The 62,956-nt window shown below is 35.3% G+C and overlaps 3 protein-coding genes across 5 annotated transcripts; 1 reads left to right on the top strand and 2 right to left on the bottom strand.

Moving 5' to 3' along the window:
* Positions 1 to 1,018: 1,018 nt before the first annotated feature.
* Positions 1,019 to 15,702, bottom strand: LOC123549426 (kelch-like protein 9). 2 transcript variants are annotated; one of them, XM_045337526.2, is made up of 7 exons: positions 15,570 to 15,702; positions 11,693 to 11,868; positions 8,181 to 9,306; positions 7,017 to 7,194; positions 5,908 to 6,122; positions 1,777 to 1,807; positions 1,432 to 1,574 (listed from the first exon to the last, which is right to left on the bottom strand). In XM_045337526.2, the coding sequence occupies exons 2-7, from the start codon at positions 11,788 to 11,790 to the stop codon at positions 1,558 to 1,560; spliced, it is 1,665 nt and encodes a 554-aa protein (XP_045193461.2). In that variant the 5' UTR covers positions 11,791 to 11,868; positions 15,570 to 15,702; the 3' UTR covers positions 1,432 to 1,557. The 2 variants fall into 2 exon arrangements, with proteins under 2 accessions (XP_045193459.2, XP_045193461.2); XM_045337524.2 differs by lacking the exon at positions 1,777 to 1,807 and having other exon boundaries at positions 1,019 to 1,574; positions 15,570 to 15,701.
* Position 15,703: 1 nt separating this feature from the next.
* LOC123549425 (uncharacterized) lies at positions 15,704 to 30,815 on the top strand. 2 transcript variants are annotated; one of them, XM_045337522.2, is made up of 11 exons: positions 15,704 to 15,782; positions 20,108 to 20,596; positions 21,366 to 21,610; positions 22,442 to 22,604; positions 23,256 to 23,360; positions 23,690 to 23,837; positions 24,232 to 24,601; positions 25,594 to 25,732; positions 25,906 to 26,049; positions 27,543 to 27,706; positions 28,971 to 30,815. In XM_045337522.2, the coding sequence occupies exons 2-11, from the start codon at positions 20,147 to 20,149 to the stop codon at positions 29,122 to 29,124; spliced, it is 2,082 nt and encodes a 693-aa protein (XP_045193457.2). In that variant the 5' UTR covers positions 15,704 to 15,782; positions 20,108 to 20,146; the 3' UTR covers positions 29,125 to 30,815. The 2 variants fall into 2 exon arrangements, with proteins under 2 accessions (XP_045193457.2, XP_045193458.2); XM_045337523.2 differs by lacking the exon at positions 15,704 to 15,782 and adding an exon at positions 15,831 to 16,529.
* A 4,216-nt stretch (positions 30,816 to 35,031) lies between these two features.
* On the bottom strand, positions 35,032 to 57,148 carry LOC123549427 (cytochrome c1, heme protein, mitochondrial-like). Its single transcript, XM_045337527.2, has 8 exons — positions 57,037 to 57,148; positions 53,001 to 53,045; positions 48,375 to 48,523; positions 40,340 to 40,466; positions 39,155 to 39,325; positions 37,597 to 37,744; positions 36,600 to 36,700; positions 35,032 to 35,491 (listed from the first exon to the last, which is right to left on the bottom strand). Exons 1-8 carry the CDS (start codon positions 57,106 to 57,108, stop codon positions 35,393 to 35,395), a joined length of 912 nt encoding a protein of 303 aa, XP_045193462.2. The 5' UTR covers positions 57,109 to 57,148; the 3' UTR covers positions 35,032 to 35,392.
* Positions 57,149 to 62,956: the final 5,808 nt, after the last annotated feature.

Raw genomic sequence — 62,956 nt, 5'->3', positions numbered from 1 at the left:
TTTCTGGTAACAAAGTAGATGTGTGTCCATAGGACATGTGCAACCTCATCTTGTCACTATATGGTAATACCTTACTTTTTGACAATGGTATTACGCAAGACTAACTAAACTCGTATTTCCTTGGGTTGGGTGTTAGGGAGTGTAAGAAGTGGAGTTACCAAGATAGGCAAAAAGTGAATAATCAAAATTTTAAGAACTTGAATTTTCTATTAAATTGAATTTTCAATGCAAATCATTAATAAATGTAATAAAATTCTTGCAAAATTACTAATAATTTCCTTTCATTTCTCATGTAATGTTGGTTTAAATAACTTTTTCTAATCCAGTTATGGTTCTTGCACCCTACATCTCAACTCATAGCCACTTCAATTATGGTACAGTTCTTTTGATTTCCTTAAGTAGTTACAAGGTTGTCAAAAATATTAAATACAAGAAGGGATGTAATTATAAAATAAAATAATCAAAACAGTTACATTCTTCCTGTCATTATCTAAACAAAAAGGGAGGCAGAGGTATGTCATCATCTATCAATAAGCTAAGTTTCAACACAATTCCTTTTTGTAGTTTTAAACAGATGAATCTCAATATCTTGAATTCTAAGGGATCAAGCTTTCTATTTTGTGCACCTGTTTTTGGGACAGGACTTGAAAATGCCTTCGAGATAGCCAGAATTTTGAGATAACCGAGATTAGAGATTAAGATGAGATTAAGATTCAACTGTAATTGTTCCGAGAAAACATGTGATGAACAGACAGATAAATAAACTGAACTCAAACCTGTATTAAACATACAGATAAGGGAGCGACACAGTTTGGCTGCTAAAGACAGGTGACAGCTCATGTCCGGTTGGAATTAGAACAAAAATTTGGTTTGGAAGTTAGCTGACTGGCCGCTTAATATAGGTGACCACTAAAACAGGTTCAACCGTATATTTCTACATTCCCCTTCAATGCGAGTTTTTTCTTGGTACATACAAAAGTGTATCAAAACTTGTTTCCACAGCAAAATCAGTTATAAATAATATAAAATATATAGTATGTTGGAAATTCAATTTCCCTTTTTATGAAAAAAAAAAATGCATGCCAAAAACTGCTATGACCAGCATTGAAACATATACATTTAAACATATTGCACATTTAGGCAAGTATTTCATTTATAGTATCACAACACAAAGGTATTTATATGTACATATATACAACTAAGCCTTGTTACTGCCTGAACATTTTAAGTTCAAGCTAGATATTCCCATCATTTGAAAAATCTTACACTCTTACATCAACTTCATGTCCTAAAATAAAATGTCACCTCAAAATTCTCTGCTTCACTTTCAATCTAAGACATAAATATCCAACCACTTTTTTTGACGTACTGCTTACTAATGAAGAAAATTTCCACTGCCTTTTCTTCAGATTGAGTGATACTGTCTGCTGAAGGTATTCTTTACTATCAAAACTGTAACCTCCAATGAAGAGTATCTCGTTGCCAATGACAACAGGAAGAGTGCTACTGATTGGTACATTTAAGGTCAGCAGGTGTGTCCAGGTATCAGAGGCAAGGTCATATTCCTCTACACTCTGTGAAATGAATGAAAATGACATTGGTGAGAAGAAACAGTTTATAATCAAATAAAGAATGTGTTTGCCAAATATAAATGCAAACATCACACCATTTACAGAAGGGTTGTAAAATTAATTGTAAAATGTCTACACTTAGTTCTAGTATTTGTACACCTTTAAAAAGCAAATGTCTACAACTGCCATGAAAACTGTAAAATACCTTGCCTGTGACCTTGACCTTGGAGAACTAACTACAAAAGAAATGGAAAATGAGGTTACTATTATGTCTCCCTTCTGAGACATAAAAATTAGAGCCATATCCTGGCCCTAAATATTAAAACTGAACCATGATACTGTTGAAATGATATACATTTTGTACATGTACACTATAAGGAGCAACTTCTTTACAGTAAACATCACTGGCCTACTATATGTTTGTTGTGAAATGGCTGTTCTTCAGGAAATAATAATATGAAAGAAAATATCTGCCATTGTAGAAAGGTGTTTGGTCTTGAATCATTTACAGAGATTATATTGTATTTACTACAGTGGATGGGAAAGTATTTAGTGTGGTCAATATTCACTGATGCTTTATGGTTACACATTTCCCCTGCTACGGGATACATATTCTCCCATTAGCAAGTAAGATATGGAACAAAAAATGACAAAGATGTTCCCGTTTGTGAAGAAAGCACCAAATTTTGCATGAAATTACTTTAAGGTATCCCAAATCCTACAAGAGGAGGAGACACGCTATATCTGCCCTGGAACCTCCTTTTAAATCAGTTTATAAAAGGGAGGTAAAAAAGTCTTGAAAAAAATATTTTTTTTCCTTTGAATTGAAATTTATCTATAAAGTAATGTTTCATATGATCTAAACATGGATAACATATCACTAGCATAGACAAACAACCATTTGGTATTGACAAATATACAAAGTTTACTACAAAATATTCTTATTTTTCAAGATACATACTAAAAAGGGAGGTAATCAGATTTTACTGTATGTTTAATTTCAAAACTGCGAGTGAAAAGATGTTTCTTCGAAGAAAGCATGAAAGTTTGTATTTAAAAGTATACTGGATCAGAAATGGACTGCATATACGATTTGTTGGCTTGAATAGACCAAAACATGAGGCCCAAAAGGGGAACTACCTTTTTTTTATTTCAATTAAATATATCTAGAACAATTTCAAAAATGTTAATTCGTTACCTTAACCAATTATAACCCTTGAAACAAAATTTATTCAATTAGATTTTATACGCATTCAATACACATGACTCAGGAAAAATAATACGAGGTCCTTCAAGGGAAAATTGTTAAAAATCATATTTTAAGGGCAAATTATTATTTCATTCGTTAAAATATCATATTACTGAACTTAACATAAGTAAAGAAACAGAATTCATGGATCTTATATATAAAATATCAAAAAAGTAAAAATATTCACATGTTTAGGTCCACGAGGTAACCTATATATCTGGATTTATTAGGGCAATACATTTATATAAAAAAGAGAGGCCTTTCAATGGACCATTTTTATGTTACATAACAGTATATGAAATAATCATGTTTCAAATCAAATGACTCATCCAAAAACCCATAAAATAAAAGAAACTTATATTTACACCCATTCAATAGATATCTAAGAATTCTAATAGGCTTTCCAGTGCTTCTCTAATACATTTGTTTGACAAATTTATATTTACATGAATGTGTTATTGCACTGGCATCTGATAGGTTCTATGAAGTGTACATAGTAATGAAAGTCAAGTGTCATTACTGGTCAATCCAGATTCAACAGAATTAAGCAATGCAATGGTCACAATTAAGGTAGAAACTAGATAGAAAACTGTCAATTTTATCTAGAATATAAAAGGCCAGCTATTTAGTATGTTCATACCTTAATGTCTCTCCCCAAACATGGCTTCGTATATAAATATTAGAAATGTGAACATCAGGTAAATTAGATATTTTCATGCTGTCTATTTCCTTTTGGAACTAGAATGGTATCTGGCACCATTTACTGATTTACAGCTTGATACTTTTGTTTATAACATGACCATGTATTGTTCCAAAAGTTTGAAGTCACAACATGTGGTACACTAACTGGTACGCGTGCGACAAGGTACACATTTGTTTGCCACAGATGCATAAAAACAAAACCACAAGGGGATAATCTTACGAGCAACCAATACTGACACACACTGGTATTTTCTATAGTAAAACAGTTTGCTAGTTGTAAGCTGTAGCTTCATTTGACTGTTCCAAACAGTTCTAGTACGTACATGCTGACTAATTCCGTAGCAAGCCGTCTTTTTGGCATAAAAACAAGGACAAAAATCCAACAGGAAAAGACACATCCAAGAACGTAACTTAAAGCTAACATCCTTTATAATGCATTATCTTGCTGTGATACTGTCTCAATACGTTTGCAAGGCATAGGATATCTTTACTTATGGTTATGCCGTTTTAAAAGATTCAAGAAGCGCACATGACATCTGGAAGGATAGGTTGTTCTATCATGCAATGAAGCCAGAGAACATATTTTCTTAAGCAATTAGACATAATGAAAGCAAACCCCTGAGAGATGTTCACATATGTAGCAAATAACATTATATCAAACAGGTTGTAGACAGGCATTTATAGCATGCATTGACATTGCTAATCCTGTCAACTGGAAATGGTCAAGAGAACTGGTACTTAGCTTTAATTATGCAATATGCTTCATAATTAGCTGCTATAAGTTGGAGGAAACTCATCACTGTAACTACAAGAAAACATACAAAGGAAGATATAAATGCATCAAGCCAATCCTGTGTACTTACACATTTTGAAGGCATGTGTGCTAGTGAGTGAAATACTGGCAAATTACAGTTTTAGTTAAATATTGAAAGGGTTGTTACACTTAAAATTAAAAGTTGTTTGTTTAGGGTATCCTGATCGTAACTTTTCTTTCAACTTTTGTAAGTTTATCAGATACATGATATTATCATATGGGCTGATTTGGAACCTAAGACAGAAAATACACTATTTCGTTATTTATCAGAAGGCTTAATATGCAAAATAACTGTAGCTCAGTACATTTTAAGGAGACATTGTTTATAAACTAATCGATTAATCTTTACCTTAACAAATTTACATCTGACTCTATTTGGTATGACTTTCTTTATTTCTGTATCATATTTTCATCTTAAACATATTTTATATGTAACTATTTGCGTTCTTGTGGTGTCTGCAGGAAATCACTGCTCTTTGGAGTGGACAACTTCAGTGAGAGAGACCGTCTAGTGGTAAAGGTGTTGTCAGATCAATAGGAAGGTCGTTGGTTCAAACCGTACAAAGGTTAATCTATCATACAATACCAGTGCTATTTTTAAGAAAACGTAATTTTGACTGATTCGAAAACTTGAAATCTTAATCAAATTCAAATAAATTAAAATCATTGAATGTAGTATAAATTAGCAATAATAAATACAACAATATATTTAGCTCAAATTCCATTTTCTTTTGTTGTGAAGAAAGCATTAGGGTGATCGTATGCTTTAGCTTGAAGTCATTAATTGTCTTGAAAAACATAGAAATTATGTTTTGTATAAAACGTTTTACATGAATTTACATTATATTAAGTTATTGAATTTACAAGAAAAAAACAAAATAACCCCTTCTTTAGCTACTCTTCTGAATGCTTAATAATAATATTCATAGGGAAATTGAACTATCAGTACTCCATGTAAAGTATAAGTACTGTAAAGTTGATTATATGAATTACAGTATGTACCTATATGTGAACTTGTTTTATGAAATACCCTTAATGAACCTCAAAATGTAAAGAATGTTTAAATAAAATTTTGATATAATTTTAAAAATACTAAATTAAGTTTTGTTTACAAGAGTGATATAATATTCACACTAAAAAATAAAGTCATCCTGTAAATGAAATTTTTAAACAATTTTCCCCCTTTTAGGGCCTCATCTATGTCATTTGTCAGTGTTCCATATATTAAATGTGTATAAAATGTAACTAAATAAATATAATGTCAATAATAGTTACTTATCTAGGTTATAAATTAACCCTTTGGACATTGCTTACAAAAATATATGATTAAAACACATAGAATATAGGTCCCTTTTTGGGGCCTCATTTTAAGCTAATTGAGATTAGCGAACAGCGTGTCTCCTCCTTTTTTTGGATTCAGCATACTTCAAAATAGTTACATACAAAGTTTGGTGCTTTCTTCACAAAAGGAAACATCTTTTTCCTATAACCTACTCACTACATAGTCAAAGGCTTTTCTTGTAAAGCGAACTTTTACCCCTTCCTTCCTAACAGAAAAAAACACAACTCACATGTAAATCTCGGATTTCAGAGCCAACTTTTCTGCATCCACCTATCACATACATTTTATCATCCATGGCTACCATGGCATGATACGATCTTGGCTGAAGCAATGGTGCAACTGGTTTCCATGTCCCTACTTTACTTTCAAGAACCCAGACTCTGTTAGTGTGTTCTGCATCATCATGTCCACCCGAGATATACATCTTTTCTCTGAATATGCAGCCTGAAATTACATATAAATAACATATCTGCTATACAAGAAACAGACCAATGTTTTACAGACAGAGATAAAGGAGAAGTTTAGAAATACATGAACAATGTGTATTTAAAAATGCTCAATGCAAAGTTTTATAATGGAAGAACAGATTTTCACCTGAATATTAATGAGTCGCACCATGAGAAAACCAACATAGTGCAGTTTCTAACCAGCATGGATCCTAACCAGCCTGCACATCCGTGCAGTCTGGTCAGGATCCATGCTGTTCGCTTTCAAACCCTACTGCAACTACAGAAACTGTTAGCAAACAGCATGGATCTTGACCAGATTGTGCGGATGAGCAAATACACTATGTTGGTTTTCTCATGGTGTGGCTCATTTCATGATTACTCAACAGGTACAGAATACAAAGATACATCCATGACAGTATGCTAACTCAAAATAACACAATTTGCTTTGCAATCAAATGAAGCTTAACAAAAATATTGCTGATCAAAAACTGCATTTTGAAATTCACTGAGTGAATACACTTATATATGCAAACTGTATTTGACACTGAAGGCCTTTTCACTTTGGCATCAAATAATAAGGTCTACACCAACAGGGCATGTTCTATGACTTGGACTCTAACATGAATATAGGAACTTGTACTAGTATAGGGCATGAGTCTGTGAAAATGAGATCAACAATACAGATATATTTCTAAACTGAAGAAACTTGCCATAAATAACTAATCCCCCACCTCCTCCCCTCCACAACCTCCCCAAAAAGCCATCACAGATAAAATGGAGCATCAGTTTTGCAGTGGAAAATTATCTCACAACACATGACTGAATATACTGAAATGTATTACCCTTAACATTACTAAAATTCACAATCGATCAGTACACAGGAACTTACATGCATGCTCGTGAAGCTGAGTGTGCAGCTGAGGCCCTTCATACCACTTGTCTTCCTCTGGTATATAGTATTCTGTACACCTGAGAATACCAAATTGGTTAGCACCACCTACAGCATACAGCCGTCCCCACACACTGCCCAAAGTGAATAAACATCTAGCTTCTTTCATATGTGCTATCTAAAAACAACAGAATATGAAACAAAGTAACTCGAGCCTTATCAGCTGAACCGAATTGTTGCCTTTTATCTTTATACCAAGTTTCACAGAAGCAATCAATCTACTGTAAAATCATTAACTTCGTGATCAAAACGGCAATTTCAGGGGGATATGAATTTGTGGATTTCAACTTTTGAACATAAAATGAATGGGAATTTTACCTGTTCATTGGGATTAAATTTCGCGGATTGACTCAACCACGAAATCCGCGAAAATTAGTTCCCCACGAATATTAATGATTTCACAGTATTTAAACGCTATAGCAGAATCAACTTCGTTATGACTTTAACTACATTTAAGCAACAAAATAATGTATGTGCATATTCTCCTGACAGGGAGGAACATTTAGAGAAAATAACAGAGAGGAACATTAATTTTACAGAATATGACAGGGAGGAACATGTACAGAATATGACAGAGAGAAACATTTACAGGATATGACAGAGGAACATTTACAGAATATGACAGAGAGGAACATTTACAGAATATGACAGGGAGAAACATTTATAGAATATGACAGACAGGAACATTTACAGAATATGACAGAGAGAAACATTTACAGAATATGACAGAGAAGAACATTTACTGAATATGACAGAGAAGAACATTTACTGAATATGACAGAGAGAAACATTTACAGAATATGAGAGATGAACAGATAGAGAATATGGCATGAAGGAACATTTAGAGAGCATGACAAAGAAACAGAAGGAATTAGAAAATGTGACAGCGAGGAACATGTAGAGAATGTGACACAGCAGAAAATTTAAAGAATATGACTGAGGGGAACATTTAGAGAATATGACTGAGGGGAACATTTAGAGAATACAACAGAAAAAGATAAAACACCAGTTATTGTTAAAATGAAGTCTGATTACTGCATATCTAAACTAATGTTTTTATCTTTTTCTTGCAATTAAGATGAGTTTTAAAAATAATATAGTTACTTCACCCCATTCACCAATATGGGGATCCATTCTGTATGCCCCCATCACAGCAAACTTTGCGTCTTCATTGTGACTTCTCTGTCCGCCAGCAATATAGACAAAGTTTTCGTATAAACAGATGCAAAATTCTATCAACCGCACAGGAGATTTCAATCTATTCATAGTTTTAAAAACCAAGCCACCGTCTACAGAAGGAAGATTCCTTGACCTTGGACTGATATTTGATGCTGGCCTTTTAACATATTGCTCAACACGACTGTCTAAACACTGTCGACAAACTTCATCCAGATCTTGATACATAATGGGAACATAGCGCAGTCTTCGCTCCGACTGGTTACCAATTTGCTGATTATGTGGCAACAGAGACTGTGCATACACGCCCCCAAACATCATCAAAACTTCTCTTCCATTACGTATTTGACTAAGATCTTGACGTAAAATAAAAAACCTGTGAGGATTTGAAACATAATTAGAGAACGTTTTCCAAACATCGACATCAGTCAAACCTAATTCTTTTACTATATTGTCAATCTCCGTCAAATCAGAATGAATAAGTGATGGAATATGAATACAGTTGAATAGATTATCAAACCACTTCAATCTTTCCTCCTTGGCGTAAAGAATCCATTCAGAAATCAGTTTCATAACACCAACTTCTGAACTAATATCTATGTTTGGTACAGCAAGAACACCTGCTAGAACGTCTGCCGGGACCTCCCGTAAGAAAAAGTAGTCTGTGCTTTCTATGGCCTTTATATTTAGTGCAATTTGTTTATTCATTGCCTCCTCAACAGATTCCAAGCCATATGTCTGACAAATTGTCCACATTTTCCACAGGCGGTCTATCTCCTCACAAAATGGCGGCAACAAAATAATTAGCAAGTCACAGCATCTTGGATATATACACGGCATATCCAGATAATCTGCTGCTTTTAAAACATCTTCCACTATTTCCAACTCAAGACTTTCTTTAAATATGTCTTCTATTTCATTATCACATAATTTGTTATCTTTGTAACGGAACATTTTTATGAGAAGCTTGATAGTATCTGATGTGAATAGTCGTAGATCTAGAGTTTTCTCCCTTGTTTCTCGCATTTGGCTGTGCATCAGAGCACAAAAATACCTGAAATATGAGGACAATAACTTCAGCGTTTCACATGATATGAGACACTCTTTTCTTAATCTTTGGTACCGATTTACTACGAACTTGCAGGTTTTACAATACTATTGTAACTAAGAATTCTGATCAGAAAAAAAATTGTAAAATATGGTACAGACATCTACTGTTTGATAGTTTTTTTCTTGATTTCTTCTTACATACAACACAATGCCATTGATATTATGCATCATGCTACAGAACACCTAGGATGGCAAAAGGAACATTTCAAATTTTCAAAATATCTTGATTAGTGTTTAACATATCTGTGTCATAAGAAAAAATATGTCAAAATAAGAATTACAAGTATCAATACTAGCCAAAGAAAAGGTTTTCATGTCTGCCAATTTAGCATTTAACCCTTGCTATGCTGGACACGATTAATTCTGCCCTTGTGACCAGTGTAGATCATGATCAGCCTGCACATCCTTACAGTCTGGTCATGATCTGCACTGTTCGCTGCTCAGCCAGTATCTTTTGGGAAAGCAGGTCTCTTTTAACAATTAATGATACTGTCCAAATTGAAAGATGGACAATTTAGCACGGTAAGGGTTAATATAACAAGAGGACCATGATGGTCCTGAATCGCTCACCTCTTCCCACATGACCCAGTTTTGAAAATTACGCCGTTTTTTCTATTATTTGACATAGTGACCTAGTTTTTGAGCTCATGTGACCCAGTTTTGAACTTGACCTATTTATCATCAAGATAAAAATTCTGACCAATTTTCATGAAGATCCATTGAAAAATATGGCCTCTAGAGAGGTCAAAAGATTTTTCTAATTTTAGACCTACTGACCTAGTTTTTGACCGCAGTTGACCCAGTTTCAAACTTGAACTAGATATCATCAAGATGAACATTCAGACCAACTTTCATACAGATCCCGCGAAAAGTATGGCCTCTAGAGAGGTCACAAGGTTTTTTATTATTTGACCTTCTTACCTAGTTTTTGATGGCACTTGAACCAGTTTCAAACTTGACCTAGATATCATCAAGGTGAACATTCTGACCAATTTTCATGAAGATCCATTCAAGGGTATGGCCTCTAGAGAGGTCACAAGGTTTTTCTATTTTAAGACCTACTGACCTAGTTTTTGATCGCAGTTGACCCAGTTTCAAACTTGACCTATATATCATCAAGATAAACATTCAGATTAACTTTCATATAGATCCCATGAAAAATATGACCTCTCGAGAGGTCATAAGGTTTTTTCATTATTTGACCTACTGACCTACTTTTTGAAGACACGTGACCCACTTTCAAACTTGACCTAGATATCATCAAGATGAACATTCTGACCAATTTTCGTGAAGATCCATTCACACGTATGGCCTCTAGAGAGGTCACAAGGTTTTTCTATTTTAAGACCTACTGACCTAGTTTTTGATCGCAATTGACCCAGTTTCAAACTTGACCTATATATCATCAAGATAAACACTCAGATTAACTTTCATATAGATCCCATGAAAAATATGACCTCTAGCGAGGTCATAAGGTTTTTTCATTATTTGACCTACTGACCTAGTTTTTCGCAGCACGTGACCCAGTTTCAAACTTGATCTAGATATCATCAAGATGAACATTCAGACCAACTTTCATACAGATCCCATGAAAAATATGGCCTTTAGAGAGGTCACAAGGTTTTTCTATTATTTGACCTACTTACCTAGTGTTTGATGGCACGTGACCCAGTTTCGAACTTGACCTAGATATCATCAAGCTGAACGTTCTGACCAATTTTCATGAAGATCTTGTGAAATATATGGCCTCTAGAGAGGTCACAAGGTTTTTCTATTTTTAGACCTACTGACCTAGTTTTTGACCGCACGTGACCCAGTTTCGAACTTGACCTAGATATCATCAAGATGAACATTCAGACCAACTTTCATACAGATCCCATGAAAAATACGGCCTTTAGAAAGGTCACAAGGTTTTTCTATTATTTGACCTACTGACCTAGTTTTTAAAGGCACATGACCCAGTTTCGAACTTGACCTAGATATCAGCAAGGTGAACATTCTGACCAATTTTCATGAAGATCTTGTGAAATATATGGCCTCTAGAGAGGTCACAAGGTTTTCTTATTTTTAGACCTACTGACCTATTTTTTTAGACGGCATGTGACCCAGTTTCAAACTTAACCTAGATATCATCAAGATGAACATTCTGACCAACTTTCACAAAGATCCCACAAAAAATGTGACCTCTAGAGTGGTCACAAGCAAAAGTTTACGCATGCACGGACGACGGACGCTGCGCGATCACAAAAGCTCACCTTGTCACTATGTGACAGGTGAGCTAAAAAAAACTCAATGACTTGCACCCAATTTCCCCATATTTTATAACGTACCCGGAATATTCGACCAGTTTCTGAGCACATAGCTTCACCTTCCTGCCATCACCACATTTACATGCCCAAACTTCATTTTCTTCATTTGTTTCTGGCATTGTCACACTTGGCAGCTCCTCTTCTTCAAACCAGAATTCATCCTCTGATAACTTAATCTTCAGTCTTTGCCTTTACATCTGAAGTTTACAGATGTATTTGCTGTATGTAAAGTCTACAACAGATATCTACTTGTACTTCAGTGCTTACTTATTCATGACAATTATGAAATGGTGACACAAGTCACAGTGGTTAAAATTTACATCAACTCAGTACAAACAAGAGCTGTCCATAAGACAGCCAATACTCAACTATCCGATTGTCCCAGAAACAGGAATACTACCTTAAACGTTAAAATATCTATAGAGTTTCAGTCCAGTATCTGCATTAGTTTTGGACTTGTAACTTGAATGAAAAACTTTAACCATCAGTTTTTAACTTCAAAAAGGGGCATAATTTGGCCAAAGTACAATCGCGATCCTACGAAAAGCCAAGGGACCGGCCGTTTTTTTCGTAATATCGCATTTTCCTTCGATCGTAGCATAGGAAATTTCACTATACAGCATCTTAATATCTACACGTCGTAACCCATGATATTTAAACATGTGATTTTCGAATCGAAGTACAATTTTATATGTACATCTAGGTTTACTACAAATCTAATTCGAATCTGAACTTAGATGGTATCTGAAATTTAAAACGGGTTGCTTTTTCTTCACTTTTTATTCACTATACATAAAACATATTTAGGGTATATTGTTGCACTAGAACAAAAAATCGCATATTCCGATACCCTCAGCTACCCTTTACTGAATTGTTTGGAACAATAAAATGACAATATACAGACGATCAGGACTTAAATACCTTTTTATTGTTTTTATGCAGTGATTGTTCGAGATGTATAGATATCGAAGCAAGTGTGACTGGAATGCTATCCGATCGGATAGTTATAGGAGAAAAAAAATAACCACTTACTTCTGTCATATTGTACAGCGTATGTGTTTCGAATTTCAGTACTAAGTTTTCACACTTTAATTACTGTTTACGACCAGCTAAATGATAGTGACACTTTCCACTCTAAAGCATTTTCACGCCGTTATGGAAGGTGTGAAAATTTAGACGATACAGGTATTCGTAAAATCGCAACTTAAACAAGTTAAAAACATGCTTTAAGGGCATAACAATACATTCGTTGGAGCGCATTTTTTGCAAAATTGCATTTTCGTAAAACCGTGACTTTGTAACATAGAAATAAGAAGGAAAGCAGCCGGGACCACAACACCTTTTCGTAGTATACCGGTATTTCGTTAAATTGCGATTCGTAGCATCGCGAATGCACTGTACATGTCAGAGGTATGGGACATAATCCTGAGATGTTTGTATTTAACAAAGAAAAATAAAAAAGAAACAAGAAGCTGCGTTCAATAAACGCTTGATGCCCCCGGTGGCATCCTTGTCGATATAAAGCAACCCAAGTCCAAAATGAGGTCAAGGTCAAACTGAGGTCAGGTGATGTCTGAAGATGAGGAATGGTCACAGGTTACATTCTGTATTAGTATCAATTCATTCTTGTAAGCGGTACTGATGCTAGACTAAACGGTCCCATTTGGTTAACCAAGAGATGGCCCATATAAAGCAACCTAAGTCCAAAATGAGGTCAAGGTCAAGGTCAAACTGAGGTCAGGTGATGTTTGAAGATGCGGAATGGTCACAGGTTACATCTGTATTAGTATCAGTTCATTCTTGTAAGCAGTATTGATGCTAGACGAAACGGTCCCATTTGGTTAACCAAGAGGTGGCCCATATAAAGCAACCTAAGTCCAAAATGAGGTCAAGGTCAAGGTCAAACTGAGATCAGGTGATGTCTGAAGATGAGGAATGGTCACAGGTTACATCTGCATTAGTATCAAGTCATTCTAGTAAAGGGTATTGATGCTAGACGAAACGGTCCCATTTGGTTAACCTCGTACGGACGGACGAAAGAACGGACGGACGGACAGGACGATCACTATATGCCTCCCGCATCAGTAGATGCCGGGGGCATAAAAATAAGTTTCAAATCTATACGCCTTAAAATAACAGCTATATGTCATTGCATGCAAAACTTTAATCAGGCTTTTCTAAGTCCAAAAGGGGGCATATTTCTAAGTTCAAAAGGCAGCACAAGTTGGCCAAAATACATGTCAGAGTTATTGGACTTGACCCAGTAAGGTTGGTAATGGACCTACAAAAAGAAACAAGAGTTGTCCGTAACACAGCCAATGCTCGACTTTTGGAATTATTGTCCCAGAAGCAGGAAAATGTTACCCTAAATGTTAAAATATCTATAGAGTTTCAATCCAGTGTCTGTTTTGGAGATAGTAACTTGCATGCAAAACTTTAACCAGAAGTTTTATGTTCAAAAGGGGACATAATTTGACCAAAATGCATGTCAGAGTTATCGGACTTGATGAAATCAACTAGTTTTATAACCCTGAAGGCACATGTGAATTTTCAATTTAATATCTGCATTTGTACTGCAGATAGTAACTTGCACACAAAACTTTAACCAGAATTTTCTAAGTCCAAAAGGGGGCATAATTTGGCCAAAATGCAGGTCAGAGTAATGGGACTTGATGATATCAGCTAGTTTTATAACCCCAAAGGCACATGTAAAGTTTCAATTAAATATCTGCATTAGTTTTGGAGATAGTAACTTGCATGTAAAATTTTAACCAGGATTTTCTAAGTCCAAAAGGGGACATAATTTGCTTTAAATACATGTCAGATTTGTGGGACTTGATCCAGTGAGATTGGTAATTGATCTAGAAAAAGAAAAAATAAGTTTCAAATCTATATGCCTTTAAGTAATAGCTGTATGTACTTACACGCAAAACTTTGACCAGAATTTTCTAAGTCCAGAGGGGGCATAATTTGGCCAAAATGCAGGTCAGAGTTATGGGACTTGATGCTATCAACTAATTTTACATCCCCGAAAACACATGTGAAGTTTCAATTCAATATCTGCATTAGTTTTGGAGATAGTAACTTGCATGTAAAACTTTAACCAGGATTTCCTAAGTCCAAAAGGGGGCATAATTTGCTTTAAATACATGTCAGAGTTATGGAACTTGACCCAGTGAGGTTGGTAATTGACCTAGAAAAAGAAAAAATAAGTTTCAAAGCTATATGCCTTTAAATGATAGCTGTATGTACTTGCATGTGAAACTTTAACCAAGGACTGTGACGCCGACACTGACACCAGGTTGAGTAGAATAGCTAGACTGTTCTTCAAGCTAGACTATTCTTTGAATAGTCGAACTAAAAATTAGTTTCAAAACTATATGCCTTTAAATGACAGCTATTCGTACTTGCATGCAAAACTTAACCAAAGTGTGACGCCGACGCTGAGTAGAACAGCTTGGACTATGGATAACTGCTTCTTTTTGTTAATGCCAGTAGCCACGTTTTGCACTGAAGTAACCAAATGTAGAACATCTATCATAAAATGAAGTGCACTATTAATAATAACAATAGTAATGACAGTGCGCTTGACTTTTAAAGCTGTTCCAGCTAATACTTGCTTACATTCAAAACTTTACCAAAATTTTCTAAGTTGAACAAGAGTTTTTGCAGGACAGTAAGGGATATGGGCCTGTAGTTGGCTGGGTCTGAACTGTCACCCTTCTTGTAGATGGGAGTTACATTTGCATTTTTCCACTGAGAAGGTATAGATCCCTCATGAATGGATTTCTGAAAGATATTAATTTCAAGGATTGGTGACACTGACAGTTCCTTTTGGACTTTTCTATGAAAAATTTTGTTATAAAAATGTAATGTGTCATTTAAGACAGATCTTTACAATTGCAATTCACGGATGTTTTCTTTCCACAGGCTGCTGTAGCAGTCTAAAACATTTTTTTGTCTTTATAACATATCTGGAGATTTTGACAGATGTAGCCCAATTTGTTTAGGATACTTCTACTTGCACACCGTTTCTCAGGGGAAGCCACTCTCAGAAAAAATTTCTAATGGAAATTTAAAAAAAAAACAATAACATACAAACTTTTGTTAGGTACGAACATTTATGTTGACCAATCTATCCAAAAACATTTTTCTTAGAATTTACTGATGACTTTATACATGAAATCATGTCTCATAAGTAGAGATATCGATGTGCTTTTAACATTCTTTTCGGATGGATGACATTCGGACAAACAGAATAACAGATAAAGTTTTTTTATTGATCTTCAGTACATTTTCAAGCTTACCGCATAATATAGATTCCTTATTATTTATCTGTACATATTTCATTGTGATATCTGCACTTGACACACTAAGTTTCAATCCTCTAGTCCAACTATAATTTGATGCGATCCTAGGAAAATTATATTGAGATAATTTTTTCATATGGGCAGTATCCCCACTTGCGTCAAACACTCAGAAGACCAAAATAGTTGAAGCAGTTTCCGATAAAATTTTCATGGCTGCCTACGCTTTACATGCTATAGGTTTAAATGCCAATTATTTCACAAATTGGCCATAAATTCTGTAGCAGTGTGTATATAATGTATATAATTAGTCTGTGATATCGGTTGTCCGATTAGTTCAGTTGGTAGAGCATCTGACATTCAAGTAGAATTTGAAAATTAAGGTCGCAGGTTTGAGTCCTGTATCGGGCTGCACATTTTTCCGCTCGTATTACATTGGTGCCTTGAGTGTGGTGACTAGCCTTGGAAGTTGGAATCCTAGAGCTATATATGGCTGGGTTAGTCAAAAGAATCTGAGTTTGTCTTCGAAAAAAGGAGGGAGGAATGTAGCAGTATGTATATAATGTATATAATTAGTCTGTGGTATTGGTTGTCAGATTAGCTCAGTTAGTAGAGCATCTGACTTGCAAGCAGAAGGTCGCAGGTTCGAGTCCTGTATCGGGCTGCACATTTTTCCGCTCCTATTACGATTCAAATAAAACTTACATGTATCCAAAGGGGATTCAATTCCTCATTGATTTATGTAAAAAATATCAAATAATATCCCAAATTACAAATTTTCTGGTGATTTAAACCTACGTATGTACTGTACATGATTAAAATGTTTACTGGTATACACGCCAATATATGCGCAAGCGATAAAATCAATGACTTTACATGACTGTAGTAGCTTGGGAAACATGATAGTCTTCACTTTTTTTAACCCCCCACACATGGCCAAAATGTATCAGTATTGAACAAGGCCATCATAAAAGAAGAAGAAGAAGACTGTGTACTGTGATTCATCCTCCATTAATATTTTGGTCCTCCAAAGTTTTGACGTTAAGATTGCCAGTCACAAATATAAAACAATCTGAATGTCGAATTATTTTGACTTAAGTATCCCCCTTACTTGTTCGGCTTAATGGGAATGGATGTCTACCTGAGATGTGCCCAGTTTCAGTATATATCCAGCATCGAAATAGTCAAGCGTGCTGTCTCCTGTGACAGCTCTTGTTTCACAATACAGTCAAATAACAATACCATGACATTCTAAACTATATTAATAATATCAAAACTGGTTACATGTAAAAAAAAACCATAATTTGATCATCAATATATAAAAGTATTTTACAAAGTTTATTTGAAACAATATACATGCATATATTTTTATCAAGGGAGGTGTTTTGACGAGGTAATTTTTTAAAGGGTGGGGGTGTTTTGACCAAAAAAGTGGGGGTGGTTTGACTAGGGGACGTTTTAACTAACATCCTCATATGACCAGATAGTTTCCATCCTTCTAAGCCTTACCTATATCAAATTTATGAGACTTTAAATCTGTGAACAGGTGTAAGGGGATATCTCTGCCTCCAGTTTTAAAACACAGCATACTTTAGATGACACTAAATTGCAGTTCTAACAAAACACAAAATTATTTACATAAAAAAGGTCAACAGGGCAATAACATGCTAAAGTAAACATAAATTCATTATATTCGAGATGCAATGATAACAAATACATCATACGGTAAATATACCAGGAAACAATTCTCCAAAGGTTTTCATTGGGGGTTCCATACATGTACCAGAAATATTCAGAATAAGTTTGGAACTGATGGGACAAGGACAGTAAAAAGTTATCATGCTGTCCCGAAACATCCTATTATTTGGACTATATCAATGCAGGTGTTTGTGCCGTGGGAAAAGTTTTATTTCTTTCAAGACCTGAAAATAAATGTAATGGATACCGCAACACACTTTTAATATTACATACTCATTTAATACAGGGGGTTGAACGTAAAGTGTTGTTGTGGGAGTCTTAATGTGCGGAGTTGTTGTGGGAGTCAAAATGGCAGAAAATTACATTTTTTTGTCACACACCCGATATGAAATGTGGACGTCATTATGGAAAAATATTGATGTTTCAGGTTCCATTAAAACTTAATGAAGTTATTCTCTCTGTTAAGTTTTAAGTGAACCTGAAACATCAATACTTTTCCATAATGACGTTCAGATTTCATATCGGGTGTGTGACGTCACATGATTTATGATGTCAGTTTGATGTATGTTGTCATGTTTAAAAGTTACAGCTTTAATGACCATATTTTCAATTTTACTCAAGCTTAGTAACAGATTTTTATCATTTATATAATAATTTTAAGCGTAGATGTGTATGTAATAAAAAGTTTATTTGACTTGCATCAAGAAATATGTACTCGTTCTTTTGCGGAATAATATTGCGCGACTTTAAGTGCTGCAGAACTTGTTCATATTTCTCGATACAAATTTAATAATCTATGAATATATCTCTCATTTATTGATGTAAACTTATCTCAGCAACCTTTATTCTATTCCCAAGGCATTTAAGCAGCTAACTGTGGCAGCCTATTGGAATTAGAGAAACTGTTAGCGAACAGCATGGATCCTGACCAGACTGCACCGATGCACAGGCTGGTCTGGATCCATGCTGGTCGCAAACGCACTATGTTGGTTTTCTCATGACACGGCTCAAGTGTATTCTCTCTATTATTTTAGTGCAAATATCCTATCAATAACCTTGAATCTGAGGTTTTTTGTTGATCTTGCCTGAACTACAAAAATATGTTGGGACCTCCCTGGCCAAATTGTCATGGTTATTTCCATCAGTTATATTGCCCCTTTCCATTCTGGGATGAAAACCCTTCAAGGATAGAAAACCCTACAAGGATCAAAAACCCTACATGGAATGAATCCATCCAGGAATTTTAGATTTTTTCATTTGAGGAAGACATCTGACATCCAGCTGGCTTACCATAGGCATGACTGTGGTTTTATCTAGATGCCCATATGTACATGAAAATATTTCCATTCACACTATTCTTTTCAATTGATAATTATGACATTCATTTTGTATGAAGAGAAAAAGAAAAGTTGCGATAAATCTACTTTGTGATAACAGGCTGCTGTTTTGACAACATCCGTGTATAGTCAGGGAGAACGCTTCTTAGATGACGTCACAGCTTTTCTGTCAGATTAACAAAATGGCCTGGAAGTTGATTTTAATGTTAAATGCAATAAAATTTGTGATATTTTTAATGTAGCCTTGCTTGCATATGGAAAGGAAGTATAATGAAAATATAAGAAATGAATTAATCTTTTTCGGAGTTCATGTGAAATGATTGGCAAATTAAACATGAATCGGATTTGCCAATCCTATTCTGTCTTTCATTTTGCATGAGCTCCAAAAAGAAATATTTCATTTCTGAATTATACCCATTAAGGGGCCCTAGTGGAATCTTTCTGCACCATTACAAGCTTGAAAGTTGCCATATCACCTTCAGTTGGAGAACCAAAAATACAAAACACCAGGGCTTTTCATCAGGAAATTGGGAAGAGGCCTTAGCCTTTCAAATTGGGAAATTTCTGCGCGATAATGGTCCATTTTGGGAAAATTATCAACAAGAAGTAAACACCGAAAGATTAATCAAATTTATCTCCCCTGAATCACAGACTAAAATCAAGGCCATGGAACATAACGGATTAGACTGGTAATGCATCACACTGTGCGCTGTTAGGCTTTAGTGCGACAAATTGATGCCAGACAACCGCTTTCTCTGGAGATACTAAAATATAAGCAAAAGCTTATCCATCTATTGCATGATTTGGGGAAATCTTACCTGCATTTTGAGAAATATCTCTGCCACAGTTGGGAAAAAATAGTATATTTTTGGATTGGGAAGAGGCCTTTTATAGGCCTCTGTTATATAAGGATGAAGAGCCCTGAACAAAACTATAATATGTCTAGACAGGGTCTTTCAAAAATGAGTGACCCTGGTCTAGATTAATTTTGTTAATATTTCTCAAGACTTTTGTTAAAAATGTTCTTTTTTTTTCTTACTAGCTGATGTCTGACAAAATTTTATCCATTACATCTTTGTACTTTATGTTTTCAGACTTTAGGCAAGGAATTTGTTACACAGTAGCCTTAAATAATGTCCGTTTTAAACAAGATCAGAAGTCCATCCAAGAATCACTTTGTTCTGTTACTCCTGTGCGCTGTGATAGGATACCTTATGCGATCTCATGACACATATGAACTGCGACCAGTGTGGCGGAAAAGAGCCGAGTATCATCATTTTCAGAATAAGAAATTTCCATCGAAGGCAGAACAACTTCCGGCACCTGTAATAACAGACCTAGATAGTGATGGAATGAATGATATTATATTGCTCACCAATGATTTAAAATTAAGTGTTATGACATTGCCAGATCCTGTAGGGAAGGATGAAGATGATAAAACATTACCGCATGTTGTTGTTAGGCACAAAGTTGTGTTGCCACAGGCAAGCAATGGAAGTCAGGATCAACCGTCAGGCTGGCCTGTTGCCATGGTTACAGGGTTTACTGTTCCGTACATGTCTATGATGCAGATAAGACAACAGGTAAATTCCTCATTTAAATTTAGAGGATTTTGTGCGATACAGTCGAACTTCATATGCTCAAACTTGACTTTGAGTTATTGGTAATAAGTATGAGTCATCAAAAATATATATTACACAGATATTTTCCAGGACCTTCCAGGACAATGAGTTCGAGCGAAGGGGGGATGTATGAATTGTCTGAGTTCAAGTGAGCAAAGTTTATATCAGTCCATTCTGCTTGAGATAATTTCTTTATAATCTGCTTGTTTATCATACATAACTATTTACAGTGAAACCTGTTTTAAGAGACCACTTTAAGGTAGAGCTAAAAAGTGGTCTCATAAGACAGATGGTCTTGTAATACAGGTTCAATCTATATGAAATGCACTATGGAGGGACCTAAAATTAATGGTCGTATAACACAGGTTTTTGCTTAATACAGGCAGTCCCTTAAGTAGGTTTGACTATATAAGTTTAAAACAGAACATTTTGATCTTTTGATAGCTCAGGGAATATTGAATATTTTCATAGCAGTTATAATTTTAAAATTTGTTTCAGAAATAACATTTTGATACTGATAAATAGATGCATACTATATATATATAAACATTTGAAACTTTATTTTAGTCACTGGTGCTGTCCCTACGTTTAGGGTGATTTTTGGTCTTGCATGATATATAAATTCCTGAAAATATTTTATTGCTTCAAGTTTTATTACATGTACATGTTATCAGACGCTTACGGGAAATGTTTATTTAAACTACAAATTTCTTATATTTGCTATTTTTAGGTAATTGTCATAGTAACAAATACTTGGTGGGTATTCTGTTATTCCTCAGACCTTACCTTACTGTGGCAAAAACAACTGCTTGACTTTAAAGAACAGTTTGACAATTATTATGTGAAATCAATGGGAGCTATTGTAACATCACACTCCGTAAAGAAATCTGATGAAGGTCTGATTATTGTTGGTGGTAGCTACGCTCATAAAGAACATGCCAAGAAACAAGAGGAGAAACCAAAGACAGAAAACAGGTACTGTAAAATGATCAATTTTTGTATAGGATAACATGTTTGAGTCGGTAAACAAAATTAAATCCTAACAAACAGTTCCAATTAATTTTATCTTTTAAAATTTGAAATCAATAAATTTATATCCCAACTAAATAGCCACTTTGGCCAAACCCTTCCATAATAAGTAAATGAAAAGATTGCTGTTGAAGTCCCACTGTTGGATAAACTGCAATTTAACTGAAAATTTCTCGGTGGCTTGATGACAGCAAAAGTGTAATTGTGCTCTTGACTGACAGTCATTATTTTGCAGTTAGATCCATTTAGGAAACAGCTGAAAAAAATGCACTTAGGCAAATGCTTTGTTATTAAGATCTGTCAGAAAGTGATAATAATGGATTTTCAAACATATCTTTACCCTTGACAAAGTTTTCAAGCCAGAACCAGTTGTACATAAAGCGTATTGTAGATTAGATGAATTTGGCATAGGTTTTACTTAGCCATTTCATGATTAGCAGCAATATTTGCAAAATGTGTGCGTTTGTTTTGCAGGACATAATGCAGATTAATATTCACCATTTTTTTATTCACGAGTGTAAGTTATTGCGAACATAAGAGAAAATAAAACCATTGTGAATATTACCCAATATACAATAGGTCTTGGGTTTGTGTGCCTATCCGAATAAGGGGTGGGGAACATACTTTCTTGGCTGGCAGTGAAAGGAATGACCTAAAGTCTAAGAAGTAACATACCGGTACATGTATTTAAACAAGTCCTTTATGGACAGAGTTTTAGATGGAGCATAAAATGTTTTTAAAAAACAGGTAAATAAATCACTCTTATATAATTATTAGTAATGAGAATGGCACGGAGCCAGAGAGTGAGACGCATACTGAGCACACCGTGGAGGAGAATACATTCACACATTTCTCAACATTTGCACTCAGTGCTAAAGACGGAACGACAAGATGGCATCATCTCCCAGGAGAATTTGGTGAACAGGAAACTAAAAAAGAGGTTGGCCTTGTTATAACAGATGTTTGATTAATACTTTGTGATTTGATTTATGAAAAGATCAGTTTTATTGGAATATGAATCTTTTTTTAAAGAAAATGCCAGAAAATCATGGTTACTTAGTAAGATGCTTTGTATAGTCATAAATCTAACAAAAGTAGGGCTATACCTGAACCTCATTTATCCTGTAAATGTACATATATTGCATAGTGAAGACATTGATAAAGGAGAGCAAACAAAACTGTTTATGATGACTTAAGGTGTCAGTTGGCAAACCTAGAAGTATTGAACCTGCCGGTATTGAATATTGTCTGCTCTGGGCTCAAAGGCTGGAAAGTCTCCAAATGACCTATGACCTATAATAATAATGGGAGTGGTGTTAAACCAGACAAAAACAAAAACACAGATTTCCAGGAAAATCAGTGTCCCCCCACCAACCTCTATGAATATTAATGACTTCAAAGTATAGTGGTCTATAAGTAATCTGAAAACCTACCACCATCAGAAATATGTAATGAATACAACTGATGGGTACATGATACGGTTCTTGAAATTGTTTCGTTTAATTAGCAACATAGTTTTATATGTTGCAAGAAATAATTGTTGCTGCTTTCTTTTTGTTTATGTTTGTGCATTAACATTAATTTTGTTTAGGAGGAGACCCAGGAACATCACTGGAAGTTGAGTCTGAAACGTCACAGACTGCATATTGGTGAGTCACCCTGGACTTACTATAAACAGGAACTCTACAAATCATTGGTAAGTTCACAGAATATATGTAAGAAATATGATATACCAAATTTATATTTGCTATTCCTGAGGGCATAAGATTACAAGGTTTCAACCAATATTAATGTTTCATGATGGACATGAAAGTGAGGACTTCAAATTTCAAGGGAATTTTCCGAGTTCACTAAATTGGATTTAATTTCTTGATTGGCGCCACCATTAAAACTAAAGCCCACATGAATAATAATGATTTCAAGGTAAAACATTTACATGTAGTTTTGTTTGTAAGATGTTTGTAACATCTTACAGTTGTAAGGGAGTAAAGAGAAGGGAAAAAAATTGATCTTGAATTTTTGCAGCCACATTATTGGAGATCGGTGCAAGATACAAAGTTTTCACTAGGTCGTTACCAAAAGAAGGTAGATGAGAGTATGGCAACAGAGGATGATGATGATGTAACGGAGGTTGAACCAACCAAATCAGCACTTGATCCTAAACACCTTATTGGTATATTATTGTCAAAGGCTTAAAAACAGTATGAACTCTTCATAACAAAACTTCTGTGGAGAAAATACCTCCCAAAGTAAAACAGATGTTTTCATTACAAGACAAGTTTCACATGGAATACATTTCTCCAAAGCAATAACCCTGTATGATGGACATAATATTTCAGTCTTTAGCGGGGTTTTACTCTTTAGAAGAAAGCTTTTAACAAATTCTTCTTTATGATTGCATAATTTATTAGTTCTGCTGTAGTCTTTAAACAACTTCTTCCAGTTTAAACCACCATACCTAGTTATTTCTTTATCCTCACTGATTAAGAGTTTCAGAAATCTCAGTGAAAACAGACATATTCCTATACATTGTGGTGTGTAAATGAATATGTTAAATTCTGCTTTAGGTTATGCATATGGAGGACAGAGACCTCACAGCGATGATGAACATATAGCTAACCCAAACGCTGTTGTAATCAACCATCAGAATGGTGTCGAAGTGCTGAATATTCTTACGGGACGTCCCATTACACGTCTTCAGCTCCCAGATGATAGTGCAGTCTATGGGCTAATGGATGCAGAAAATGATATAAAGAAACTGTCATGGGGTGAACAAGAGAATTTTAGTCCATGTTTCCTGGAGATCTGGCGAATATATCCAATAAAAGAAAACTTGGAAAGATTTCCAGTCTGTATGACAAAACGATTATTTTTCACCACCAACTGGGTGTATGATGAGGACATGTATATCAAGCTGCCTCCACTCATCATGAAAAGGTAACAATATTTATGTAGAAGCAGCCTTTAACATACATAAAATGAAACCCGCCTTAACGGTCATCTGTATTAAACAGCCACTAGTTTAAAGCATGCAATCAAATAACTTCCCAAATTGATTTTTTTGCTCTAATTTCAAACTGCCTTAAACAGCCAGATATAATAATATTGCACTCGTGGCTGGCTGCTAAACATAGGTTTGACTGTTCTGCAACATCATTTGTTAGCTCGACTATTCGAAGAATAGGGGAGCTATCCTACTCGCCCCGGCATCGGCGTGAACGTTAGCGTGAGTGTCACACAAATGTTAAAATTTGCGTACCACCCCAAATATTTTCAAAGTTCATTGAGATATTGCTTTCATATTTTGCATACTTGTTTACCATTATGACCCCAGTCTGTAAAATGGAGGAGGCAACTCTATCAAGCATTTTGTCTGAATTATGGCCTCTTTTCGACTTTGAATAAATGTTAAAGTTTGCGTACCACCCCAAATATTTTCAAAGTCCATTGAGATATTGCTGTCATATTTTGCATACTTGTTTACCATCATGACCCCAGTCTGTAAAAAGGAGGAGGCAACTCTATCAAGCATTTTGACTGAATTTTGGCCCCTTTTCAACTTAGAATATGCTTATTATAATGTTAAAGTTTTACTCATAGCTTATATTATACTATCAAGAGAATAATCGAGCGAGCTGTCCACTGACAGCTCTTGTTTATTTCTTTTGTTCTTTTATTTTTACCAAAGTGGCTATTTACCTTCACAACTTTAGAATGGTAGTTTGGTGTGAAATGAGGTTTTCTTGAATTTCACAACTTTAGAATGGTAGTTTGGCGTGAAATGAGATTTTCTTGAATTTCACAACATTAGAATGGTAGTTTCGAGTGAAGTGAGATTTACTTCAATTTATCTTTTTTGTGTTTGAAGTGAAATTTTAGAATTATAAGTACCGGTAGTCTTACAACAATACTTTTATTTCCTGTTTCAGTGTAGCAAGGAAATCTGGAGTTGTAAGACATTTGCTGGGCCACCATCTACGGAAGGTTGATGATCAGTATGACCTGATAGCACTCGGCAGTATGGGAAGAATCACTTCAGTCGATAAAAATGGAGACCTCAACTGGCAGGTTAGAGAAAAAATATGTTGTCATTGAATTTTATGATTAGAAAAAAAATAATATGCGGATTGAAACAGGAGCTTTCTAGAGTGTTATTTTATTATGAAAACTGATGAGACTTCCCTTTTCTCATGGGTCAGTAAATAGGCTTCATACATGGGTATGTTTTTTTCTTTCTTCAGACCCAGATTGAAGCAAGTTGGGATTCTGTTGCCATGACAATACGCAAGATGAAGAAAGGAGAGTGGTCGGAGCTTTTAGAAGAGTTCAAAAATTCCTTTCAACCGGACAGGAGTCTGATGTCACTGCAGATTTATGGGGAAAAGGTTCTGTGACTTGTTTTGATATAAAATAAACCATAAATGTATTGAAAATATTTTGACAGTAAGGAAGGCAATGCTGCATATAAACCATGAATTAAGATGGACACATTTTCTCTTAAACCAGAAAGTTGTACAGTATATCCTCTCCAAATATCAAAAACCTTTCTATATAGACAGTGTATGCCCTTTTTTCGTTATTCCGAGACCCTTATCTAGTACTTCAGCTCTTGCCAATAATAAGTGTTTGTTGCAAAAGATTTTTTGCTACATTATAATACTCCAACAGTTAAACTTAAAAAATCCCTAAATAGAAAAATTTTAAGAACTGTTATAATTTAAAAATCAAATCTTTCACATAATGACCCTCACCCTATGAAAGAGCAAGAGGCTTTCTCGTTGAACTGAGACTTGTGATCATTTGTACTAGTTCTCAAAAACAAAGACATTTTATGAAAAAAAAAAAAATTTTTTTTTTAGAAATTAAGAATAGGTATATAAATGTGCCTGCACATCAAAATGTTTTACAGTAAGTGGTCACTATTTCCTGTAAGAAAGTAAAATATTACCCTAATGATATTAAATAAGCAAATTATGTGCCAAAATCTTCAGATGTGCTTATTTCTGTTTTAATGTGTATAATACAATTTACTTTTTACTCCTTTTCAACTACCATATGGTTAGCCGCAATATGCATAAAATTTAGAAACAGGATATCACTGCAAGTAAAATTTTTCCAAAGGCTCTGATCAATGAAAAGGCAAGGAATTATGAGAAAGAGGCATACTTCCCATTAGGCAAAACTCTTAGAAAATTAAGCGCCTGTAGCAACAACTTCTATACGCCAAACTCAATTTAGTCTTTAGAATCATGTTCTCACTAGAGGGATTAAACTTTATTTGCAATGTTGTAAATAATTCTCTGTCAAGAGAGTGTGTGTGTGTGTGTTCGGGTTAAACGTCTTTTCAACAGTTTTTCAGTCATATAAACAACGTGTCTACTTGTGCAGTGAGCACAATGCCCAACTTTATAGTTCTGCCTCACTGGAATACACGCGTTGACACTGGCATGATATCCACCAGTCACATTATACTGACACGGCTGACCAGTCCTGCACTATCCTCTTAATGCTGAGCGCCAAGCGAGGAAGCTGCTAGTACCATTTTTTACGTCTTTGGTATGACGTGGCCAGGGATCAAACCCATGACCTCCTGCTCTCGAAGCGGACGCTCTACCACTAAGCTACTGAGGCGGTCTGTCAAGAGAGAGACCAGCTCAATTGTAAACAGATACATGCAGTAGTATTTTAGGATATCTGGGAATAAGGATATGAACTGATTGTTGATTGGATAAAAGAGCTTCATTTGAAGTTTTGAAATTATTTTCATTTCAGATTTATTATTTGTATTGTAACTTAAAACATACAAAAGATTTAGTAAAACTAGAATGTTGAAACATACCTAGGAAAATCATTCTAACTGTTGAGGACTATTTTGTAGTTAAACATGCTGGTTGTTGGATGGCAAGGTATCAGCTTGATGGAGTTAACAGAGGGTAGAATTCTAGCTCAACATTCCACACCGTGCCCCTCAACAGGGCCTCTTGTTGTAGGGGACTTCAATAATGATGGTTACAATGATGTGATATTTACTTGTAAATCTGGGTAAGTATTCTTAAAGTGAAGACAAAGTTACCAAAGAAACAATTTTTTTTAATTATACAAGGTTAACCCTTACCATGCTGGACATGACTGATTCTGCCTTTGCGGCCAGTGTAGATCATGATCAGCCAGCACATCTGTGTAGTTCAGTCAGTATCTTTTTGGTAAACACCCCTTTTAACAGTTAATCGTATTGTCCAGTTGAAAGATGGACAAGTTCATAATAAAAATTTAGCAGGGTAAGGGTTAAACACTGTTCACTGGAGGTCACAAGGAGATAAGCAAAATGCTGGAGTTGTCCAGAACATAGAAAATAGAAAAATTGACAAGGACCACCTGAATTGATAGCGCAAACGTTGTTTCATTTTACATGTATGGTTTACCTTTAACCTGCTAAATTTCTAAAATGGCTGGTCCATCATTCATTTTGGGTAGTACCATTTATTATTCGAAGGGGTGTTCACTGAAAATTTGCTGACTGAATAGCGAACAGTGCAGACCATGATCAGTGTCCGTGCAGACTGATCTTGGTCTGCACTGGTCGCAAAAGCAGAATCACTTGCCGCCAGCAGGCTAAAGTTTAAAGTTCCTGTGTAACTTAACTCCACATTTGCAGGGATAATAGGGCTGTAACAGTAATCCTTGTTGATATTTCGACTGTCTAGATGTCAATAGAAATTATGCAGCACTTGTGGCCGTATAATATTAGACTATCAATATAAATGATAAGGTGAGTACAGAATCCTGGAAAATTGGTTAGGTTCACTGATGCATTTGAAAAACTGAAACACTGTTGAACAACAGTGACAAAGACATCCAACAAACAAACAAATATCTGGAAGACATAGCTTTACTTACACTTTGACTGGAAAAAAATTTAAAGTAAAATTTAAGAACATCAGTATGCTACAAAAAAGATGGATTGAGATTTAATATATAAATCTGTTTTATAAATGAGCTGCACCATGAGAAAATCAACCTAGTGGCTTTGCGGCCAGCATGGATCCAGACCAGCCTGCGCATCTGCGCAGTCTGGTCAGGATCCATGCTTTTCGCTAACAGTTTCTCTAATTGCAATAGGCTTTGAAAGCGAACAGCATGGATCCTGATCAGACTGCGTGGATGTGCAGGCTGGTCTGGATCCATGCTGGTCGATCCGCGCAGTTTGTCCAGGATCCATGCTGGTCGCAAAGCCACTATGTTGAATTTCTCATGGCGCGGCTCAAATAGTCCTAATTTTACAAAAAAATAAATTGTATTCTTTCAGGTATATTGGATTTAGTTTACATCGCCAGTCTAATCATACCTCAACTCTGCTGTATGGTGTAACAGTGTTCCTTATAATTATTGTAATAGCCTGGGTTCTCTCCCCTGAGAGGCAAAAATCACAAGAAGACAGTGATGCTGATGATTCTAGCTGATCACCTGGTATATTACAGACTGCAATAGTATCTTTAAAAAAATGGGGGTGTACACAATTTTATTGTCTATTTGAGTATATAATACAAGGTAAACTGCATTGCAAAAAAGGACACATTTTTTTGTGTACACTATGTTTATCTGTAATAATTTGCAAAACACTACCAAGTCAGTCTTTGCAAATAGAACTAGGTGGAACAGTAGAAAGTGGACAAGAATTAAGGATAAAGCCGAGGAACAGACAACTGGAAGTTTGTTCTACGGCACGATAAAGGTTTTGGCTTTGTTAAGCAAGCCAAGTTTGAAGATAAAAAAAGTGTTCATATTTTGGACTGTTATTTATGTGCTAATGGATATTTTAATGCAAGTTTTTCTAGAAGAAAATTATGTCAAATTGCAGAGTTAACAACACATATACATTGCAGTATATGTAGAAGTTATTTGTTTAGTTAAACATAATGGTAGTTGAGTTTGTATTTACAGATCTGACATAAAGTGTTTATGTTAAAAGATGAAATGCATGTTTATTTTGAAAAATGAACATTTTTAAATTGGCAAAAAGAATAAATTTTTTGTCCAAAAAGAAAATCTGAAATTAACCAAATTTCTTTAGCAGCATTACATCAACCTTCAGCTTTTAATATGACTGAAAAATTATACAATGTATACATGTCTTACTTTCCATGTTTTTTTCTATGCGGATTTATTTTTCCAGTTGGAACAGACTTTCCTTACACACTTCAGTACCATGGGTGTTCTTTTCTGTATTGTAGCATGTATTTCAAAATGTGAAGCTCTGTTGAATGGAGCATGTTCATAAAATGCATATAGTAAAAGCGTGTTTCTTTTAAAGACAGATGATGTAAAACATTATTTGTCCAGAAATATGTTTACAGTTCTTGAAAATGTCCAATTATAACAGTTCTATTAAAGGAAAGAACCGTGTATATAGAAATACCTCCAGGCAGACAAAGTAAAATTTCTTTAGGAACTTAAAACTATAGGTGTATTAAAATCAAAGGATGCAGGCAGGGTTAGTGAAGTTATCTATAGTTGCAGAGTAAAATAAGACTAGCACCAGTCTGTCTTTTCCTGTGTATTGAATGGTACTTACCTTAGTGTCTTCTTTTCCATAAACTTTGAAATAACACAATTGATACATTAATTAAATCATTAACTCAATTTGCTTCCCTGGTGCAAACAGGAAGCAAGTTCAGACCAATTTTAGTCACATCACATTCAACATGTTAAAATCAAATCAGTTTTTTCTTATTTTATTCTATGTCATTGATGACTGTGTGCTTTTCATTTTTCATCCAGATATATGTTCAGTTTTATTGTGTGGTATGTAATTGTTGTTGATTTGAGTATGTAATTGTCGATTTTTTGCCATGACAAACATGGTTTCATAAATCATTGCCATGATAACATGGTTTCATAAATCATTGCCAAGATAACATGGTTTCATAAATCATTGCCATGATAACATGGTTTCATAAATCATTGCCATGATAACATGGTTTCATAAATCATTGCCAAGATAACATGGTTTCATAAATCATTGCCATGATAACATAGTTTCATAAATCATTGCCAAGTGTTTATTTATTCACAGGTACCAAATATTTTGAAAATTGTTCTTATATTGATGATGTGTTGAAAACAGATCAAAAAAAAATATAAAATAAACATGTATGCAGATTTCTTATTATATATATGCCATTCCAGGAGTGGAATCCATTGCACCTCCTCCAAAATCAGTGCAGTGAATATTCCTTGTGAATTTTAAATGAGAATTCAAGTCAGTGCACATTTTGGAAGAATAACACGTTCTTATTACATTACTACAATATCAAAATAGGGCTGTCTGTTTAACTAATGCCGGTATCTACGACAGTTCAAATAAAAGTCCATCATTTGATTTGTATCTGCCTGGTATTTCCTTGGAGCATATCTGCCATCATTATAATTGAGCTGCGCCATGAGAAACCAACATAGTGGCTTTGCGACCAGCATGGATCCAGACCAGCCTGCGCATTCGCGCAGTCTGGTCAGGATCCATGCTGTTCGCTAACAGTTTCTCTAGTTCCAATAGGCTTCGAAAGCGAACAGCATGGATCCTGACCAAAAAGGTAGTAAAATCCTATTATATAAGAATATTTGAAAAAACATGAGGCCCAAATGGGCCTAAGTTGCTCACCTGAACAAAACCTTAACAATCTGACTGCTTCTAAGTAGGTTTAGTGAAAATCCCTCGAGCCGTTCATTGAAACAAAATATAATCAAAGGCCTGAAGGGCCTGAGTCGGCTAATGATTGATGTACTGACAGTATAGTCTACCAGTTTCAGTTTGTTTTTAGTTTTTTTCTTAAAATTTCATAACACAGCTCGATATTTACCCAAAATATTATATCCGGATACGATTACACTTTTCTCCAGTTTCAACAATATATTTTACAAATTGCGATGATACGAAGACATTTAGCAGCAATTGGCAGTATCCGACATTGAAGTTTACGGTTAAATTACCTCTTATTTAAATCTTTTCATAAAAAAGTTGTTTCGTTTCGTGAAAGCAGCCAAACATAGACGATCTACTTTCGATTTCAAAAACTACAAGAAAATACAATTTAATGTTTCGCCGATTTGTTTATTTCTCGAAAAATAAGAATTAAAATCATTTTTAATATCAGTAGTAACTAAACAAACCAGTAAGAGCTTCTTCTTCTGATAATTTATCTGTTTACTGACTGCAAAATTCAACCCACGCAAAGTTTATAGAAATCATACGATGCGTGTTTACGTTCAATGTGGGAGAATTAAGGCTGATCGGCTATGTTACCTAACGCATCCAGACGATTCAGATTTTGTTTTTAAAAAAGCATTGTGTGCGTTTCTGTAATATTATATACGTTTTTATACGCTTAGAAATTATTAGACATGCGTATTTGCATTATTTCTATACGTAATTTACGCTAATACGCATCTTATCTGGAGCCCTGTGGAACTATTTTTTGTCTTTCGCTGGATGTTACCCAAGCTTTGTAAGCCTGCGCAATTCTTAAAATGCACATTTATGCTTAATGAGTTACGTTCGAGTATTGCACAATTACAAGTCATAAATATGACAGATTACATCGTATATTGGTCATAGCAAAGGGAATTGACACAACTTAACTTCATTCATGCAGTGAACTGTTTGAAGTTTGAGAAATCTAATGGAACTACATCTCTTCACGTGTTATTCGGTCCATTTAGTGAATCGCTGAACAGCAAGGACTCGTCAAAAGGCTTTCAGCCTTTAGCCGACTCAAAAAAATCTATATTTTGCCGCCACGCACACAAAACCCATAATCTTCAGAAGAAATCATTTAAAGATATTTCTATTTTAACTCAAGTGGCCCTTAAAGGCCCTAGTGCCCCAACTTGAATAAATCTGAAATAATACCTTATAATGATGTTACAGACCAAGTCTGATGAAGATCCATCAAGCGATTCATGAGAAAAAGTACTTTACAGGTATTTCTATTTTTAGCTCCACTATTTGGAGAATAGGGGTGCTATTCTACTCATCCCGGTGTTGGCGTCGGCATGAGCTTTTCGGCAACCTTTGTTTTTCTTTGTTACTATTGCTTATATCTTACTGTAACTTCACATTAACATTGTTCAGCATGCAAACAAAATATGTGCAGGGGCTGGGTCAAGTTCAAGGTCACCAAGTTGTTATACATCGGTTATTTTTAAGGTTAAAGTTTTTCGGCAACCTTTGTTTTTCTGTCATATCTTTGTTACTATTGCTTATATCTTACTGTAACTTCATATAAACATTGTCCACCATACAAAGTATGTGCAGGGACTGGGCCTGTTATAACCAAGGTCAAGGTCACCAAGTTGTTATACTTGGAATAATTTTCTGACAATGTTAAATTTTTTTGATGGCTTCGTTTATAGACATATCTTTGGTACTTTAAAACTTAAAAGATAACGACTTGAATTTAAAAACATTTCTTGATAATCATCATCTGCATGTGTGGTTACAATCCCTATAACTAATTGTATTTTTGACAGAATAATGCCCTTTTCATACTTGAAAGTTTTTTGGCAATCTTCGCTTTCTGGATTCTACTTTAGTACAATATAAGATAGTGACTTGGTGTATCTTCCTTTTAAAGTAGAGGTCTCTTATTGAGACATAAATTCATTTTACTGTCAAATCGCTGATTAGTGGAGCGCGCTGTCTTACGGACAGCTCTTGTAAACTCTGAAGGCCCCTAAAAGTAGCCAAGTGCCCCCAACTGAACAAACATGGTAAATGACCTTTTAATGATGCTCCAAACTAGGTTTGATGAAGACCCATAGAAGAACTATGTTAAAGGAATTTCTGTCTTCAACTCTCTAAAATGGGCCAAGTGTCTCCAATTGAACAAATTTGTTAAAGGGACCTTATAATGATGCTACAAATCAAGTTTGATGAAGATCCATCAAGCAGTTCATGAGAAGGTCATTTAAAGACATTTCTAGTTTTAACTCTAGTGACCCCTAAAGAGGCCAAGCGCCCCCAATTGAAAAATTTTTGGAGAGGACCTTATACTGATGCTACAGACCAAGTTTGATGAAAATCCATTGAGCAGTTCATGAGTAGTGGTTAAAACGTATTTTCTATTTTTAGCTCTGGCACCCCTATTCAACAGCCTTTATAACTATTCTAAACACATTTTGCTAGTTAACTGTATGTAGAAACTGTGAATATACAAATACCCCTTCATAGGGTATTTCAACTTGATCACTGTGTGTATATTTTGTGGGATCACAACTATTTCATTTGATAGCACATATCATATATATGGTGTGTATTTTGGGTCGGAGGCCTTTGCTACATTTAATAAACTTTTGATTTGACTTGAATTGATCCTCTTAATCATGTTTGATGAAGACCAATCCAGCAGTGCATAAGAAGTTTAAGGTATTTCAAACTTTAGGGGCAAAATGCCCCCATATGTAAACAAGAGTACCGCCTAAGGGTGCCACAGCTCGTCTGCATATGCAGGACAGTATGTAAGAAATTAGTTACAGTTAAGAATTTCTAAGTACAAAAAGGGCCATAATTCTGACAAAATGCATATTAGAGTTATGGTTCTTGGCCTACACAGTCATCTATGATAAACAAGTGTGCAAAGGTTCAAAGTTGTAGCTCTTGCAGTTTTTGAGAAAAGGTGGACATAAACGATCAAGTGACAATACCTCACAGATTTTTTTTTCAAAAATCAGACTAGCTAAAAATAAAATGATGCTACAGACCAAGTCTCCATCCAGCAGTTCATGAGGTCAGAGGTGAAGTTGTTTAAAGGTATTTCTAATTTTAGCTCTAGCCGCCCATTAAAGGGGCAAAGTGCCATCTGTAAAAATTGGGAGAGGACCTTATAATGATGCTACAGACCAAGTTTGATGAAGATCCATCAAGCAGTTCATGAGAAGAAGTTCTTTAGAGGTTTTTCTATTTTAACTCCAGTGGCTCCCTAAAAAGGGCCCAAGGTGAGCCATTTGAATAAACTTCATAGAGGTCCAAGCCAGGAAGTTACTGACCAAGTTTGGTGTAATTCTGACCAGTAGTTTCAAAGTAGTTAAAATAATGAGGCAGAGACAACAAACGATGGATGACGAACGCCAGACCATCTACCTTTTTACCAATAGCTCACTATGAAAAAAGTTCAGGTGAGCTGAAAAAGGTACAACAGCAGCGTATCTTCAACTGCATTTCACATTCTGAAGAATCTCTTATATCTTCTAAATAACTCCTGTAAATATGCAAAATGGAACAATGGAGTAAAATGCTTATGACTTGTATAACTTAACCAGTACTTTATCACTAAAATACTGAAAGACTGTTTGGTTAGACAAGAAAAACACAATACATTTATCATTTTATTATCACATAAGATTCTAAACAGCAATTACAATATTATATTGTATATTCAAGTTTCATGAAGAAAACAAATTGTACATTCAAGAGCCTTTGCTAGAGCCTAGAACACTTCCTAAATGCTTCTTTTTAACAAGTATCCAAATAAGATTTTATGGTAACTTCAGCTGCTTCGTGGGGATGGTTAAACACTTGAAAAGCCCTGGTGAGTGACTACATTATTGCGCAACCATCTAATTCAAAGCTCTTCGTCCTTTCTCAACTAGAATATGCTAATGTCTTTGTTAAAAATCAAGAAATATAAATATTCCAACAGTCTGTGCAACAAATTATTCACTCGGTGAAGCTGGTTACTTCTTCAGCGCAACCTTCCTAGTTTTGAGGTATGACCACTTATGTCTCTTGTAATAATATGACGATCCTAGAAACAGTCCTATCAGAAGTATAGCCTGTAATATACAATATACATGCATGTAATACTGCAGTAAGTACAACAAGACAGTGTACCTGACTACTTAAGATCCTTCCATATAATACTACCTTATCTACTAAAGTTTTATCAAAATTATCCAACTTGAAAAAAGGTCAAAATTTTGTAAACTGGAAGTCATCAACATTAAAACCTAGTTCAGAATTCATTTCATGATTCTAAAGACTTATGAAAAGTATGAAAGCATTCAGAGTAACAGTTCCTGTGAATGTAAAAAGAGGCATTCTTCCAATAAAATGTAAGCCAGAGTTATAAAACTTGCTCTGTGAAATCATCCCATGATGCAAAATACTTGTGACGAGTTTAAAAGCATTCAATCAAGTAGTTTCTGAGAACCTGATTTCATACAATACTTTCACGAAATTTCTAAGGTAGAAAGGGGCACGAGTTTTCCAAAATATAAGCTGGTTTTGTAACTTGCCCTTGATTTTTGTTTTTGCTGGGTTTAACATAGCACTGACACAATTTAGGTCATATGGCGACTTTCCAGCTCTGATGGTGGGGGAAGACCCTAGGTGCCTGTCCATGCACGATTTCATCATGGGCTGGCACCTGAGTAGAACCACCGACTACTACTGCAGAATATGGTGTATTTACAAGCAAGTAGATTTTAAGGTTTTCAGACCCAGCAAAGAACACAAACAATATGAACTCCTCTTAGAAGGAACTGGAAATATATTGTTTTATCAAAAATTCTTAAAACCCCCAACAAAACTGGCACTGACCTTTTCTTAATTTTAACATACATATTCATGAGAATTTTAGTTTCAAAGTAATCTAATGATGTGTTTTGTTTGGGTCTCAAGTGACATACAAAGGTCACAAGGCAATATTTCCAACTCTTGGTACTTGCTGATGGCCCCAGGGGCCTCTCTGAGCAATTTTCATGCATAGGTGGGCACTTTGGTAGGACCACCAACCTTATGTAAACCAGCCAGTTGGCTTCCTCACATAAAAGAATTATAAACGTTGAACCAAAGGCAGGCTTAATGTGATTTGGAGTCAGCCATTTTAAACATTCAGCCAAAGTGGCCCTCTGAGGACAGTTAGGAACAAAACATTAATACCTTTATACTGTATTTTTTCCTGTCATCATGTTCAGGCTCTGAAGTCCAAGCAAGGAAGGTTGTTACATCCTTGGCTAACTGACTCTGAGTAGCAGGGGTTCCTGAAAACATTTTTGAATGAATGTATTTCCACAGCTTCAACTTTCACAAAAGATAAAACAATATGAGCTGTTTGCTAGCAATTTATAACTCCCAAAAAGCTATCAAATGCATAAAACTGTATCATTTAAGTGCTCTAAATACTTGACTGGCTACAATTGTCTACATATGTCACCCTCATATATGACATATGTATTTTGCTGTATGTTAACAATGGAAAATGTGAGATTGTGAGAAGACTACATCTGCTATTCAGTTACCATTATCCACTTCCAAATTGAAAAAGAGGTTCCCTTTTCCCTAACTGTAGCAGAAAAATTTCAAAAAACACAAAATATTGTATTTTAGTTACAGTTATATTTCACAAGTTTAGAAATACAGAGCTGATATTTGATTGCGGAGTGACCAGATTTCATCCACTGGTACAGACCCCTATTCCAGATGGAAAAAAGGGGCCTGTTTCACTTAAATAACTTTTTCTCAAGCCTATACCCAAAGTCCTGATGAAATGCCCTGACTCTGCAATGCAAAAGTATGAATCTCTTACACATCTATTCCACCTATATCCCACATTGCAATTATATGAGCCGCACCATGAGAAAACCAACATATTGCATTTGTGACTAGCATGGATCCAGACCTGCCTGCGCATCCACGCAGTCTGGTCAGGATCCATGCTGTTCGTTTTCAAACCCTATTGCAATTAGAGAAACTGTTAGCGAACAGCATGGATCCTGACCAGACTGTGCGGATGCCCAGGCTGGTCTAGATCCATGCTGGACGCAAATGCAATATGTGGGTTTTCTCATGGTGCAGCTCAATTATGTCATACTGTTAGAAAATGATTCAACATCATAGTGGATTTTTCTTTTAATTAAGTGTTCATATTCATTCTTACCGTCCTGATATTCAATGATTTCATTATAAAGTGCCTGAGCCATGCTGATAGCCCCACCCAGAAAGTATGGGTTATAATGCTGACCCTCTCCAAGAACGACCCCAGCAGGGGCATCTTTGTATCCTGTCAGAAGGGCAAATAGATAGTCCTGCAAAGTATGAAACAAACTGTTTTAAAAGGCCAGCATTTAACGATAAAACAAGAGCTGTCTCCATAGGATGACACATGCCCCCGATGGCACTTTGAATGAATAGTTATGGCCGATGTTAGAGTTTAGGACCTATGACCTACGGACCTGGGTCTTGCGCATGACACGTCGTCTTACTGTGGTACACATTCATGCCCAATAATTTTAAAATCCATGCATGAATGACAAAGATATGGACCTGACACGCCCATCAATGCACTATCATGAAATATGACCTTTAACGTCTAAGTGTGACCTTGAACTCTGAGCTACGGACCTGGGTCTTGCGCGCGACATGTCATCTTACTGTGGTTCACACTCATGCCAAGTTATTTGAAAATCCATCCATGGATGACAAAGATATGGACCGGACACGAATGCACTATCATGAAAAATGACCTTTAAGGTTTAAGTGTGACCTTGACCTTTGAGCTACGGACCTGGGTCTTGCGAGTGACATTCGTCTTACTGTGGTACACATTCATGCCAAGTTATTTGAAAATCCATCCATGGATGACAAAGATATGGACCGGACACGAATGCACTATCATGAAAAATGACATTTAACGTCTAAGTGTGACCTTGACCTTTGAGCTACGGACCTGGATCTTGCGCGCGACACGTTGTCTTACTGTGGTACACTCATGCCAGTTATTTGAATCATCTGGAGACAAGATTGGACCGCACGAAAATTGCGACGACCGAAGACAGACTGTTCAAAAACTATATGCCTCCCTTCGGGGCTAAAAAGATCAAACAAGAGCTGTATCCAAGAATGAATGCCGCAAAGTAAGGACACGAAAATTGCGGACAGACCGACAGACAGACGTCAAACAATGGTTAAACCTTATCGGGGGCCCTTAGAAGCAAAAAAATTATGTAATTTTAATATTCACCAAGCACAAAATGAAGAAGTGGAATAATAGATTCTTTAATAAATGGAAAGAAATAAAACAGTTTTGCAATATGATGACTTTATCATACTGGCTAATGAGAACATATATGTGGGCATTTAACCAATTCTAGATCCGTACAATGTTTAGCTTAAGGTAAGAGACCCATAATTACAATCTGCAATCAATGTAATATTCGTATGCTATTTCGGTATTCTTTGATCTCTACAAAATGCCATCAGATCTACATGCTGAGCCAGGTTCATGACCGAATAATGCCTAATTTATTGATGTGAATACGTAGTTGCATAGTAGAAATTGCCAAGTATCATCACAATTCATTACCTTAAGCCCTGGGTAATGTAAACCAGTGTCAGGTGATATTGCCTGAATTCCCCCTACATCAAAAACCATCATAACTTTCAGCATACACTTAAATTCAATCTCTTTAACAATGAAATACAAATGAAATATATACCTCTCCACCATGTCGAGCTCTTACTATGTATGTAAGATCTGGTGGCAGTGCTCCGTTGTTAGCTGCTCTTGCTGCCTCAGGATTGGCGTATGGTGCCGGCAGCTTGTCTGATAATTTTCCAGGTCTCTCAAACATCTCACCTTGATCATTCGGTCCATCTACAACCATGTTCTAAACAGAAATAAAATATAAAGTTGCATATCAAGACAATATGTACTTGCAATGCTAATGTGTCTTCTTTAGAACAGCCTGCTGAGATGACTTTAATGTAAAATGTTTCAATTTCTTACAAGACCGTATGCAGTTCTCCAACCTTGGTAATGTTATAGTCATTTGAAGCGAGTGATAAATTTACAAAAAAAACCCACTATTTCCTGAACATTTTTAGGTCTGACTTGTTAAAATCCCTTCAATAACAATCCACCATTTTGTTGTTGTTTTGTTTACTATAGTATAATTTCTGTCCAAGTGATGACCATGTAATCAACAACATTTAAACTTCAAAGTTAGAATTCTAATTTTAGCATTCTAAATTCTTATGTACAAAGACCCAACAGCCATAAACACATTAATATGAGACGTGCCATGAGAAAACCAACATAGTGGCTTTGCGACCAGCATGGATCCAGACCAGCCTGCGCAGTCTGGTCAGGATCCATGCTGTTTGCTTTTAAAGCCTATTGGAATTGGAGAAACTGTTAGCGAACAGCATTGATCCTGACCAGACTGCGCGGATGCGCAGGCTGGTCTGGATCCATGCTGGTCGCAAAGCCACTATGCTGGTTTTCTCATGGCACGGCTTATATATAAATTGACTCTGACAATAGTGATGAGCATACTTTATAACCAATCATGCTGCAAAACTAAACAGAGTGAAAAATCAGAACCAAAATAGTAGAACAAACATCCTGTAACCTTTTGCAATCCAAAACTATGCTATTCTGTTGGGACTGATTTTCTTTCAACTTTATCCCTTATCACGCTGTACATGATTGATTCTGCCTTTGCAACCAGTGTAGACCATGATCAGCCTTCACATACTGCAGTCTGATCATGATCTACACTGTTTGCCATTAAGTCAGTATCTTTTTGGTATGCACCCCTTTTAATAGTCAGTGGTACAGTCCAAATTGAAAGATGGGCAAGTTTATTTTAGAAATTAAGGGGGCTAAGGGTTAAACATACCTCTGCTGCCTCAATCTTGGCTTCATCTTCATTGAAAATAACACCAACCAGTTCTCTGTAGTGAAGATATTCCATGCTGTGACAAGCAGCACATACCTGCTTGTAAACCTCATATCCACGCCGTATTCTATAATGTATGAAAAGAAAAACGTGAAAATATAGGCTTAACCAATAAAAATAATCTTCAGACAGGGGCATTTGTATTTGTGAATGATTGACATATGAAACATTTAAAAGCCTAATGGGGGTGGGGTGAGTAATGTGTGTGGATGGGATACAAAGAGACAATATCAAGTAACAAAGAAACAAAAGAAACTGGAAGTAAAACAAGAGCACCGCCTTGCGGGTGCTGACGCTCATCTGATTTTTTTTGTATAACAGAAATATTGTCCTACCCATTATTTTCTAAGTCTAAAAAGGGCCATCATTCTTGCAAAAAGCAGGATAGAGTTATGTTTCTTGATGTACAGTGTCCACTTATGATGGTGAAAAACTGTTGCAAGTTTGTAAGCAATAGCTTTGATAGATTATGAGAAAAGTTGACTTAATCATAATATTCAACCAATAAAAGGTTTTTTCTAAGTCCAAAAGGGGCAATAATTATTGCAAAAAGCAGGATGGAGTTATGTTGCTTGCTGTACAGGGTCAGCTTATGATGCTAAACAAGAGTTGCAAGTTTTAAAGCAATAGCTTTGATAGTTTAGGATAAAAGCTGACCTAAACATAAAATTTAACCAAGAAAACTGATTTTCTAAGTCCAAAAGGGGCAATAATTCTTGCAAAAAGCAAGACGGAGTTATGTTTCTTGATGTACAGGGTCTGCTTATGATGGTGAACAAGTATTCCAAGTTTCAAAGCAATAGCTTTGATAGTTTAGGAGAAAAGTTGACCTAAACATAAAACTTAACCAAGAAATCTGATATTTTCTAAGTACAAAAGGGGCCATAAATCTTGCAAAAAGCAAGATGGAGTTATGTTTCTTTCTATACAGGGTCAGCTTATGATGGTGAACAAGTATTCCAAGTTTCAAAGCAATAGCCTTGATAGTTTAGGAGAAAAGCTGACCTAAACATAAAACTTAACCAGGCAACGCCGACGCAGACGTCGACAACCGCTCAAGTGATGACAATAACTCATCTTTTTTGTTCAAAAAATCAGATGACCTAACAAGAGCACCGCCTTGCGGGTGCTGACGCTCATCTGATTTTTTTTGTATAATAGAAATATTGTCCTACCCATGATTTTCTAAGTCTAAAAAGGATCATCATTCTTGCAAAAAGCAGGATAGAGTTATGTTTCTTGATGTACAGTGTCCAATTATGATTGTGAAAAACTGTTGCAAGTTTTAAAGCAATAGCTTTGATAGTTTATGAGAAAAGTTGCCTTAAACATAATACTCAACCAAGAAAATGATTTTCTAAGTCCAAAGGGCAATAATTATTGCAAAAAGCAGGATGGAGTTATTTTGCTTGCAGTACAGGTCAGCTTATGATGGTGAACAAGTGTTGCAAGTTTCAAAGCAATAGCTTTGATAGTTTAAGAGAAAAAGTTGACCTAAACATAAAACTTAACCAAGAAATCTGATATTTTCTAAGTCCAAAAGGGGCCATAAATCTTGCAAAAAGCAGGATGGAGTTATGTTTCTTGCTGTACAGGGTCAGCTTATGATGGTGAACAAGTGTTGCAAGTTTCAAAGCAATAGCTTTGATAGTTTAGGAGAAAAGTTGACCTAAACATAAAACTTAACCAAGAAAACTGATTTTCTAAGTCCAAAAGGGGCAATAATTCTTGCAAAAAGCAAGATGGAGTTATGTTTCTTGATGTACAGGGTCTGCTTATGATGGTGAACAAGTATTCCAAGTTTCAAAGCAATAGCTTTGATAGTTTATGAGAAAAGTTGACCTAAACATAAAACTTAACCAAGAAATCTGATATTTTCTAAGTACAAAAGGGGCCATAAATCTTGCAAAAAGCAAGATGGAGTTATGTTTCTTGCTATACAGGGTCAGCTTATGATGGTGAACAAGTCTTCCAAGTTTCAAAGCAATAGCTTTGATAGTTTAGGAGAAAAGCTGACCTAAACATAAAACTTAACCAGGCAACGCCGACGCAGACGCCGACGCCGACAACCACTCAAGTGATGACAATAACTCATCATTTTTTTTCAAAAAATCAGATGAGCTAAAAATGATATGTGTGTATAAGGGGAGCGGGGAGTCAGATACACAGATGTATGAGAAGTAATGAGAAGTATTTCAATATTCCCCCTACCACTTCACAGCAGGATGTAACAAAATACAAGGGGGCCAAGATGGCCCTAGGCCGCTCACCTGACTAACAAACAATAACAGTGTAAACATGTTTTACCTAGTGATTTCATTGAGACAAATATTCCGACCAATTTTCATTCAGATTGGACCAAAAAACGTGACCTCTTGAGTGTAAACAAGCTTATTCTTTGATCTGACCTGGTGACCTAGTTTTTGACCCTACATGATCCAGAAAAAAATTCATACGATATTTCATGCAGACAAACATTCTTACCAAGTTTCATGCACATCAAATGAACAAGAGTGTTAACAGCTTTTCCTTTAATTTGACCGGGTGACCTAGTTTTTGACCCCATATGACCAACTTAGCCTAGGAATCATTAAGATTTGCATTCTGACCAAGTTTCATGAAGATAGGGTTATAAATGTGGCCTCAAGAGTGTTAATAAGCTTTTCCTTTGATTTCACTGGGTAACCTAGTTTTTGACCAAGTTTCATGAAGATAGGGTCATAAATGTGGCCTCTAGGTTGTTGTAAGCTCTTTGATTTGACCTGATGACCTAGTTTTTAACCCAACATGACCCAGTTTCGATCCAGGCCTAGAGATCATCAAGATAATCATTCTGTGCAAGTTTGTATCAAATCAAAGCATAAATGAAACAAACCTCTATATGGCTGAAAGGGCCAAAATAAAAAATTTTGCCCCTTTCAGGGGCATGACTCTAGAACCCATATCGGAATCTAGGCAGTTTTCGAAAGGAACTGAGATCTTATTGTGACTTAAGTTGTGTGAAAGTGTGATTAAAATCAAGTTTAAAATGTCATTTCTATTGTGTTCATGAGGTAAAAATTAACAAATTTTGGCTCTTTCAGGAGTAAATCAAGGGCCATAACTCCGGACCCTATGATTGGATCTGACAGATTCATCATGGAATCCAAGATTTATTTTTGTTGAAGACATTTTGCAAGTTTGTATCAAATCAAATCATAAATGAAGTCTCTATATGGCTGCAAAAGCCAAAATAGCAAATTTTGGCCCTTTAAGGGCCCATAACTCTTGAACCCATGATGGGATCTGGCCAGTTTTCAAAAGGAACTGAGATATTACGCCAATACAAGTTGTGTGCAAATTTGATTAAAGTTGATTGCAAAATGTGGTCTCTAGTTTTCACAAGCAAAAATTGTAAATTTAACTCTGGAACCCATGAAGGGATCTGGCCAGGTTTCGAAAGGAACTGAGATAGTATGCCAATACAAGTTGTGTGCAAGTTTGATTAAAGTTGACTGCAAAATGTGGTTTCTTATGTTCACAAGCCAAAAATAGCAAATTTTGGCCCTTTAAGGGGCCAAATCTCTGGAACACATGATGGGATCTGACCAGTTTTTGGAAGGAAGCAAGATATTATGCCAATACAAGTTGTGTGCAAGTTTGATTAAAATTGATTGCAAAATGTGGTCTGTATCATGTTCACAAGAAATTGTGAACGGACGACAGACAGACAACGAACGAAATGCTACCACATGACCCCATCATCCTTAGATCTGCCCTCTCCCTATGTAGTTAAGTGGGTGGGCATGAAGATTGAAATTCAATTTGCAGAAAGTGGTGTAATTTCATCAAAACAAGAGGACCATGATGGTCCTGAATCGCTCACCTCTTCCCACATGACCCAGTTTTGAGTATGAAGTCATTTTTTCTATTATTTGACATAGTGACCTAGTTTTTGAGCTCATGTGACCCAGTTTTGAACTTGACCTAGATATTATCAAGATAAAAATTCTGACCAATTTTCAAGAAGATCCATTGAAAAATATGGTCTCTAGAGAGGTCACAAGGTTTTTCTATTATTTGACCTATTGACCTAGTTTTCGAAGGTACGTGACCCTGTTTTGAATTTTACCTAGATATCATCAAGGTGAACATTCTCACTAATTTTCATGAAGATCTCATGAAAAATATGGCCTCTAGAGAGGTCACAAGGTTTTTCTATTTTTATACCTACTGGCCTAGTTTTTGACCGCACGTGACCCAGTTTCGAAACTGACCTAGATATCATCAAGGTGAACATTCAGATCAATTTTCATGAAGATCCATTGAAAAATATGGCCTCTAGAGAGGTCAAAAGATTTTTCTAATTTTAGACCTACTGACCTAGTTTTTGACCGCAGTTGACCCAGTTTCAAACTTGACCTAGATATCATCAAGATGAAAATTCAGACCAACTTTCATACAGATCCCATGAAAAGTATGGCCTTTAGAGAGGTCACAAGGTTTTTTTATTATTTGACCTACTGACCAAGTTTTTTAAGGCACGTGACCCAGTTTCAAACTTGAACTAGATATCATCAAGGTGAACATTCTGACCAATTTTTATGGAGATCCATTCACAAGTATTGCCTCTAGAGAGGTCACAAGGTTTTTCTATTTTTAGACCTACTGACCTAGTTTTTGACCGCACATGACCCTGTTTCGAACTTGACCTAGATATCATCAAGATGAACATTCAGACCAACTTTCATACAGATCCCATGAAAAATATGGCCTCTAGAGAGGTCACAAGGTTTTTCTATTATTTGACCTACTGACCTAGTTTTTGATGGCACGTGACCCACTTTCAAAAATGACTTAGATATCATAAAGATGAACATTCAGACCAACTTTCATACAGATCCCATGAAAAATATGGCCTCTAGAGAGGTCACAAGGTTTTTCTATTATTTGACCTACTGACCTAGTTTTTGAGGGCACGTGACCCACTTTCGAACTTGACCTAGATATCATCAAGGTAAACATTCTGACCAATTTTCATGAATATTTCATGAAATATATGGCCTCTAGAGAGGTCACAAGGTTTTTCTATTTTTAGACCTACTGACCTAGTTTTTGACTGCACGTGACCCAGTTTCGAACTAGACCTAGATATCATCAAGATGAACATTGAGATCAACTTTCATACAGATCCCATGAAAAATGTGGCCTTTAGAGAGGTCACAAGGTTTTTCTATTATTTGACCTACTGACCTAGTTTTTGAAGGCACGTGACCCAGTTTCGAACTTGACCTAGATATCATCTAGATGAACGTTCTGACCAATTTTCATGAAGATCTTGTGAAATATATGGCCTCTAGAGAGGTCACAAGGTTTTTCTATTTTTAGACCTACTGACCTAGTGTTTGATGGCACGTGACCCAGTTTCGAACTTGAACTAGATATCATCAAGATGAACATTCAGACCAACTTTCATACAGATCCCATGAAAAATATGGCCTTAAGAGAGGTCACAAGGTTTTTCTATTATTTGACCTACTGACCTAGTTTTTGACGGAACGTGACCCACTTTCGAAAATGACCTAGATATCATAAAGATGAACATTCAGACCAACTTTCATACAGATCCCATGAAAAATATGGCCTCTAGAGAGGTCACAAGGTTTTTCTATTATTTGACCTACTGACATAGTTTTTAAGGGCACGTGACCCACTTTCGAACTTGACCTAGATATCATCAAGGTAAACATTCTGACCAATTTTCATGAAGATCTCATGAAATATATGGCCTCTAGAGAGGTCACAAGGTTTTTCTATTTTTAGACCTACTGACCTAGTTTTTGACTGCACGTGACCCAGTTTCGAACTAGACCTAGATATCATCAAGATGAACATTGAGATCAACTTTCATACAGATCCCATACAAAATGTGGCCTTTAGAGAGGTCACAAGGTTTTTCTATTATTTGACCTACTGACCTAGTTTTTGAAGGCACGTGACCCAGTTTCGAACTTGACCTAGATATCATCAAGATGAACGTTCTGACCAATTTTCATGAAGATCTTGTGAAATATATGGCCTCTAGAGAGGTCACAAGGTTTTTCTATTTTAAGACCTACTGACCTAGTTTTTGAGGGCACGTGACCCACTTTCGAACTTGACCTAGATATCATCAAGGTGAACATTCTGACCAATTCTCATGAAGATCTTGTGAAATATATGGCCTCTAGAGAGGTCACAAGGTTTTTCTATTTTTAGACCTACTGACCTAGTTTTTGAAGGCACGTGACCCAGTTTCGAACTTGACCTAGATATCATCAAGATGAACATTCTGACCAACTTTCATAAAGATCCCATGAAAAATGTGACCTCTAGAGTGGTCACAAGCAAAAGTTTACGGACGGACGGACGGATGCACGCACGGACATTCCTACAGATGGACCTTTACTGGGTATTTCTTTTGTTAAAAAGTACCCAATATGCTACAAAAAGTACCCAATAAACACTACGGAATGAATAGAATTTATCGTTACCTATTGTTCTCTATACCCAACAACTGTTCATTCGTGGGCTCGGACGCACGGACGACGGACACCGCGCGATCACAAAAGCTCACCTTGTCACTTTGTGACAGGTGAGCTAAAAATAGCAAGAGATACTGAACCTATATCATTCAGTTGGTATTATCATGCAAAGAAGTGTGTGAGCCACTGACATTTCATTCAGTTGTGATGTGTAGATACTGAGTTATTAACTTGTTGGCAGATTAGTACATTGTTAAAAAACATATAATTATGGCTGGCAATGCCTGGCGTAACTTCCCAGTTGTTTTTTTTGTCAGGGCCAATCTGGTGCCAGAGTTCACTCCAACTCACAATTGCAAATAATGTTTCTTACCCAAATTTCAAAACTAAAATTCTCATAAATATTTTTTTTGCTATATTTTTCAGCCAAGACTGTCCCTATGAAACTTAATGCATTACTTAAATCTTAAATGTAAAATTTCAATGAACAAGCCTGTTGCCAAGCAATAAAAGTCCCCTGTTGGAAGGGACAAAATAAAATGATTCTGGTACTCTACATACTGTTTTCTATTTATGTCCAAGGTTTCATGATAAAAATCTCTTATAGTTTTTATAGAATCCATCAATTGAGACTAACTGAAGGACAGACAGATTGACAGACATAGAAAATGAAATAATATGTATGTTCTCCACACTCTCTTCTACCTATTTACCATTTCATGAAAGAATCTCTTGTACTATTTAAGTTATATTTCTTGGACTACCTGTTGCCATAGCAATCACATTTGTCCCCATAGCAACAAAATAAAAGGTGGTGCACATTTTCCATATTGCAGTCTATCTATGTTATTAAGTTTAAAAAAAAAAGCCTCATTTACTTTTAAAGTTATCACAGAACTTTTTCTTTCATAGCAATGAATGAAAAGATGTGCATATTCTCCATTTTGTCTTGTATCAATGTACCAAGCTTCATAAAATAAATGTTTTTTACTTTTAAAGTTATCGCAGGATCCCACTTTGCGTAACTGACTGACTTCTGTCAAGGCAAGCTAAAATGGGGCATAATTTCACTCAAACGAAAGCAAAAGTTATAAAACCTATAATTGAGCTGCACCATGAGAAAATCAACATAGTGCATTTGCAGCCAGCACGGATCCAGACCAGCCTGCGCGGATGTCAAGATCCGTGCTGTTCGCTTTCAAAACCTATTGCAATAAGAGAAACATTAGCGAACAGTATGGATCCTGACCAGACAGCACCGATGTGCAGGCTGGTCTGGATCCATGCTGGTCGCAAATGCACTATGTTGATTTTCTCATGGTGTGGCTCGTATCATTCAGCTGGTATTATCATGGGGAAGGTTTATATCAAGAAGTTTCATTCAGTTGAGATGAGATTATGAGCAAGGTGTTTACATGCAATACTGATGCCTGGGCTATGAAAGTGAGCTCAAAAATATATATATAACTTACGAGTCATGATCATAAGATTTGAACCACCCTTTATGTGACCATGGATAATGTGGTGGATGAAGGACGAGATCTGCTGCCTGTACTGAAGAGTTCAAGGCCACCAAGAAGCCCACTCCACCTGCCGTTACAGCTCCAGCTGCAGCCAATGCCTACACAATACATAGTACAGTATCTATCATTACATAACTTAACTATTTTTACATTTGGATTAAAGGTACATGTATACTAGACCCAAATTTCATATAAAATTTTAAATCATGGACAAATACTACATAATTATAGTTTATGTTAACATAAATTAACAAGTTTATGTGTATTAACTAGTATTAAGTATAGGTTAGTGTTTATTAAATAATGTGTATTTACGAAGTTTAATCAGCTACGAGCGGCACGCTGATTAAGTTTTGTAAATGCACATTAATAAACACTAACCTATTTAGTGTTTGAAATTATTTTTTGTTTTCAGATGACGTCAGAGCAAATAAAATCAATAACACACCTCTTGTCCCTTCCATACACACGACTAACCTGTCTAATAAACGACTGCAAGTTAATGCTGATTTACTAAAATAAATTTCCTGAAAATTTAAAAAGTACTGTAATGCCATTGGACAAAAAATAATTTCAAACACTCACAGTACTATGCACTAGGTTAAAACAGTACACACTGTATACATGTACAGATAAACAAAGTATAAATGTGTACTACCACTAAATAACTGGCTGTTCTTTTAACAATCAACTGTTACTGCATGACATTTATGAATGTAGCTCTATTATATATATGCAAACATAACTGACATATTCAGTAAAGTTAAATTGTATACAACTGATGAGGTTTACATACATTTTTGAAGTCAATATCTAAAGATATAATATTTTAGTCAAAGATGATCATTGGATATATCTAAGAGAAAGACATGAAGTTGCACATCTGATCTATAGTCTTTGACCTAAAGGGTTTTTTTTCTATTTTAAACTCTAGTGACCCCTAATGGCAGTGATGCATTATGCTTTCATTAACCTAAATAAGATTTATCTAAGACATTGTTTATTTAAAGGTCCATTACTAAGGGGAAGTGAGTTGGCAATTTTTTTCATAGCCAGTGCATAGACTTTTGCAAGACACTAAATAATGAAGATTGGCAGGTCAAAATTTACAGAAGGTCTTTGGAACTCAAAGAAATGTATGTGTATTATGTTGAAATTTCAATGAATCGACAGAATGACCCCCCAGGTCTTTTTAACTTTCTTCATACTTCATAGAAAAATAATTGTACATATACTTCGATTTATTTCGAATTTCTACATACCAACTTTCATTTTCCAATAAAATGAAATAGTTTCTGTGCTTTTTAAAAGAAATTAAAATGTTCACTTTCCTTAGTATTGGACCTTTAAGTAAAAATGTTGATGCTGGATGCATAGAAGAGCTAAAAACATAATGTCCTATTGGTCTTTTAAAATTTTCTGATGTGAAACGCCAAGGTCAAAATTCTTGAAGCTCAGCAGTTTATAAGGGCAATTAGTACTAATTTCATTTTAAAAATATTAGTATTAGTAGCAATAAACAATAAATTCATTTCTTAACTATTTTGTGGTTTCAACAATTTTCTGTCATTCTCCAAACATTGCTACATGTATTGTAACTGTTCCAAAATGTAGAGCATTTAATTTCTTTTTGTTGGCTTTAACGTCACACTGACAAACTTGTAGGTCATATCCTTAGGAAGGCCAGCACATAATTATGCAATCTCGCCAGGCATATGTATGTTTTTGACAACACAGAAAATGACGTCACTCGACCTTCAGCTATTGAAAGTAGAAATGCTAAACTTGAAAACTAAAGCCGCATTTTGATTCGTAGATAGTCAGGGGTCATGCGCAGGGGTCACCACGTCTAAATGTATGCGCGTGGACTTCTTTTTTTTTTTTGCTATTGGGGAGCCAATTTTCAGCACTTTATTACAAATTGAAATTACCTGGGCTTTAGTACAGCATGTCAGCTTTTAATCTATGAAAAAATATTTGAGCTCTGGATAAACAGAAATCCCACAGGTGTCCGTAACGGACCAAGGGTACATTGATAATTTTGGAACTTCATCAAATCACTCAAAATGTCATTTTTGATGTTGTCTGAGAGTGTCAGTATATGCCTCAGATGTAAGATATAACTGTATTTGAGAGCTGCAGACCTAGACATTTCAGAAATATTTTCAAAATAAATTTCGTGTAATAAATGTTGTTTCTACGGAAGCGTGAAAAGGCCATCAGACGCCAATACGTTTTAGTACATTAAGGCTGCGGAAAGGATATACAGATTTCCTAAAATGCATTTTAGTTTAGCCATTTTTGTCTCAAACGTCAGTTTTTGTACAGACGTGTTAAAAAAATGTCGAAAAAGCACTGATTTTTAGATAAAAAATGATTTCTCTAATAACCTTAGGATGGCCAGCACATATTTATGCAATCTCGCCAGGCATATGTATGTTTTTGACAACACAGAAAATGATGTCACTCGACCTTCAGCTACTTCCAGAAGTAAATAAAATGAAAGTAGAAATGCTAAACTTGAAAACGAAAGCCGCATTTTGATTCGTAGATAGTCAGGGGTCACGCGCAGGGGTCACCCCATCTAAATGTATGCGCGTAGACTTCTTTTTTTTTTGCTATTGGGGAGCCAATTTTCAGCACTTTATTACGAATTAAAATTACCTGGGCTTTAGTACAGCATGTCAGCTTTTAATCTATGAAAAAATATTTGAGCTCTGGATAAACAGAAATCCCACAGGGGTCCGTAACGGACCAAGGGTACATTGATAATTTTGGAACTTCATCAAATCGCCCAAAATGTCATTTTTAATGTTGTCTGAGAGTGTCAGTATATGCCTCAGATGTAAGATATAACCGTATTTGAGAGCTGCAGACCTAGACATTTCAGAAATATTTTCAAAATAAATTTCGTGTAATAAATGTTGTTTCTACGGAAGCGTGAAAAGGCCATCAGACGCCAATACGTTTTAGTACATTAAGGCTGCGGAAAGGATATACAGATTTCCTAAAATGCATTTTAGTTTAGCCATTTTTGTCTCAAACGTCAGTTTTTGTACAGACGTGTTAAAAAAATGTCGAAAAAGCACTGATTTTTAGATAAAAAATGATTTCTCTAATAACCTTAGGATGGCCAGCACATATTTATGCAATCTCGCCAGACATATGTATGTTTTTGACAACACAGAAAATGATGTCACTCGACCTTCAGCTACTTCCAGAAGTAAATAAAATGAAAGTAGAAATGCTAAACTTGAAAACGAAAGCCGCATTTTGATTCGTAGATAGTCAGGGGTCACGCGCAGGGGTCACCCCATCTAAATGTATGCGCGTAGACTTCTTTTTTTTTTGCTATTGGGGAGCCAATTTTCAGCACTTTATTACGAATTAAAATTACCTGGGCTTTAGTACAGCATGTCAGCTTTTAATCTATGAAAAAATATTTGAGCTCTGGATAAACAGAAATCCCACAGGGGTCCGTAACGGACCAAGGGTACATTGATAATTTTGGAACTTCATCAAATCGCCCAAAATGTCATTTTTAATGTTGTCTGAGAGTGTCAGTATATGCCTCAGATGTAAGATATAACCGTATTTGAGAGCTGCAGACCTAGACATTTCAGAAATATTTTCAAAATAAGTTTCGTGTAATAAATGTTGTTTCTACGGAAGCGTTAAAGGGCCATCAGATGCTAATACGTTTAAGTATGTTAAGGCTGCGGAAAGGATATATAGCAATTTTCCAGTTCTTTATGGTAGCAGATGGCCAGCAATGTGTAGAACCGCTGACATTCCGCATGCATTACAGACTCTTCTTACCTCAAGCAAGGTTTGAACCTACAGCTGTGAAGGTCAAGTGATTCAGAGAAAGCAACCTTAACCAATTGGCTACAGAGGCCCCAGGTGTGTAGTAAGGATATTTTAGGAAATAGTTACAGCTGTAAATAATCAATGCAGGAACATATTCCCCCTGTTCAATTTCACCAAAGCCAACAAAAATTCCTTATTAATTTTGTTAAATAAAACAATTCATACAAAATGTACATTTCTATCAAAATATTAATACATGTATAAATTATAATTAATTTCTGCTTGATATACCGGACCAGTAAGGCAGTAACAGATGTAGCTTTTTTGCAAGATTCATACAATGTACATACACCTTACATCAGTCTTAAGATCTTTAAAGGTGGTGATAGAATCTTATATAATTCTAGAAGTATTTTTAATAATGTAAAATGTTTTGGCTAAAATATATTTACTAGTACCCCTGTGCAAAAATCAGGCAAATCCTAATATCGCAAAAAAAAAATTTCTGCAATTTTTGAAAAGTAAAAACTATCAGATTTTCAACACGGAAATCATCCTAGCGGACGGAATTAACATTCAAACACTGTTGCCTTTCCCTTTAACCCTAACTTAAGTTATTTGGAAGTGGTATTTTTTCCATTTTTGCCAATGTGAAAAGAGGAGGACTTTGTCTTTTATAATGTAGAACTGTAATGGATTTAATCATTTTCTTGTAGAAGCACTAGCACTTAATTTCATATAACATGCATTACATATTTTACTTACAACTTTCTTCCCAGCCGACATGCTTTTATATGACAGAAGTCTGACCTGAAACACATGAAAAAAACTTGTTAAGTGTGGGGACATGACCTATTACCAAGTAATAAGAATAAATCTGTATCTACCAGAAAATTCTTTTCCTCAAAATAATACCCACTTACTTTCAAGGAAGTTAAATTTTATAGGTGTCTGGTAATCAGACCAAAAACATTTAAATTAATAATTCATACATGTAAGCAAGCTAATTACTGGAAGCCTAGAAAATCTCTTGAGGACTGACTAGACCCTTAGATTTTCTTCGCGCAATGAACATTTCCCACTCCGGCAGCTACATGTAGTCTAGAAAATACTTTTTATTAGCGCAAACTAGAATTCATGAGCGGACGTTATGACTGGAAACAATCTGGATTAAAGGCTGCTATTGACAGTGTTAGGGATTGAACCAGTACATACACTGTTTTTGACAAGCAATGGAAACCTGTGAATTGTCATTTTTGTTCCAAATCTAACATTATTGTTTTCAATACATATAATTTATCATAAACTTACTGAAAATCCATTGAATGTGTTTGTGTGGTATAAACAATATTTCATTGTACGGCTTTGATTTGCGTTTAATATAATTACATGTAATTGTTCCCTTGTATCTCTTTATTGTCCAAACAAACAATGCATTGTTGCAAAAATTAATGGGCTCGCATTATGTGTGAAAAACACATTATTTGGTAACTATGATCGAATCACTGTTATCAAGTGTGTTGGTATTTAAACATACATGTATTTTACTTGTCGAACAGAACAGGACATATCATACAAACAACATACACATACATAAAACAAGCTTTTCATATTGACAAATTGAATTAAAATGTTTCATGTTTGAGAAATTTGGGGTATAAAATTTCGCTGAACACATGAATTTGTGGGCGTCCAGCCTGTGCAAATGCGCGGAAATTAGGATATCGCGAATAAATTTACACATACAGTAATAGAACACATGGAACATATGTTAGACAGGGCTAGATGCCTTGAGTTACCAGACGACTTGAACACTGACTATGACTAACAATTCTTATGGATGACTCCAATAACTATTCTTTGAATACCGAGCTAAAAAGTATGTATTTCCAAGTTCTAAACTTGAAATTCTCAAGTGATTTTAACTAACATGATTTTTACTGTTTTACAACAATTTTGTTACTTTGCATGACAACTTTCAAATTGATTAATTAAGTTTATAATTTACAGTTGAACAATAAATAAAATGTCTTTCAATATTTGTAAATATTACACCTAAGAAATATACCGATACTTTTATAAATAATAATCATGCAAGTGTACTCATATTCAATAAGCCATTTAGTTCTGAACTTAAATTTGGGTGTTTCAGCATCACTAACATTATCATTCTTAGAATGTTTGGTCGGTGTACCACACACGCTGTCATTAGAACGTTTCTGACCACCTAAAAATCCTAAATCAAATCTTTGAGCCATAGTGTCACTAAATACTCAAGAAAAGTTCATAAAAGCACAAAATTAGAACTTTTTCAAAACATAACTCAAGTCTGAATGTTTTCGAGAACTAAACAGAAATGAACCTAATTTTTGTGTCTGGATAATAACGGTACGAAAATGTGCTTAAAATAACAATCGAATATGAGTAAATGTATTGAATTCAGAAAAAATGCAAAGATCAGAATTGTTGTCCAGATGTTTTCTCCAAATTATCGAACCAACAAACCTTTCATTACTGTCACCTATCTTTCATTGTACCCCCTCATTAACAAGTGGTACAAACACAATAACAGGCTGCTCTTTTACACATTGTTTATTAATTAGCTTTTACACATTGATCAAGAAACACCTTTAATAATGGGGACATTATTTTCAGGGTTCTGCCTAGGTTCAGAATTTAGGGAGAAGTGACTTTTCCCTCCAAGCAATTTTGGGAGAAATTTGGGGAAGAGAGGGAGAAGTGACAAACATGGATGAAACGACAGTCACACTGGTACCGTTTTCGCCAAACTTCTAACAAATTTTTTTCCAGATATCTGGGATGGTACCAGTTCCGGTAAAATGGGCACAAATGCATCGTATATTAAAGATTTGAGGAAAAAAGAACTGATGTATTGTTACTAATAGCAGTGGTTGGGGCAGCAGTGTGATACTCAACAACAAAGGTTTGGGGATGACATTTTGTACATCTGGTGCTGAAAGATAAAATATTTGATGTTAGCCCTACTCGTTCAAGTTATCATGCTGTCCCGAAACGTCCTATTATTTGAAATAATTTGGTGTGTAAGAATAGAAATAAAAATCTCAACATGAAGAATGACCAAAAGAAGAATACAAAAAACCTGCATTCACTTCATGCTTATCCTAATATTTTTAGTTGCGAAACTATCGTCTAGTAGTTTACTGAATGTCTACTACTTGTATTGAACGTAAACAACTAAATTTTATCATCTGTGTTGCCACGAGGTATACTAGTATAGTATTTATAGTTTAGACTGCTTGAAAATGACAGGACTGATGGGAATGCATATTATTTAATAACTTCCCCATAATTACTCAAAGCTTTTGCTGATAATCAAAGCAACTCGTAAATTTTTTCTTGCTTCTGATGAAAAAAACAAAGTGGTGCTACGTCCTTTGATCATCGCTACAAACAAATTTAAACCGGAAAATAAATAAACCTTAGATCTACTTGTCTAATTGAATGCTGCTAGTGGCTATCCACATAAACCTGTCCTTAATTTGTTTAATTATAATCCACTATCAAAACAAGATCAACATAACGGCATAACTTTAGCACCTTCAGTACATAATTATGTTTTCACAGCAGCGAAATTACAAGGGCATGAACAATGCAACCGTGGAGCTATGGCTAATCAGTATTGAATTCCAAAGGTCTCGGCTGGTGAACTTGGGGTTAAAAGTTATTTGTCATCCGACAGAGCGTGAACATGAGAGAATCGCCAATCTCACTGGATGATTGGCTATATCGCTTCGGGTCACGAGAGTCGTTATGGGTGAAAATTTATGATACTGGTTTTTCAAAAATGGTGGCAAATTCGAAATCACTTTGACGTGCAAATAAGGCGGGCCCAATAAGGCAAAGTTTTAGCGGACAAAGCGAAGAAGTCACCCAAATTGCCCTCTTAGGCTGATCTCTAATTGTAATAAATAAAAACTTCAGATGACCATGTCAGTCGGCACGTGGTGTGATTGACATTTGTCAGTGGCTAATTAATATACGACGCTCCGCCTTATGCCATACTGGTGGAGAACAATAATTAAATTCACCACAAATTTGATTGACAAGGGGCAGAACTTTTGAACAAGAGACGCATCAAAGAAAATTTCCCGGGTCATATACTAGTTTTCTTGATTTTTGCAGGTCAAAACATGTAACCTCAGGTCTACTGTACACTCTGCAAGCAGCCAACTTTTCCAGTGTCCATTATAACAGATTCTAAAATCTCATCCGTATTGAGGCATCCAGTAACCAGGTAACAGGACCACTATACCTTTTTTGCCCCTAAGCAGATTGTCATCCTTTAGAACAAGCGTTATCAAATGCAAGATCTCTGTTTACTATATTAATATGTTTCCAATACCACAGCACTTACTAGTTATCTATTTAGTGCTGTGGTATTGGAAACATTGTAAAAAATATGGTAAAAAGATAAATTAGTTACCTATTTTATCTTTCTACCATATTTTTTACATCCAAAAGAAAAAAATTCACGGGGAATATCCAACAACAGTTCAAAAGGTAAACTTACATTCATAGTTCTTAGTATGTCTCTGCTGATTCAATATGCCACACAATTTACGTAAGCGTTACCTACCACGGAGTAAACACTATTTACATAACTATCTTCTACAGGAGAAAACTGGGCCGGGGAAAACTCTTTCAAGGGCAAATGTTTGGAGCACTAAAATTTCGAAAGTAACAAATTACTGATAAATCCATGTGAGGGAATATATTTTCTCAGTTATTTTTAAAAGATCTGTCTTAAATCTGAACTTACATTATGACTCTGTGCAGTGCCAGACACTTTTAAAAGTGCTTCTTTGGTTGCACGTCCGACCAGAGCGGCCATTTTCGTAGTTTACTGTACGGATCCAACCGATATGCGCAACAACAATGGTAGGTATAACACCTCTAAATTTAACGTGTATGGATCTGTCATGTGTTGCATTTATAATCATAGTATGTTCCACTGATCTGTCTAGCAATACAGTTAATATGTAGTATAAACAGGTTGAAGAGTCCAGCATGATAATTTTTCTTGTATTTGAATATCTAAAAAAAAAGTGTACAGTAAGTAATATGAGTATTACTTACTTAGACATACTTAGACGAATTCTGGAATAAGGTCCCCAGTCTCTGACTCCAACTCTTCAGTGTCTTTCTTGTATCCGGTTGTGATTTCTGCTTCATAGTTATAAACAATTTCCTGGTTTTGCCAAAATTTGTCCAATCTTGCCTCGAAAGTTACCAAAGTCTTTGCATTTATTACACTGTCTGGTAATGAGTTCCAGATGTTGACGACTCGTCTGCTAAATGAATATTTCTTGATGTCTAACCTGGGTATGAATTTTTTCATTTTTTTTGCAGTTTCCCCTAGTATTGATGTTTTCACTTAGCGTAAGTATTTCTTTGTCATTGAAATAGTATCTCTGGTTAAGCAGTTTATATACCTCTATCATATCTCCTCTCACACGTCTGTAGCTTAAACTTAGTATTTTCAATTCACGTAGTCTTTCTTCGTAAGATAGATGGCTTAATCCAGGAATCATTTTGGTGGATATGTTTTGCATGTTCTCAATTAATACTTCATCTTTTTTCTTATATGGGCACCAGACTGGATGTTATAAGTGCCGTGTACAATTTCCTGAATGTTGGTATGTCCAGGTATTCAAAGGATCGTCTCATGGCACCAAGTACATTGTTTGCTTTGTTTACTTTTTCAGATAGATGTTGACTAAATGATAATTTTTCATCTATAATCACTCCAACGTCTTTTTCTGTCTTGCCTTTTTCCATATCATTTAGTTCTGGTCTGAGTTTATAAGTTCTATCATGAAGTTCTGGTTTACTTGCTATAGTCATTGTTTTGCACTTGTCAGGATGGAATCGAAGTAACCATGCACTTGTCTGACCATTCGCACATGCTGTATATATCTTGTTGTAATAAGTCTTTGTCTAAATCTGAGGCAATTTCTCTGAATATATTTGTATCATCTGCATATAGGTATAATTGAATGTTATTTTGTATGTTTGCAGTGATGTCATTTATAAATATCACGAAAAGCATCAGCCCGAGAACTGAGCCCTGAGGTATTCCACTAATAACTGGTTGCCATTCTGATTCTACACCATTTACTATGACTTTCTGTAGTCTATTTGATAGGAAATTTTCAATCCAGTTGATGTATTTGTCACCAAATTGGTAAATCTTGAGTTTATATTGAGACGACGATGTGAAACCTTGTCGAAAGCTTTCATGTAGTCGCAGTATGCGACATCGATGGAGCCTACTCTATCTAATATTTCAGTCCATTTTCAAGCACAGCTAGAAGTTGTAGCACGGTTGATCTTCCTGAGATGAAACCAGATTGTTTTTCATTAAATAACTCATATTTTTTCAAATCACATTATTTAACTATATGTACAATAATGGATTTAAGTCACAAAATTGAAAAAAAAGAGTTAATAAATACATCTCCGTACATCATTTCTTTGGATAAAAATGTCGATAATATCTTTATATTTCAAAGAAATGTCAATATGGTATTGACAACACATTTTTATGCATTTCAAATCTAGGCTGAATAAACACTGGTCAGGCCAGTCAAAATTCATAGCAAGGTGCTATAGCCCCTACCAGTAAGTTACAGTATATATCGCATTAAGGGCGAGAAGACTGTGCTAGGGAACAATGTTCCTTTTTATAATTTTATAATTTGTATTTTTAAATGTCAGGCCAGTCAAAACCCAAGTATAGGTGCTATGGTCCCTACTAGCAACATTACAGTATATATACAATTATAGAGTGTGATGACTGTGAAAGTGAATTATGTTCCTTTTTAACATTTGGTTTTTATAAATGTCATGCCAGTCAAACTCATGCAAAGGTGCTATTGCCCCTACTAGCAAATAATAGTATATATGCAATTATAGAGTGTGTAGACTTTGCTAACAAAGAATGTTGTTGTTTTTTTTTTTAAACATGATATCTTTAAACGTAAATATTGATAATATAAATATATGTGTCAGAATGTACAGACCAATATTATAACAAAATGGAATAGAATTAATGTAAGAGTATTAATAATAATAATAATAATAATTATAATAATAATAACTGATTATACCAAATTGGGAAAACAAATTCAAATGGGCCTAAGAAGCGACAACGCTTAACATCTAAGGATGTTCTGGCTTCTATTCTACATGAACTACATGAAAAATGTATGAAATATTCATGAATGTACTTAGTGTTATATAAAATTAATTGTCAAAAAGGAGGGAAGGGGAATAAGGAGTTTCGTTAGGAGTATTCTAAATTGTACAATCGGTTATAAAGCTAACATGAGCTGATATTATATTTATATACTATCTTTCCTACTTAAAATAAATATTAACATTATCTGTATCTTTTTAAATAATAAATAAGGTCTACAAATTCGTGTTAACGACAATGCAGCTTAATTTAAACATGTAAATTATACATTTAGTCTGATATCCTTATTTTCCAATAAAAACGTGCATGTTTGAGAAAACTAGGCGAATGTCAACGACTTTTTATTCATAATCCTTATTTTCTTTTTGTAAAAAGTTGCGAGTGACTAGTGCTATGTCGATGGCGGAGAAGCATTTGTTCGATAAGTGTGCCATGATCTGATCTGGACTTTTTACTTCGAATTCTGTTGTTACGAGCCAGACAAAACTGAAAAGTAAAACCAGCAAAACAATTAAATAAAGAATGAAATTTATTCAGAGAAATTCATAAATGCAGTATTTAAGTAGAATACATGAAGCAAAGTTCTAAAAATTTTGATATTCAATCACTGAATAAAGAATTCACTTATCTTGTTTTGTAACTGTCATTTTAAGTCCAAAGAATGACCTTTGCATATATTGATACAGTTGGTTTATACTGATTTTTGTAAAAGAACGAAACTCTAATACCCAATGCAGAAATATATATAAGGTGTGAACTTTATATTCCATAACACTATCGAAATAATATCCTCCTTAAGAAAATCTTAATCAAATTCAGTATTATTATAATGATAACCCTGTAAAACTTGGAACAAACTTTACGGTACCATTAACATGTACTAAAGACTGTTAGCTATGCCAAAGATAATCAGATTAGAAAAGCGTTTCCTTATATAAATGAAAATAAACTTTTTAGCACATTATTTAAACGTGTAAAAATACAGCTTCAAGACTTACTACATGATGTTTTATACTTGGATATTATGCCTGCTGTTGGCAGTTTCTGTGATATGCAGGCTCCAGAACTTCAGATCCCCTACCTAAATTCCAGTTTGTTTAGTTCTGCCCATTGTTTTCTAATTTAGGGCTGCACCATTATTTTAACTTTGGACAAAACGCCGCTTTTCATGGAATTGCACCCTGTGTATCATCGAAGGCTCCATGTGCAACGTCATATGAATACATCTGCGTGTGTCTCTAATTTATATTCTGGTATTCATAACCGAGTATCTTACAACATAATTCTTACATCGAAAAGACCGGGGACTGACGCCCTTTCAGCTCTTACTCCCTCCTATTCTCCCGTTGTTTTACGCATAAAGATAAAAGTTAGTATTTTTTCAAATTCCAACACTTACAAAATTATATATTACACTTCTTTTTAATGACATAAAACGACATTTTTCAGTTGGTAACTTGCGGCTCATTCAACTGTATTTACATCCTTGTAAAACTGATCATTCAGTCTTGCTTTAACAATTGATTTGAAACTGTTGGTGTACCCAACAGACTGACACCAGAACTAGAAACTAGAAAAAAAGTCAGAAACATTGTTATGTAAATTATATTACCCAAACACTTTTTAAAGAAATACAGTGATTTTTTCGGCATTGATGTTTCAGTAAAGCCAACAGAAATACCTAAACTCACAAATTACTTTCTACAGACTGTAAGAAAACCTGCAATTTTGGGAAACCTTACTTTTAGCAGTATTCATACACTCACTTTGTTTATTTGTTGATTGAACAATATGTAATTGTACAGAATGTTTGTAAATTCACAGACTATCTGTAAATATACCACTGTCTTAGACCTGAAAATGGCAGACAGAAATTATTTATATGGAGTCTCCTGTGATATTATGTAATTAATAAAAGTAAATGTATAGATAATGTTTAAAATGCCCCCATTTGGATGGAAATTGATTCATCGTATGTGTCAAAAGCTGGAAAATGCCCATGACCTAAATTACGTAAGTGTTGCTTAAAATCCTCCATAATGAAGAAAAAATGTTAGGCGATTCTACGGAAACTGCATGTGCCTTTGCAGCATTTAAAAATGTAGCAGGTCCGTTTAATTGAGTTATTATCAATATTTCTCTTCAGATGTAGTGAAACCATGTGGAGAGTATGGGGAAAGTAAACAAGAGGACCATAATGGTCCTGAATCGCTCACCTGTTCCCACATGACTCAGTTTCGAGTATGACGTCGTTTTTTCTATTATTTGACATAGTGACCTAGTTTTTGAGCTCATGTGACCCAGTTTTGAACTTGACCTAAATATCATCAAGATAAAAATTCTGACCAATTTTCATGAAGATCCATTGAAAAATATGGCCTCTAGTGAGGTCAAAATATTTTTCTAATTTTAGACCTACTGACCTAGTTTTTGACCGCAGTTGACCCAGTTTCAAACTCGATCAAGATATCATCAAGATGAACATTCAGACCAACTTTCATACAGATCCCATGAAAAGTATGGCCTCTAGAGAGGTCACAAGTTTTTTATATTATTTGACCTACTGACCTAGTTTTTGATGGCACATGACCCAGTTTCAAACTTGACCTAGATATCATCAAGATGAACATTCAAACCAATTTTCATGAAGTTCCATTCAAGGGTATGGCCTCTAGAGAGGCCACAAGGTTTTTCTATTTCAAGACCTACTGACTTAGTTTTTGATCACAGTTGACCCAGTTTCAAACTTGACCTTTATATCATCAAGATAAAAATTCAGACCAACTTTCATACAGATCCCATGAAGAATATGGCCTCCAGAGAGGTCACAATGTTTTTTCATTATTTGACCTACTGACCTACTTTTTGAAGACACGTGATCCACTTTCGAATTTCATCTAGATATCATCAAGATGAACATCCTGACCAAATTTTATGAAGATCCATTCACAAGTATGGCCTCTACAGAGGTCACAAGGTTTTTCTATTTTTAGACCTACTGACCTAGTTTTTGACCGCACAGGACCCAGTTTCGAACTTGACCTAGATATCATCAAGATGAACATTCAGACCAACTTTCATACAGATCCCATGTAAAATATGGTCTTTAGAGAGGTCACAAGGTTTTTCTATTATTTGACCTACTGACCTAGTTTTTGATGGCATTTGACCCAGTTTCGAACTTGACCTAGATATCATCAAGATGAACATTCTGACCAATTTTCATGAATATCTTATGAAATATATGGCCTCTAGAGAGGTCACAAGGTTTTTCTATTTTTAGACCTACTGACCTAGTTTTTGACCGCACGTAACCCAGTGTCTAACTTGACCAAGGTGAACATTCTGATCAATTTTCATGCAGATCCAATGAAAAATACGGCCTCTACAGAGGTCACAAGGTTTTTCTATTATTTGACCTACTGACCTAGTTTTGGATCGGACATGACCCAGTTTCGAACTTGACCTAGATATCATCAAG

The sequence above is a fragment of the Mercenaria mercenaria genome, chromosome 6 (genome assembly GCF_021730395.1).
Source record: "Mercenaria mercenaria strain notata chromosome 6, MADL_Memer_1, whole genome shotgun sequence".
In the NCBI taxonomy this organism is placed as follows: Eukaryota; Metazoa; Mollusca; class Bivalvia; order Venerida; family Veneridae; genus Mercenaria; species Mercenaria mercenaria.
Note: the sequence above shows the minus strand (reverse complement) of the source record. Positions and strands in the feature narration are given on the sequence as shown.

Excerpts from the sequence above, each read along its gene's own strand:
- LOC123549426 (XM_045337524.2), bottom strand. The coding sequence starts at position 11,790 with ATGCCAGAAACAAATGAAGAAAATGAAGTTTGGGCATGTAAATGTGGT. Across the intron at positions 7,195-8,180 it reads ATATTGGTGAATGGGGTGAA|ATAGCACATATGAAAGAAGC; the intron begins GTAACTATATTA and ends TGTTGTTTTTAG. Across the intron at positions 1,575-5,907 it reads CTGAAATCCGAGATTTACAT|AGTGTAGAGGAATATGACCT; the intron begins GTGAGTTGTGTT and ends TTCATTTCACAG.
- LOC123549425 (XM_045337522.2), top strand. The coding sequence starts at position 20,147 with ATGTCCGTTTTAAACAAGATCAGAAGTCCATCCAAGAATCACTTTGTT. Across the intron at positions 21,611-22,441 it reads AAACCAAAGACAGAAAACAG|TAATGAGAATGGCACGGAGC; the intron begins GTACTGTAAAAT and ends TATAATTATTAG. Across the intron at positions 23,838-24,231 it reads TGATCCTAAACACCTTATTG|GTTATGCATATGGAGGACAG; the intron begins GTATATTATTGT and ends ATTCTGCTTTAG.
- LOC123549427 (XM_045337527.2), bottom strand. The coding sequence starts at position 57,108 with ATGGCCGCTCTGGTCGGACGTGCAACCAAAGAAGCACTTTTAAAAGTG. Across the intron at positions 48,524-53,000 it reads TGTCGGCTGGGAAGAAAGTT|GCATTGGCTGCAGCTGGAGC; the intron begins GTAAGTAAAATA and ends TGTATTGTGTAG. Across the intron at positions 40,467-48,374 it reads AAATCTTATGATCATGACTC|AATACGGCGTGGATATGAGG; the intron begins GTAAGTTATATA and ends CATACATTATAG.